This window comes from Trachurus trachurus, assembly GCF_905171665.1.
Source record: "Trachurus trachurus genome assembly, chromosome: 20".
Lineage (NCBI taxonomy): Eukaryota > Metazoa > Chordata > Actinopteri > Carangiformes > Carangidae > Trachurus > Trachurus trachurus.
The window spans coordinates 13,635,467-13,707,555 of record NC_139911.1 but is presented as its reverse complement, the minus strand read 5'-3'; the positions used below and the strand labels follow the sequence as shown (position 1 = coordinate 13,707,555).

At 41.6% G+C, this 72,089-nt stretch overlaps 2 protein-coding genes across 3 annotated transcripts; one reads left to right on the top strand and one right to left on the bottom strand.

Moving 5' to 3' along the window:
- Window positions 1–31,268: 31,268 nt before the first annotated feature.
- zic4 (zic family member 4) lies at window positions 31,269–35,124 on the bottom strand (the record flags this gene model as incomplete). Of its 2 annotated transcripts, XM_083995194.1 has the most annotated exons (3): window positions 31,269–31,708; window positions 33,957–34,589; window positions 34,698–35,124. In XM_083995194.1, 3 exons carry the CDS (start codon window positions 35,122–35,124, stop codon window positions 31,269–31,271), a joined length of 1,500 nt encoding a protein of 499 aa, XP_083851320.1. The 2 variants fall into 2 exon arrangements, with proteins under 2 accessions (XP_083851320.1, XP_083851319.1); XM_083995193.1 differs by having other exon boundaries at window positions 33,957–35,124.
- A 758-nt stretch (window positions 35,125–35,882) lies between these two features.
- Window positions 35,883–42,569, top strand: zic1 (zic family member 1 (odd-paired homolog, Drosophila)). Its single transcript, XM_083995012.1, has 4 exons — window positions 35,883–36,137; window positions 39,336–40,324; window positions 40,855–41,018; window positions 41,486–42,569. Exons 2-4 carry the CDS (start codon window positions 39,361–39,363, stop codon window positions 41,681–41,683), a joined length of 1,326 nt encoding a protein of 441 aa, XP_083851138.1. The 5' UTR covers window positions 35,883–36,137; window positions 39,336–39,360; the 3' UTR covers window positions 41,684–42,569.
- The last annotated feature ends 29,520 nt before the right edge of the window (window positions 42,570–72,089 follow it).

Below are 72,089 nucleotides of genomic sequence, written 5' to 3'. Positions count from 1 at the left end.
CAAAGAGTAGCAACCAGCGGAGAGAGGCAGATTGATCCCTGGATTCTGCGTAGCTACGGGCCTCCTTCCCTCATTAATTCTGCTGATTCCACCAGATGGGAAACAAAATATTAATTTTATTCAGCCCTAGGCATAGGCTCTCTGTTAAGGTGTTCACTAAATCACCAGGGTTTCATCAGGATGCTCTGATATTGCAGCCTGGCTGTAAAATTGCTGGGCCGGTGGGTGGGACAAAGGTTCAAATTGTCATAAATGTAATTAATTGTAGGGCGAGAATGATTAATTTATCAGATATGGAGGAGCTGACGTGACTAGCCAAGATGCCTAGCCATGCCTTCAGAGTGGCAGTACATGCTCGTTTGAATTATGCAAATTAATTGACTCTTTCAATGTGGCATAAAATGCTAGTGCAACTACATTGCATGGTACATTAGTCTGTTCATCCAATAAAACTGCATTCTTTACAAGTGAATCCTTGACTCAGAGGGCTCTGGGATACAATTCATTTTCGGCACAGATGTGAGAGTCTGGCAGCATTTGGCAGAAGGTTTGAGGCTGAAATTGAGGGGGTGGGGGGGCTTAGAGAGAGATGTACAGTGTGAATGTATATGTATGAATGTTTGGTGTCTGTGTCCGCTGACCCCACTGAGAACAGCACTGGCACCAAACCCTGGGCATTTTTGCGGTGTAATCTCAGTAGCATCGGTGCACTGCTCTTTGGGTTTTCCCCCCGTCAACCCCTTTTGTTTTAGAGTGAGATGACAACTTAGTTTGTTGGTCACATCTAAAGAACCATGGATCATTGATTTCATTGCAATGTTGCAGCGCTGCCCTCCCACCCGCCGAGCCATAGTGGAAACTGGCAATGACAAGGCATGTGCTCAAATGCACAATACACATGCATGCACACACACACAAACGGGCCTAATTATAAGCACCGCTTTGCCACAGTCAAACTCCACTGGAGGATGATGATTTCCTAAAAGGCACAAAATTACGGACAAATAGACGGTATGAAGATTTTCATTCCAAAATTAGGCATCCACCGTGTGAAAACGTATCATTACATGCGAAAATAATCACCATCAGAATCAACACCGGGTTCACACAGCAAGTTATTTCCATCCTCGCTATAATTCACCCCCTGACATGACCAAATATTTTCCTCCAGCTGTTCACAACTTTTGATATCACTGACATTCGAGCTCAGCATCAGCATCAGCACCGTCCCTGCTTTTGTGATCCGTCACTGAAATTTGTGTAGCCCCTTCCTGCTAAAGGCCAAATACCTTGACGCACGCCCCCTTATGAAATCAAAATGACACTACACCTGCCGATCACTTAGCAGTGTGGAGGCGCAGTGGAGGAGGAAGAGGAGGAGGAAGAGGAAGAGGGGGAGGAGGAGCGGCGGCACCTTGCCACCTAATGAAAGCCCGGCATACCACTCTTCCACCACTGCCCTCCACCTCCCACACCCCCCCACACCTCCCCCTCCCAAGTCACCTCCTCACCCCTCCAGCCGCTCTCCCTACCCCCACTTTGATATACATGTGTCAAGGCAAAGTGACAAATAGCACATATTAATTAGGCACTAGGCCGGGCGAGATTGCTGTTATTAACGGTGGAAAGGGGTAAGGTTGGATTTAATTGCCTGTGACATCAAAGTCAAGTGACTGGTATTTCAAGCATCATTTAAAATGTTTGATATTGAGGCCATTGTACTCACATAAAGAACATCTAAAAATATAAAGGAGACTGATGGGGAGGAAAATACCTACATGCTTTTGCTGCAGCTATCTAGGAGCTAATAACATCTCTCTGCTGATAAATTGACTAGATCCTGATGGAAAGTATATTGTGGTCGCCCCTGGCTGACTATCACTCCCTCTCTCTCTCTCCCTCTCTCTCCGATTTGCCATCTACACTCACTCACGTTCTTCATTCGCCTTTTATATCACTTGTATGCTGAGAGAGGGAAAAAAAAAGGAGAATCATTTCAACATCAAGTACAGACGTGAAGAGAGTAAATTTGCTTGGTTGGTTTACAAAGCAAATGTAATGGTGTTTTTATTACAGAGTGCATCTGCTAAAAAAATAAATGAGAAAAGACAAATGGATAAAGCTATTGTCCTCGTGTTATTACTTTGTGATAGTGTGTGGATGCTAAATAATAGGAGCTTTTGTGCAGGATCTGGAGATGAAAACAAGACTAAGCTTGGAACAGAAAAATGTATTAAACACACCTCTTGTGGGGCATCACGTGCAGACCGGTGTTGTATAAATAAAATTAAACGTCTAACAGCTCAAAAACATAGATTTAACTGTTGCCTAAATTTTTCCATGTCGAAAAAAGGACTGCTATAATTGGCTGTGTGGCTGGGGCCCCTATCAGACTGTAGACGGTGCTTTTAGCTGTTAACTGTTGCCATGGCAATGTCGTTCTCCTGTTGGGCGTTCTGCTAACCCTGAAATTAGTGCCGAGGTGTGGCACCACCCCAAACTGTGCTCTACTCCGTGGCTGAGCCTGCCCTGATTTGCTGTCCACAGCAACCCAAAACCTGTTGAAAAGATAAGCCCCCGACGCTCCCCTGGAAGCAGTTGCCGGCGAGACGCCCCCGCACTCCAAGCAAGGCAGGTGAGAGTGATAAACAGCAGATACACTCCAATAATCAGAACCATAACCATCACCCACTGCAGTCCTTTTAAAGGTTTCTCAGCTTTTCTTGGATACGGGACAGTTCTAGATGCTTCTAACATCTGCATGTCATAGCCATTTCACTTTTACCATCACGCACGGGTTGTCTGAAACAAGCCCCAATGGGGTCCCTACAGCAGTCCATTCAGACCACTGCTGTCACGCTCCTGTCTACATTAATCTGAGGCCCTGCTCAGTGGAGAGCTTATAAAAGCTCAACGCCTGGTCATTACAGGACATGGTGGCCATGTTGAAAGCGCCACTTCCTCTTTATCTCAAAAGCCCGCTCCGGTCTCTCATTTGGAAAAAGACGCGGCAACTTTTCACGGCGATGACTTCATCCGTCTTCATCTTGAATGGCCCGTTAATGCTAACATCGTCACTACCTCCGCCCTGCATGGAAATAACCAAACCCAGTAGATAGAGTGCCATTTCTCGGCACTTGTGCACGCAATAAGACACACCAGGTGCGCTCAGTCTCAAATTAGCCGATCAACAGGGAGGCAAAACTGGCATTCTGATGATCCCAGGCACCAGCATGGCACATCATTTAGAAAATGGCCTATTATTTTTGTGCAAGCATTAAAAATAATTTACGGTCTTTAAAGTCTTTGATTTCCCCAAAGACATGACAAAATGTACAACAGCTTATTGTAGGGTCTATTTTGTTGCAAAAAAAAAAAAAAAAACACAACAAACTAACACAGGAGAGGAAGCTTAAAAACACCTTATCAATTGAATATGTGATTTTAGTGCCGCATGTGGAGTGTGTTTTAGGCCGTGTAGCCTACACAAGAGTCTAGATGGTGCATACAACTTTATTTACACAACATGCAATATGACATTATGATTTGCATATGTAAATGTTAAGCTAATCATACAATTTAAGATTGCTGCTTTCATCTTTAAACACACACATATATGTATATATACTGTATATATGTTGTGGGAGTAAAATATAAAAGTGGATATCACAAAATATTTCAATTTAAAATGTGTATCTATATTTAGTTAGGTGTGGACTGTTCAATCCTGTGGTTGCATTGTGATTTTCGTCTCTGCATTGGCCCTTGTCATGTTTTTGTCACAGGTTTGTGTCGTGGCGATCTTCCATTGATGACTTGGATTATTTCACTTGTATGCTTGAGGGGAAAACACACACACACACACACACACACACACACACACACACACCAACAAAGAGACAGAGGGGAGACAGTGAGGGAAGCTGCTCAGCCACAGTGCAGTCAGGGGCCACTTGGAAAGGTGAAAAAGGGGAAATACATATTGATAAGATGTGGCGGTAGGCCCCTGTAGTCCCTTTCCCAAGACAGGCCACAGACTGGAATTATAATGAGTGGGATTAACACTCCCTGCCACTGCTGTTTCCAGCCCCTCACCCCCCCCCCCCCCCCTCCCTTCTACCCACCCCTCAAAACATGCGCGCACACACACATACACACACATTTGTTCCCCACAAGCACTTCTACTCTAGGATCTGCCCTGCACGAAGGACAGGAAGCCAAGTGCCAGCGAGGAACATACTGACGTTAATTAACAACATCTGACACAGATGCCACGCTTGTACTCGCTCAAGAGGTGGTCCAGCACATTATTGCATTTTGGTTATTTCCTTTCATTTTTTTTCCTCCCCTTTTTCTCTCCTTGCTTGAGTCACTTCTTAATCTCCTTGACATGCTGTCCTCTCTATGCGTTAGAGATGCGAGGTCTGAACTGGCTTTGAATGCAATTAACTTTCCACTTGTCAAGCACTTTTGTTTAATTTTGAATAACCCGTTTTGCTCATAATAATGAAGCTATCAAATCTCATAGCAGAGAGATCCACGCGGTGACATTCACCGACATTCACACCTTTGCTTTGCTCTAATCTATTTGCTCCCTGCAATAGCCCCAAATATTGTGACACCAGGCACAACACAGAGGCCCCCGGTCCTGCAGCTGGTTTGGCCCCGGCGCGCCACCCAGCATGCACCTTCACAAAGAAGAGCCGTTTCACAACGCGGCTCGGGAGGCAAAAGTCAGAGGTAGTGAAAGAAAAGACCGTCAGACGTTTGGTAATTAGCCGTAGCTTCGACTGTGCCGGAGTTGCACCATACCAAGGCGAAGAGTGCAAGTGACACATGTGCTCAATCCCGAATCTGCACCATTAATCAGCCGACCTCCAACTAAAATAGATGTGTGACTTGCCAACTTGTCTGCAGACGTGTTGATAACTGGCACATATGTCAAACCATTATTTGTGATGCAACTTGGAAGACAGAGAGAGAGAGGGAGACAGAGAGAGAGAGAGTATAAAGTGCTGCAGCCGCTGTACACTGTACAAGAACAAAGAGCAGAGGTGAAGATGGGTAATAATCCCTTGCTGTCTTGAGGGGCCCTTCACCCATCAGGGGCCCTGCGTGGATTCCTCGGAGAAGCTCTGAGGAGATGTGGCATTTTCTAAAGCGGCCGGACGCTTTCTGCCTCCTCCACTGTTTCTCTTCGGTGGCGAGAATGACCCCGGACTCCCTCCTGACCTGCCTCTGGTAATGACCATCGTACATCATGTCTTAAGTGCTGCAGCACCTCGTCGGCTGATGTCGCTGGCCTGTCCGCCGCTCATTTCCATCTGACCCTCCGAGTCCTGGACCGGGGCCACGGCAGGGAAATTAAAAATGCATCGTGCGATTCATCTTCTCAATGACTCCCCAGCACATAAGGGACCTGACCACTATAGGGATAAGTCACCACAAAGGACCTTGATGGCCATCCTGGCTGTCCAGGTGTCGGCACGGCGATGCAGAGACTTTGTTATGATTTGTTTAACAAGCAGAAAATGTATTTTTCCCCAAACTAGACGTGTGGGGGGGGCGAAAGTCTTAAAATTCAGATGTGATCATTATACTGACCAAAGACAGTGTGGTTTTAATAACCAGCAGCTCAAACCTTTGCAGAGACAACATGTAAGAACAGCTTTGAATTTCACTCGCCGGTGATCAATAATATCACATTTGCTGAAATGTTGACAGTTTTAATTTCTCCTGAGCTGGAGGATAAAACACCTGTCAATATTACCAGAAAGTCCACAACCCCTAGAAGCTGAATGGGTGGGGCTGCTCAAACGTTATGCTGCCGCCACCTGCTGGTAAGCAGCTTTTGAAGCCTCTCCCCCCTCCCCCCTCCCCCTTTTCTGCCATTCAAACTCACCAACCCCCCAAAGTAACCAACAGTAAAATCTCTCCTGCCTCAGCTTCACTCCACAGCCTTTTCTTTTTTCCTTTTCTCTTTTTTTTTTACTTTCTTTTTTACAAATCCCAAAGCTGGATAAGTGTTTATTTTTTAGCCTGTAAAAAATATTTCCTTTCACCTTTTAAAAACTTGTCTGGTGTGTCCACATCATTCGAGTAGATATATGGGCCTGTGTAATTCTATCATGCACAGAGATGGCTGCAGACAGGGGTGGGGTTGCAGATATGAAGGTCAGTGCATAGAGACAAATGGGCAGTGGTGGTGGAGGATATCCGGTTTCACGTTATGCAACGTTAATTAATCTATAAGGGGGGAAAAAAGGGTGTCTCAAATTGAGGAGGCACCTGATGAGGAGGCCATTGTTCCTGCACAAAGGCCACGTGTTTTCCTTAAATCTCTTTAAGTCACCACTCAAAGGCTCCTGAGGCATATCTGCAGCAGGCCCGAGTCCAGCAGCAGACAAAGAGAGTTCTCCACCATCTATCTTAAAGCTGGCATAAGGTGCCTCCGCCACATTACTCTAAACACTGTCTTTTCAATCGAATAAAATAAATTCTAGTGCTCTCACTAATGGTCACATCGAACATTGACCACGGGAGGTAAGTCTAACAAAATTAGTATGCAAAAGACCTGCCCTCGCGAGGCCTATAATTTCCCCTGCAAATGATTTCCGTATTTGAGGATGAAACAAAAAAAGAAAAGAAAAAAGAAGAAGAGACAATGGCATTTTTTAGCGTGCATGCGTGTGCAGCCTCTCAATACAAGCTGCATTTAAATAACTTAACCCGCGACAGCAGGTGGGACCGGTTGAAATAAGGTAAAAATGCAGAGTGGAAAGATCCGACACTCCGCATCTTTGATATTTAGTTGATAGGCTTTGGCATGACGCCCCGACGGTGTGAGCTGAGGACAAAAACAAGTGCCTCACAGACCGTCAGCTATAAGAAAGCCCTGCTTTTGCTCTTTAGCCTACATTATGTGCAGCGGGCAGGCTGCTCGCGGCATGCTGTGACATCTTTTTCATGAGTTAACTTAATTAAACCTATATCCGCCTTACATTGTTTTGTCCAGACAGACCTTTAACTCTGAAGTAAAAGTCCGTCATAGCTGCGGACTGGCAGGAGAAGGAGGGGGTGAAAAAGTTTTTCCAAATTCCAGGGAAAAGGCAAAAATTGTCCTTACAGGATAATAATAATAATAAATAATAATGACGATCATAATAATAATTATTATTGTTTTAACTAACTGCATTGAAGTTTATCGTCATTTTTGCTGAGCTGCACAGGCCATGGCTTCATGCAAGGCTGCATTTATTCAGACCACGAGTCTATGAATGTTAATTGCACCGTTTCCGAATCATAAATACCAACATAAATCACCGGACTATACAATATTATGCTACTTTTTATGTCCCCTACGTGGTCTGCAGGAGTACATCCCCATCACTATAAATCACATCCCTGCAGCTTCCAGGACTGTTGCAGGGACCGAGCAGTGCCCGCGCACTTTGCACAGCTTAGAGACCATTTCATGGTATTAATTTTAATGTACATAAAAGATGGAGCTGCACTTCCCATGTTCGATGTCCGTTTGGTAATCAATCATGATTTATAATGTACATCAGTGTATATTAAAATCTGGCCTGGGTAATTATAATTTCTGTGATAAGTCTTTGAAATACAGGGAGGGCAGATAAGTTCATTAGAACTTTAATCCAATGAATAAAGTAGGGCTAAATATATTATTACTATTATTATTATTATTGTAAATAAATATATTGCTGTAAAATAAAATCAGTATTCTGAAAAAAATAAGAATTTCTGGTTTATTTTTAAGAATTACTGAATTTGTATTTTTTGAATATGCAGGCTTATGACAAGCAGTCAAAATATTGAGCCAGTGTTAAAGTGTGCAGACACTGACTGTGATGGTAAAACATTTCATAGGGAATTACTTCTGTTCTGCAATTTTTGGAAAATGTATGACATCTTGGAAATGACACATAAATACATAAATTAGTTTTTAAATCCAAAATGTTCTTGATCTCAAATTGTAATTAAAAAAAATGATATACCTTAATGTTATTTAAGAAGAATTTCACTTATTAGAATTTAATTTTGGGTTCATAATTTATTAATATTTCATAAAGCCAAATTATTTCTCACATTAATAAGAAGAAAAACAAAGACATTCAGCCTGCCTTTAACTATTAACAGACAATATCTGTGCTTATATTGTAGCACTGTGTCTACTTTAAATTCTGCAGTCTGCCATGTACAACCTTAATAAAATTAAACATTTATTCTTATAATAATTAAACATTTAAATTTCATGTATAAATCACTTAAAAAGAGAAAGAATACTGTTAAGATTTCAGAATGACTTTAATTGAAAGGCAAACATCTAAAATTACATTCTGACTTTTAGATTTTCTAACAAAGTGGTTTCAATTCAACCAAACTACACTTTAAGTTTTGGTTGTTTCCAGTCGTGCATGCAGCAGCAGAGAGTAGTACAGCAGAGTGGGCGCCTTAATCCTCCAGTGTACACGTCTCTCTATGTGTCTGTGCCATAACCTCCATCAGGGTTTCATATTTCCCTCTTCCCTCATCTGTCCCAGCATGGTAGCCTTAATATGCATGTCTCCGTACCGACACGCTCTGACTAAATGGCCACATTTGCACATCTTTTTTGCAGCCTATGTCCAATCCCCTCGCTCCGTTAATGCGAGTTAATTTCTTCCTCCAAAATAATACTTTGGCAAATCATTCTTACAAAGTGCTACATCATTTATTGTGAGGACTTCGGTGAACTTCTTTGAAAAATTAATGCCTTTAATTTTGGTTGATGGCAACATCAGTGCAGCTCTGTAAATTGCACTTTAATGAGATTTTGCTACAGGGGATAATCTGCAACTGACAGAAAAAACATCTTGAAAACATCTGTAGACCTATGATTTCACTCTGACGAGCCTACCCCCCGTAAATCTCAGAGCTGAGGGCTGAGTAGAAAAATGGCCACTTGATAAGTACAACTTTATGATCCAAACTGTTCAAAGTTAAAGTTTAAGAAGTAAACTTGCAGCGTGTTTTATCACTGGTTTGAATGGGTTAATGGGACAGGAAGTACCAGAGGGGGCTTGGAGGAACCTGGGGAAAGTGAAAATAATATTCATCTCATCATCTTGTGCCCACTGTAACATGCTTGAATAAGCTCAACTGACAAATAACCGAGTCTTAAAAACATCACACACAGCGAGCCCTCTGCAATCCAACTGAAAGAAAATCATAAAAACGAACAAAAATTTACAGTCTGATGCCGACATCAAAAGTTTGTGGAAGATGATCAAGTAGACGAGGATCTGTCCAACTTTTGCATTAGATGATAAAAAAAAGAGCCAGAGAGAAATTCCACCCAGATATTTTACATTTGATCATGAAAAATAAAAAAATAAAAACACATATCGTTTTCCACCCCCTTGCAACCAATCCAAATTGAGCCCATCTGAAGCTCTGTGGTGTAGATTGCCTTCATATTGGGGTGTCTGGACAAAGTCCCATGGCCCAGTAACTCTTCCAAGGAGACAGATTTGGATGGCGTCCAGCAGAAAGTATGGACCAGGTCATCTGCAGCCGGGGCTAAGCCAAAGTCCCCTAAATTAAAGCTGACATATTCAATCTCGTCAACGTGGTATTTTTAATGTGTCTTTCTCACACTGTCACCTGATCTCTTTACAGAGCCATGAGACTATGTTAATCTCATCTCCTTTAAAGGCTGTGTGTTTTTTTTCTTCTTCCTGTCTTTCTGCAGCTTTAACCCCACTGCTCTGCATTCACTGCAGGGAGAAGTGGCACTGAGAATCTGCAAGGTGAACTGTGAATGTCTCATTACTGTTTTACAGATGTGTCCAAAATTTCCACCTGGTCCGTATTTTCCTCGTTCTCTCTTTATTTCCCCGTCTATGTTTTGTCTGCCTCTCGCTTGCTCTCGCTGTCATGGAAACAATAGCTTGCCTGAGCTAATTACAGAGCAGACAGCAAACTGCAAGGTGGGATGTCGTGAGGAATGCTTGTTCTAATAATGAATGCAACACGGGATTGGAGGTAACTGATGGAGTCCCACCCTGTCTGATCTGGTCCTGCTTTTTGAAATTCCTGACATTTATTGGCCCATCCTTATTCAATCTGTAAAAAGCGTAATGTTTTCCATGTGCAACCTCATAACCCTGCAGAGGAAGAAGACATGTTTCCAAATGTTTCATGGTGAGAGTTTGTCTCCTGTGAAAGTGGTTCCTTCACTCCTATGCACTCCTGAAAACAAACAACATTACACCTATTGGAGTACTGCACACTTATAAAAAAAAAAACCAGCCCTACTGGATGCTGAGGAGAAAATGTAGTGTTGCTGTAATATATGTTGTGTTCTTGGTTTCATCAAGAGTGGGAAATGTGCTAGAGCAGCCATGCCTTTCACTTCTGTTTTCCACCAACTTCTTTTTTGTTTCCCCAAGAGTGACACAATTAAATCAGCTCCAGTGATTGGTGTTTTGGTCAGTGCCAAGTTGGGATCACGCTCCCAGCACGGTCCTGGGTCTTCTGCGGTTTGAGCAGACAACTCTTGTCTGGTTGGTGGCCGAGCTGCGCTGTCGGGATGGCAGCACCTGTCAGAGCCAGGCGCATCATGCCAGCATCTCACTAGGAGCTCTTGAACCCAGAAGAAATGACAGCCTTGTGCTGCATAAATGTGGCATGTCTCCTCACCGCAGACGCTTCAACCAAAATACACTGAGCCCAGCCACTGAGTACAGTCTGTGTGTGTGTGTGTGTATGTGTGTGTGTGTGTTTGTGTAGTGATTGCATGGCCATGTTGTGCGAGCTGGTCTTGGTCTCTTGCTCTCCCTCTCTGTCTCTCTCCATCTCTCGCATGATTTCCCTGACTCGGGCTCCCCAGGGGTTAGTCATCTTGGTCATCAGCTCCACTCGCAGGTCAATTGTAGCAGCAAGTGGTCGGCCAAACAATGCAGAAAAAGAGGAAAAAAAACCTTATAGCCATGATCCACCACCGTGCTCGCATCACCGGCGCATGAGAAGATCAGAGCAGAAAGCTGGCCATAAACAAGCCAATGAGTGGTGTGAGAGATTTGCTCAAGCACTTAAAATGGATGAGGAGAATATGTTAAGAGAAATAGAGGAATGGAAACACTCTATATACTGTATATTTGCATCAAGCATGCCTCTGTGGGTCTGTGAAGGGACTGAGGCAGGCTCTCTGCCTTTCTCTCTGAGCTCACACTACTGCTGAGGCAAATTAACTGGAGAGTCTTATAGCGCACAGGCCACATAGACTAATGAAGAGGCCCAGAGGATATTTACAGGGTCACACACAAAAGGAGGTGGTATAGATGCCGGGTGAAAATTGGGCTTTAAGCAGGGATGCCATGGGTAGCTTCAAACTACTGCAGGCCTCGCTTCCAGGGGAACCATCACCGAAAGAGGATTGTCGTACCATTTTTTATTTATTAAATTTCTTTCAAGAAATGAGATGATTATTCACAGAATATCTGCATGTTTAGTGGAGAAACTGTCATCATTTCTCTTACCCTGCAGACCCACAAAAAGAAAAATTAACATTTATCCGGGGCCACAGGACTTTTATTGGCTCCATATGCAGGCTGCAAACCCGCAGGAAATTTCAATTTGAAGCCACTTAACTTCAACACTATTGCAGCCATCTCCAACAATGAGGCATTTAGGTTCTAAGTATTAAAGAGTGAATCCCAGAATGCAAGTGTCGAGCCGCTGTATACCAGTCAAGTGCAGTGGCCACGAGGCATCACTGTGAACGCTGGCGTCCACTCATGTTTTACAACACGCTAGATACAAAAGGATTTCCCACTGTTTTGCCCAATATGAAGTGAAATGAAATTAATAACACTGACCATACGTTTTCTGCCAACTCCCCCAAGCTTTAGTGATTCAGAAACCTGTGGTGTAATATTACAGCAGTGTCTGATTTACTGTATTTGAGGATTATAATAATATTTAAATCCTATTCATTTTGTTTCGTTTCATCTACATACGGTCTAGCATGCTTAATAATACATATCATATGCAGCCATATATCCTTTTAGCCACAGTATTCTGTACGTTTTACTTTATTACCGCGAATCTGCTGCGTAGCCATTTTTCCCGCCGAGATATTATTCAGTTCTTCATCAGATTTTCAGATCTGTGCTTTTTTTTTCTTCGCTCCGCTCAGAACAAGCTATGCTATTAAGGAATTAAACTATCTGTTTACTTGATGAATTCTATTCCACTGTGTTGTTTGATAAATAAGGAAATACGTCAACGCTCGTGCTATGTATAGTAATTAAAGTGAAAAATACTGTCACAATGTGAATCCTTAATTGGACTCCCAGAGAGATATTGAAAATTTGTCTTTAATAATAGGTGATGACTGGGGACAGAAAAACAAAGCGTGTTGAAATGTGGCTCTGGAAGTTCAATTAATCACAACACGGAAAACAACCAATTTCATATATAGCTCATTCAGGGAATCACCAGGCCCAGGTAATGTACTTTTAATCATCTTGCTAAAGCATCTCACAGTAAAACAACAGTAAAACAAGAGACAACTCTCACACACTCTGGGAGGATAATGTTTCTCTGGGTGTTGCAAAATGTTCCATTTTAATGGGACCTAATTAATAAGGAGTCCGTGAGAGGTCTGATATCCTGACTACGCCTGTGACATTTATGCTTTTAGTTATGCAGTTAAAAAGCTGGCAAGCAGGCCTTCTAAAGACTGTAAATACCTCTAGTAAATTGTATGTCAGGGAGTCCATAAACTGCACGCTTAAGCATCGGGGTAAGACCTTATTAGCAGGGGTCAATCAAATCATATGTGCGAATTGACCCCCGCATTCCACTGCTTTGACAAGTTAGAGCCGCACGCTTGGTAAAACAATCTCGCATCAAAGATAAAAGTTTTCTGGTGTTTACTATTCTCTCATTAACAACGCTCCCAGCCATCTGTGAAGTGCCGCAAACACACCTGCTTCACCCTGGGCTTGTAATGGCTTTTCTCAATGTGCATGTGGGTCTCCAACTATCTCAAGGAGAGAGGGCTGTTATAGACCTGTCATTCCAGGATCATCAACCAGACGCGCAGCACCTTGTATTCCGCTCGCATAATTATGGATATTGTAAAGCGTTCAAAATGATCAATTTAGCAGACACTGTCACCAGAGGAGTTATTAAGGCACTTTGTGTTGATTTCAATGTTCATAATGTGGTGTATTAAAGCACACCCAACTGTGTGGATTTGGAGTTCTGTTGCAGAACATGGACTCGTACAGCTTGAGGCAGGAGATGCAAAGTGTATTTGTTGGCAGAGTCGTTGCATGTTGTTTGGGTTCAAACCAGAATCAACAAAATCTGTGAAAACATCACTGTGCTGCCATCCAGATTGTCACTACGATTAGAGTCTTCCCCTCATCACATAAATCCATTACACGAGGAAAAGATGGCAAAATTAAAATGAGCTCACAAAAGTAATGTGCAATATCTAAAAATAGATCTTTGATTATTATTAACAAATGTAATTGTTCTCATAAGGTGGAAACTTTACAGAGATGATGCAGCAATTAGAAAAGACATTTAACTGTGCAGTATTGTTATTGAACGACTCCTTTTGAATGGGAACTCTTAATAACGTTGCCACCTTTGAAGTCTCACACTTAAAACTAAAACGCCTGACGAAACAAGAAGCAGTGAACCACATCAGGTGCTGAGATGAATGAACACCAGCAAATGAACTTTGGCAAGACCCCTTTGGATCCTTTGAACTTGCTATAGGGTCTGTTTCTGCTCTGTCAGGGGAGGGTGCAGTGTTGTGGTCACTCTGTGGTATGGTCATCAGGCCGCGCTCCTCTCCTCTCTCTCTCTGCCAATGTATCCGTTTCCAAATGGGACTGACGCTGGCCGTAGACGAACCCTGCTGAGGTCCTCTGAAACCAGAGACCCTTGAAGTGGACGTGTGCCTGTGTCCAGTCTGCTCCCAGAAACCCTGTCAGATCCAAGGACTCCAAATGTGGCCTGACGCATCGAGACGTTTTGGACACAGCCTGGTCAGTTGGTTGTATCCCTGCCCCCGACACCACCACCACCACCACTCTGCCATGCTAACCACCAGCAGACCAGGGAGCAGACCACCCTGGGCTGGTCAGCAACCCCTGCTTACACCTGCCATAAAACTTAAAAGCTACTGTCTCATCCCCCGGCTTTGAAGTGTTCAAAGCATAGCTTAGTGACCTTTGATGCGACTTTGGCCGCAACACATGTTTTGCACCCATGTATAAACGCAGGCCTCTCAGAAGACAAGGCGGGATTGTTTACCTACATGTGCGAAATGTAAGGGCCAATGCATGGCAGCCATGCATGGAGCCTCTATTCCCACGCGTCAAGTTCCCCGTGGTGGGAAACAGACAGGAGTCAGACCGGACACTGCTTTGAGCTAACATTTTCAGCCACCATGTGTTCAGCATTACTTAAAACCACTTTCTCTCTACCCCTGCACACTACCTACCAGGCCATGGTCTTTCTAAGATAGGGATAGACGCAGCAGTTGGGCCACTTTCCTTTGACATTATATTCTGTATCCAGCGGTGAAAAGTAACAAAACACATTTACTTATGTTCTGTTTTTTTTTTTTTTTGGTACCGTCCAACCATGTCTGTAGCTCTATGTAAAGATAGTTCCCTGACCCATTTTTGTTCACTTACTCTTCAATTGGATCTTTACTGTTCTGAGTCACGTTTCACCATTTTGGGCTGCATTTGGTTTGGGCTCCTCTGTGCTGCTTGTGTTCATACACCAGTGGTGGAGGTAGCGTTCAGATATCACGGTAAAGATACTGTGGTATAAGTAAAACTCAACTACAGTCAGTTCATGGGTATTTCCTGTAATATGTACTCAAATGTTAAGTGTGACCCTGGAGTGTTACAGTATTTTTTTAATGCATTATTGTTACTTTCCCGAGGCAAAGCTACTTTTAAATGCTGTTAAGTTTTTTTTCTTTTTCATAGTTTCTATTTGCTCACAATATGTTTTTAATGTAAAATTCTCATTTACTGAGTGACTAGCAGCCACAGTTGTCAAATGTATGCACTAAAAAGGAAAAAGTATCTCCCACTAAACCGTAGTGGGGTACAAGTATAAAGTAGCATGAAATGGAAATAGTCAAGTTAAAGTACAAGTCCCTCAGATCTGTACTTAGTTTCCCATACATGGATAAATGTATTTGGTTACATAACATTACGTAGTTCGACATTTGAGAGCTCTCTGTTTCTTGTTTAAAGATTTTTGTGTAAAAACACTTATATTGTGGCACAGAGTAAGATATTATTGCTCAGGTATCGGTACCGAAAACGAGGCTATTAACATTGTGTCAAACAATTCTTGCTAGTTCAATCACTTCACTTAAGTATCATTATTTCCAGCTTGCACACGATATAACACATGAAAGACATGATAATGCTATAAAAACATTAACCAATCAATTATAAAGCAACATTAAAATAACGCGTACACATCCATATAACAATAATATAAAGCTCTGGTGGAACTGTGCTGCGAACTTTAACTTTTTTTTACTTTTTAAACGACTTTCCTCCTGGTTCTTTAACTGAACTAAAAGTTTGAGTGCAAGAGTTTTACCTGTAATTGCTTTTTCTTAATTAAAGCCAAAGAAAGGCTCCCTCCGATAGTGTGATCATTTCCAAGGTTTAATCACAACAGCACCAGGCTACAAATGCATGTAAATTGCATAAAAATGTATCCTTCACTTTTGTGAAATGCAGCATGCTATACTCGGCTCGGCTGAGCTCCACAATATATGCGTGCAATTTTTTTCTGTGTTTTTCTTTATTCATTTTATTTTATTTTATTTTTTTAATTTAAATTCAGGTGTGATGAGTTTTTGGTGTCTGCTGGCATCTTACACTTGCACACGCTTGTGACCATAATCATTTTTACAGTGCAAATGCCAAGGATAAGAATCAAATTTTACCTTCCGCCTCCCTCGTCCCTCTCACAGATAGCATTCACTGTACATTATAAATAGCTGGCTGTTTTACAAGGCATTAAATATTTGACAGAACAGTAAGCTCATAATTACACAAGACCATGGCTGGGTATAAATGTCAAACAAAGCGGACTGATATATAGCCAGCCATGGGGTTTACATGCTTCACATGCTAGTGTCTGAATGACAAGGCTCAATATGATGTAATTACAACACGAGAGGCTTTATAAGTGTGTGCACCATCACAGTATGCACACAGAGTTGAAATAGCATACACTTGAGTCAGGAATAACCTGGCAGCAAAACATAGGCTCCACTTTATTTATACTATGGGTGTAAGACCAGCTGTGTTGAATCTCCATAACAGTTCAAATAGTGCATGTAGAAGAAGTTGAAACATAATGCTGCAATGCTTTCTGGTGCTTCTCTCTTATTTCCTATTCACCCCCGCCACCAATCACAAACGTGGCCGAGCTGATGTCAGCCCTGTCCCCTTGCTCGGTGGAGCCGGAGGAGCTGTCCTTTTGCTAACTATAGACAGAGAAAATCCCGAGTGCGTTTCTTTTGGCCTGAGGGTGGCTGTGCAGCCCACACAAATATTGATGAGGATGAAACGGCCCGACTGCGCCGCTGTCTGCACTGTGACCTATGGAATGCGCCTTCAAAGAAGATTGTGAGGCTGCGTGAATTTTCTCAGAGGATTTCAGTCCCGTGGCACTATATGTTAATGCAGCACTTATTCTCTTGGGTTTAAAGTGCAATTCATAGCAGGCTCTGATGTGGATAGTGCAGTATGTAATGTCATATACCTGGTCTGTGGAGCCAGTTGAGTTGGATCTAGAGTCACTCGTGTTCCTGCCACTGTTGGTTTAAAACACCCTCCTGGTTTGTCCCAGTCTTTACCAAGGCCTGAAAAATAGAAGTTATTCATTTGGACAATTTGTTTCAAAAATATTGACTCACAATGAAAAGTAACAATGATTAACACATTAACTGTTTTCTTCCTCTGCTGGAAAATGCCAGTGCAATGGGCGAGTATACAGCACACGAGACACAGTAATGCCATAACATCAACATTAAAACAGTATGAGCCAGGAGCTGTCAAGTGTGGCTGTCAACACCTCTATTTCAGCAGACATGACAGGCCCTTTAAACCTTGATGGATATAAATCAGGACGGCATTTTGAAACAACAGGGTCATATTCAATCCTTGTTGAAAGTGTGTGTGTGTCCACATAAACCTTGCCAGCATGGGACTCCCCTGAGGGTGCACTGGCCTCTCATTCCCATCTCTGCCAGGCAACACATTTAATATCTGATTCTTCTAATTGTATCCAATAATCCCTCATTACTGATAATTAAAACGTTTGGCCTTTCAACGCATTTCTGCAGTTCATTTTTTAGAATTTTGATTGTGTCAAGAATTTTTTGGATATTTTTTTAATTTACAGAAACACGAGTCATAAGACAAAAATTAAGAAAAGCAGGAAAAAAATTCATATTTTTATTTTGGTCATAAAATGTTGCTAAAGGCCTTGAACCCCCAATTAAGACAGCTCAGATTTACTGTTAAAGGTGAGGCATGTTTCAACAGCCCTTATGTTTCTAAACTCTTGGTTTCAGTAAATCAGATGACCACATGCCAAACACATTAGAAAAAACATGTTTTTTTATTATTGCTGAAGTATTAGGAAGTAACGACGTTATTCGTTTTTGATGCAACATGAGATTCAGCACAACATTAAAAACAGTGTGTCCATGCCTGGCTAAACAGGTGAGCGAATTCTTTCCTGCTTATTAAAAGGTGAGTAAACTGAGTTTAAGTGGGTTTATCCATCCACTCCATCCCTAGTTAGGAAGGGAAATCAAGCACAACAACAAAACTTCCGTTCTTTCTTTAAATCTTCCGACCCTCTTTCAGAAATTTCCAGCCCCTTCATTCCTTTCACTCCAATGGGGCTCTACGGAGAGCCTTTGTACTCCGCAGATCAGGCTGTGTCCACTACTCCCACTCTTTTCAATAGAGAGTAAGAGGACTGCTAAGGGCTGGAACGACAGTGTTACCCATGCAAGCAGAACATCCCTCTCTTTTTGTGCAGTGGGTTGGTGAGGGGGCAGTGGGAAGGATGCGGTCAGTCTGCTCCGGGATAATAGAGGGCTGGGCAGCTGCCTTTGGCACAACAAAGGGACTAGTCTCCTGTTAGTCCTGTTTACTTTAGTGTTGTTTCTATGCCGCCTGCGTGTCAGGGTACCTGAAAGGGCGTATGGATAAAAATGTGCGTGGGCCTTCTACAATTGAGACATTTCAGCCATCAGCTTCCCGGGTTCCTGTCGGGTTTATTACAGGCCGGAAAAAAAAAATACTGCAGCAGGAAGATGAACACGACTTTATTTCTATTCCAGGTGTGCTGGAGATTTATTATTGCGCGGATAAAAGAAAAAAAAATTGTGCGTTATCCAAAAAATATTCTTAAAAAACAACGCATCTCAATCCGTGCGCAGCAGTGACGTTTGAGGAGAAAATAATACTCCGAATGTTTTGTTTCCTTGGATAAAACATGGATGGTGGAAAATTATCTGCCATTTCTGCAAAAAAAATGAATTATGATTATTAATGCAAAATTTCCTAATAAGCATGGCACAAGTGTAAGTTTTACTATTAAGAGGGACCTGTGTGTGAGGAGCTTTTAAAGGCACCTTAGAAAATGGGTTTCCAAAAAAAAAAAAAAAAAAATCTTGCCCACACTTAAAAGTCAACATCGTCCATCTTTTCTTCACGCAAAAAAAGCCTCCTTGAGCAGAAGCCTTTGATCCCTTTGATTCTCCCTCCTTTTTCCTGCGCCAGATCTGTTCTGCGCTAAAATTCTTTAGTTTTCCATAGAAACGTCCCTTTCCGCGTGGGATATTGATGTTTTTTTCCTCGCAGGGGTTATGATATGGTGAATCAGAATTTCAAAGCCCGGGGACAATACTTGCATTCATGCTTGTTTTTTTGTGTGTGTGCCTTTGTCGGGTTTTGTGTCGTTGTTCAAATCCTCATTTCTCAAATGAATACAAATATTTATTCTGTGAGTGTCTGTGCTCCAGTCACTTCGGATGCTTTTCAACCATTAAGGTCTTTGTTGGAGCAGCAGGTTGCAACGCCAAGACACTCTCCCCGTCTTACATTCAACTCTCAAACAAACACACACACACACTCGCACACACACGTTCGACTTAACGCACCTGTTACGCCTCTTTCTTTTCCTTTTTTTTTTAGATTCAGTTTTTGCAAAACTTTATTGCAAAGTTTCTGAACTGGTTAATAAACATTTCTCATGCACCGAGTTTGGAGTCTTTGCAGGATCTATCCTCTGAGATGCAAAAACAAAAAGACTGGATTTTACATATGAATTTTGGACACACTTATATAGCCTACATTAGCACCCTGTTGTCACCCATGTTTAGCAAATACACCCCCCCCCCCCCCCCCCCCCCCCACACACACACACACACACTCCCCAACCCTCCTTCTCCTCCTCCACCACCTCCTCTGCCGCTCCAGACATGGATCACAGATGCTCACTGGAAGAATACTGAAGAGAAACCGACTTGGCCACAGCTAAAAGCTTCAAATTCCTCCAGTTGGGGTATTAAATCGACACCCAGGCCCTTTCTCAGCCTCTCCTCCCTCTCCTTTCTGCAGGCTGACATGTCTGATAGACCACGCTTTCTCTCTGCATTGTCGCCCTGTCATCTCAACAATGTACATCTTCGGGACACCAATTTTAGAGCCCTTTGATCTGCAGACCGAAAGAAACAAAGTTATGGAGAGAAGGAGATGATAGTAGGAGGACTTCTCTCCCCCCCCCCCTCCCTTCTCTCTGTTGCAGTTTGGAAGAAGAAGGGGAAAAAGCAGAAAGACAGAAAATGATTATCAGCACAGCTCATAAAGAATAACATACAAAGACTCCCCCCACTGACACCCCTCATGAAAAACTGTAATAATATTTATTGTCCTATCCCACATGCTACATACTTTAGCTACTGTATGAGCAAAGCAGAAGATGCACAAGTCAAATATGTTTACAGTAAATTCACTGTTGAGTGCAACTGCAGAGATTCTCACAGCTGCATCTACTGTTTCCATGTTGCCATCTTTTTTGAAGGAGGCATAAAGACTGCAGTCTGTAATTATTGTGCAAAGAGTGAAAATAGAGTGAAAATATTACAGAGAAAGTGTGGGACTTGCAGCACTAACTCAATTTGCAGCTCTTCCTGCAAGGCATATGATATTCCACACATTCACTTGGTACCCTTAAGGCAGCCAGAGTCTACATTTCATATCTGCCTTAAACATTAATTATGATCTTCTGTAAGTCTCCAGAGGGCTCTAACATTTGACACTGTCAAGTGATTAATCTTTGTTTTTCACTCTCTCTCTCTCTCTGATCTTCACCTCTGAGCAACACTCAGAAGATACAGAAGTGAATGCCTTAAAGGGTGCAATAGCTCCTCTTTGGGGTAACACTCCTGCCCCTTAAATGTGTCGCTCGCTGCATTTGGAGAGCTCCAGTTGTGTAACAGTTTATTGGTGCCAAAATATTTCAAATTCACCATTTGAAGGCGCTACGAAATCAAATTATTGCATGCTTTGGGGGTATTTTTGCAGTGCATGTTCCCCTGAGACCACAAGTCAAAAGCTTAAATTAAAATCATGCACCTAAAGTTGATTAAACTGCAGATGTCTTTAAAGGTGGAAACTGTGCAGTTCATACACTTCATACACTTTAGTATTGTCTTGATGTTCCCTTTCCCCTCTTTGAGGACTAAACACATATATTCTGCAGCATTTCTACATAATTCAGGGTTTTGAATACATATTTGATATTGCTGACTGTAAAGGATACTACCCAGTGTCAGAGTAAATTTACAGAATGGCACATGAATTCAGCAAACATGTCAATCCTTATCAATCCACTTCCAGCCAAAAGTTGAATGCCCTTCATTCCTGCGGTGCAGTACACTTCCTTCCACCCCCCCAAAATACAAACAAGCTCAAATGTACTTAAATATTAGTTTATTAATATTATGTAAATGTATGCATGTATGAGCCAAAGCAAGAGAAACAAGCTGGCAGTAAAAATGGCAGCACCCCCAACACCCAGCAGTGTAATTATCATCATATATAGAGTCATTTGATGAAGCTTTATGATGAAGAAAAGGGCTTCTGCTGTCTCTGTTTCCCCTGTCAGCTCACACACTGCCACTCATGATAAATGAACACATTCCTGCTCCCCTATAGGCTGCGAGCCCCGCCACCACGTCCCTCCTGTCATAAACAGCAGCCGTTTACTGGCTCCGTTAGTATTTCTATCGCTCCCAAGCAACTTTCCCGCAGTTTACTGAGTGCTGAGAGTAACTGCAACAAGGCTGCACATAGAAATAAAGATACTGTGAAAACTGACAAGTAGAGTGTTACAACGTGTCAAAAGCCTGTTGGAAGGCGGCTCAGACCCACCATGCTGTTTAGTGGGTGGATGTTTCTAAAGGAGCTGTGTTCGTCAAAATAACTCCTTTAGTGGAGCTACGTCTCACGTGCGTGCATTCCTCGTTGTGGGGCTGATTTATGGAAATGTTTCACGTGTCAAAGTGACCCATATTTCTCGATCACGGTGTAATCACGTTATATAGATGCGCAGAAATTCAAAACATACGCACGGGTTTGTGGTATCGCGATGATTGACAAGCCTGACGTGGACCAAAACAAATTTATTACAAAGTTATTATTATTATTATTTCTATTTCAGTGGAGTAAAATTGTTTGATGAAAATGTAATGAAACATAATTGATCTTTTACAATGTTATTTACACTTTTACGCCTATACGTAACAGTTTTACGTAAACAGATTGCGCATTTCAGGTGAATTAGAACAGAATTATGCTCTTGTAGAAATACATAAAGAGGATGATGGATGATGAAGTTTCATTTTTGTATTTTGGTGCAAACATTTTTACTTTATATTTTCATATATCATAGCCTTATGTGATTTTTAATGTAAAGTAAACAACAACAACAAAAAAGACACATTTTTTTGGAATATTGGATACATTTTGCTCACATAGTTGGTGTTAATTTGTCATGATGAGCTCTACAGTTGTATAAATTCCCAGTGCACGTCTGTATGTAGGCCAGTGTTTGTTTACAGCCAACTAATGAGAGAGCACTGACAGAAACCTGGAGGAATCCCACCTCCGAGAGCTCCACTGACCCGTATGTCCATCCAGCAGAGATGCAGGTAGACCTACGCGGTGACATGAATGGTAACAAGTTTATCCCTCCTTGCAATATGAAGCACGCGCGTCTAGGAGCTTCACAGGGGTCCGTGAATGCGTGTTAACCGTGTTTACAGCACAGGAGCGAGAAATTCATCACCTATAGAAACAAGTAGCCACTGGCCCATTCTGACAGTTGCAGGACTTTTTTTTTTTTTCAACAATGTCAAGTTCACTCTGTTCATTTCTCGTCATCCTATTCTCTTTTAATGTTTTTTTTTTGTTTGTTTTTTATTCCACCTTATGATCAAATCTTAGGGGGGTGAAAGCTGTTTACAAACACCTATGTGGGCCACCGGCGTCCTCTCCACTCCCGTCTGACTGCGAACATCCATCCGCTCAATGGGACGTGTCACGGCAGCGCATGTCCCCTCACAAAAGACAATTGTGATTTAGACAAACATTGGGGGGAAAACATAAAGGCAAAGGTCAAGTCCTCTTTCAGTTCAAGTGTGCTCCGATTCACCTACAACACAACGGGGACAAAGAAGTTGCAGCTACCTCCGTCTCTAAAAAGAGAGGGTGGGGTGGGAGGGGTGCGGGGGGGGGGACGTGATCGCGCGCCTGACGCTCTACAGGAGGAGGAGGAGGAGGAGGAGGAAGAGGAGGAGGAAGACGCCGGTTCTTTACCTGCTTCACGTGGAAATAGGAGGAAGAGCGTTCTTCTTCACAAACCAGCGGCGGATTCTTTGGGCTCCTTAAAGGCAACCCCAGCAGCACCCCCACCCCCCCACACCTCCACACACCCCTCCTCCCCCTCCTCTCCCACCAACACACACAAAGAGAAATTTTATCTTGAATTTTTTGATAGAACAAATGATAATAAACAGATTATTATCATTGTTCTAATTATCATAACCACAAAAAATATACAAATATAGTACATTTTGCGTGTTTTTTATTTCTTTTTTCTTTTTTGTATTGCCGTATTATCGCAAGTCCAATTATTTCTAGAACAGAGGGATTAGAAGAATAAGTAGTGTTAATTGCGCGGCAGGTATAACGAGCAGGTCTAATCCTTCTTCCCCCCTCTCTGTATTGAGTTTTTGTGGGCTTAATGAGTGGCAGGTAGGGCTGCTTCCTGCTTTCTCACATGCTCAAATAGGCCTCTCACTGCTTGCAGTCCTGGACCCTGGCTGTGTACAGGAAACAATTGATTCTGAGCATAAAGTTAATTATGCCTAGAAATTAGACAGCCTTAACGCCGGGTAAGGACTCAGAGGTTGATTTCCTGACAGCTCTTAACACACTCTTCACATATCATTCACGTGCCTTCTTATATCTATAGACTGTGCAATGAGGAGAAAATGACACTTACCTTCTCTGCTTCTGCTTATTTCTTCTCTTAAATTAAATTAGATAAAGAAAAAATAAAGAACAAAATTGTACTTTTTGTCATTTTATTTTCAAAAAAAAAAAACCCAGTCTTAATGGTGAATTTGCAGAAATAAATGGACAAAAAAAATCCTGTGGACTTCCTCCTGCACTGGTCTGAGCAGTTTCCTAGGCTACACAAATCAGTATTATGAAGATAGCCTAAGCTCAAAGAATGTCTCAGTGGTCGACTTATTATTGAAAGCTAGACAAAAAAAATCTTATTGAAACTTTTTTTCTTTTGATGAATTAACTCATGGACAAGAAGGATAAGCCACGCATAGAGCATTTTGCACTGAAGTACGATTTTTTTTTAAAGGAGAAGAAAAAGAATTCTGCTTTGTGGTTCTTTACACAAAATCAAGTGCTTTTATTTCTTGTTTATGAAGTCCCTTCAAAATAAGAGTTTTTTTTTAAAAATTGCTTTAAAAGTATTTTTGTTGTTCTCATTATTATTATTATTATTATCATCAGCAGCCCATTATTGTTGTTGAATAAAGTTTTCAAGGACTGATAAAGACCTGCTGACCTCTACATATGGTTTACACGTCAAACCCAAGTCGCCTGCCGCTGAAAGGGGTTTTATTTAATTCTATTACCGGACGTGGGCTCGTTTTGTTTCAATACTGTCCTATCAAAATGACTGACAAAGTAATAAACGCGTCATGCTGCTGCATCTGATTATGCCTCGGTATTTGCATTGGACATTGAGGGGAATATGACAACCTTGACACACTGGGGATTTGCTCTGTCAAATAATCACGTCTCCAAGGATCTATATTGTTGCAGTGACAATAACTCCCATTCATTGAATTTCAAAGTATTTCCAGTTGCTGGATATGGTTTTGATCAATGTAGGGTTTTAGTGTGCGAGGGGATGTGCAGCGGTAGCAAAGGTTGAGTCAAAGACAGGAGAGAAAAAAAATAGGATCGAATGAATGAATAAATAAATAAATGCTTGGACTGAGCGGAAATTATCTTTACACTCTTCCATAATTAATATCCACCCCCTCCCTCCTCTTCCTCCTCTTCTCCTCCTCCTCTTCCTCCCCTTCCTCCTCTTCTTCGTCTCAGGTTCAGTCCACCAAGAGCCTCTTGACGTTGTAATGGTCACACAAGCTGCATGCACTGCAAAAAAAAAGATCCATTTAAACAAATCATAAATTACAGTGTTGAGAATATATTTTGTCTGAAAGGAAGTGGATTAAAATCCCAATGGGATATTTTTTTTTGTCCATGTCAAACTTGTTCTAAAAAATTCTGGCACCAATAAATGTGGTAATTTTACATTTAAAAGTACTTGGATATTATTTCAATTGTTTTTGTAAGGGCTTTTGTGCAGTGTAATGTTGCCGTATGCATTACACTCCACACAAAAAAACACTTTTTTATAATCTCAGTAAAATGTGATACTTTTCTACAGGCTACTGGCATTATGGATGGAGGCCATTTATATCCCATGGCGTGCCCACCTACAGCAGGTGATCCCGATGTCGTAACGTGTCAGCGGTGGCCTGACATAAGTATAATAATAGTTAATAGAGCGTGATAGAGAGAATGGTATTAAATCTAACAAAGATGTGTCAAAAGCAAAAGTCTATGTCTTCATTAGCCTGATCTCCAAGCACCGTCGAACATTTCATTAGTTTGTAATTTATGAATGTTTGACAAATATTAAAGAGTATGTAAATATGAGAGACATAATGTCTTTTCCTGCGGGAGATGGCGAAATGACCCAAAGTCTTCTGATCACATGCATTATGTCTCTTCTCAAACTGTGCATTTGCTTGTGTCGTTGGAACATATTTCCCATCTGACGTGTGAAATAGTGCAGATAAACCAATGATTCATAATACTGGCAGCATTTGCATCTCCCTAACACTCTGTGTTATTTTGATATATGATGATATACTGTCGCCTCTTTTTTTCCAGTGTATAAACACACTTTTGCCATTATGGCTTTGGCTAAATCAGTAGGAGGGTTTTTTTTTTTTTTGTCCTAAAACGGTTCATTTCCTTGTTTGTGAACCACTTCCAGTGCAGAGCAGGAGGGGGAAAAATCGTTATTTTATTTTCATTGCAGCATCGCTGGCTATCTGCATTTTTTTTAAAACTGGGTTCGCTGTAGGATTGTTCCACAAACTTTAGTTTGGACTCAGGCCTCTGGAGCCTCAACATCTGTGCGGAGCAAGATTTTAGTCTTTTTTTGTTGTTGTTGTTGTTGCTCCGTTGTTGTCCACGGATCCTCCACACACCTGTTCACCATGACTGCTGCCTTTGTTAGAGCACAGAGGGTCAGCACAGGATGATCAATGCAGGTTATGATAAATTACGTCACTTCGTAGCTAAAGGGCAAGTCCTGAAATTTAGAATAATTCATTCCGCATGACGCATGGCCCACTTCCATGAACCTGGAGGGACACTGTACAGTGCGCGAACCCTGATATGACAAGTCTTTAAATTAATACATTGATTTATCTATTAATTTATCTATTTACAGTTTGCTGAATTATTTTAGAAATAATTAAAAAATAAAGACGAAGCGCTGCAGAAATGCGCAGGAAAACATAGTGCGCTATAGATTACTGTTTATATCACGGATGCTCTTATAATAAAAACACATGTTTTAATTCCCAGTAGTTTTCTCCCTCTTCATATAGAAACCCACACATCCTCTCCTGAATAGACTCCAACAATATTTAGATCTATATGTTTGCAGCAACAAGTCCCTCCGCGTGTATGGAGCGTCAATAAAAAAAAAGAAAAAAAGTCATCACAGCTCGCGCGCTAACGACACAGTGCTGAGCTGAGAGAAGGAGATCTCACATCAAAAGAGACCAAATAAGCGGGTCGCTGATTCACTCATGCAGCTGCATTGAGACCAAGGCCAACAGGCGTATCATACACTGAAAGGGAGCTGCTATTCAGAGTGCAGGTGTGAAGTATGTGGCACATTCCGCCATATAATGTGGAGGTTGTTAGAAATCCGTGTTTCGGGCCTATAGGCTGCTAGGGGGGCTGATTCGCATTGGAGGGAGCCCGCTCATCTATGAAAGTAAAATAACTTAGTTTCCTGAAATCTGTGGGTGACGGTAATCCTAAAGCCTGGGGGGGGGGGGGGGTGGAGGTGGAGAAGAGCTGTAGTGGAAGAGTGGAGAGGAGGAGGAAGAGGAGGTGGGGGGTACTGGTGGTCTATAAGGTCTTATAGGCCCTGATTTGGTTTTTCCAGATTCCAGGATACAGTGACTTATGTGTGTCTTGCCTGCTATATACAAAAGCCACCGCCTGGGTGTAGCATTAAACCTGCCTCCACTCCGCTCCCCCACCTTTCCCTTTCTCCCTCTCTCTCTTTATATGTTGAATACAGTTAATTTGACTTTAAAGGTTGTCATAAATCTTTACGACGGAAGCTCGTGGTTGCCAATACACCAGAGCCATGTGATCTTGTAAAGCCCACCCCCTCTCCCCTCGGAAACTAACCATGGATATTATCAGAATAAAATATTCAATATTCATGACAAGCTTTATGGTTGTAGTTAAGTTGAGGGTGTGCAGTTTGCCTCTTGACCTCACAAGTCCAAGAAATAAAGTGGAATGCCCCTTTAAAAAGAACTATATGAATAGGGAGATGTTTGTTTATTACAAAGACTTTTTTGAAATAATAATAATAATAATTTCCCTAGATGAATAGTAAAATAACGCATCTTTTCCCAGACTGTCAGCTCTATGGCAACAGCCCTGGTCTCTTCCTGCTGGCTCTATTGCACCTGTCTCTCCGTCTTCCCCCCTTTTATCTTCCATGCCAATTTCGGCCACTTCATTCCTGATAATTATGACCCGGTTGGTGCTGGAGGTGCTGACGCTGCTGTGGTGTCGGGGCGTGGGGTGGATGGTCGTGGTAGTGGTGTTGGAGAAGGAGGAGGAGGAGGAGGAGGAGGAGGAAGGGGGAGTGATGAGGGTGGTGTGGAGGGAGGGGTGAGCCAGGCTTTTACTCCTAGACTGCTAATCCCCCTATTAAAAGGGCTTTGTTCAATAATGCCGGACAGTTTCCGGAAGTAGGATTACCGCCTCCATTATTTTTTACAAAGAAATGATATTTCACACTCAAATGAGCCTTAGGATGCAGCGGTGGTGGTGAGAGGGCCCTGCAAGAAATGAAATGGATTCATTTTCTTTTTTGTTGCACTTTGGCAGTTCAAAACCTCCCCTTCTTTTCTTCTTTTTTTCTTTTTCATTTTTTTTTTAAAGAAAAACCATCTATTCTGTAATTAATGTGGTTATGTATTTCCTGTGCAACTGCAATGCCGCCATCAGTTTCCTGTTTTGTTTCTTGGAGTGGACTGGCATCCGTGCAGTGTTGCTGCTCAAGTGGAGGTTCTCCCCTCCTCCTCCTCCTCCTCCTCCTCCTCCTCTCTCACTTTCTCTCTCTCACACACACATATTTGCACGCTCCTCCGCCATAAACACACACAGACACACACCTGCTCTTGATTCTTGACCCCATAGCTGATATCAGATCAGAGGTTGTCACTCAGCTGAAGGTGGGAAGCCCCGATGAGTGAACCCAACGGGATCAGTTGTTAAAAGCTGCTTCTCTTCCAGTTCTAACTGCCTGTGGTATCCAGTGTCTGCACGCCGGGAATTTTCACTTTCTACAATAAAGCAAACAGTCGTCATGTTTTATCTCTGCTGTGGTTCAACTTTATGCAAAGTCATTGGATCCAACCAAACCCACCCACCCACCCCCCTCCTCACGTCCTCTCCCTCTCAGTCCCGCTCGCACCAGCTCGATTTCTGGCTGAAGATATGATGTTTAGATTTGGTCAAAGTCATAAATTATTAGGCGTAGAGGTCAGCGAAGTAGTGCAGAGCAGACATGCACACGGTTCTGCAGCGCTGGTGCATAATTTTTAGTTTTCTTTGTGGCCTCCATATGAATTCAAGGCCATTATTTTTTCTTTGATCTCTGTCTGCAGTAAAGATCAAATTCAGAAATACTTTGGCTTTTCTAAAAGAAAAAACGCACTGTGCCATACCCCATTGACGCACAGCCCTTCTGGTTTTAACTTTCTTTAACGAAACAAGCCTCTTTTTTTTTTTTCAAATGTTGCCCCTAGCTTCACTTTCACTGCGCTGAATGGAAAATGTTTTTACGCGACTCAGTTAGGTCTTGTCCGTTTTGACGACTGGAACTAAAAGCTTTAGACGGCCCAATAGAGAGGAGCCCAACAAATCGGTGACAAAAGGCTTTCCGTGTCATCAACGTTGTTCAGACGACCTAGAAGAATCCCTCTGATATTAACTTCCACTTCAAAGACTCCCCCCTTTCAATTGAGATCCAACTATCTTGTTGTTTTTTTCTTTCTTCCTTTCTCTTTCTCCTCTTTACGCACAAGAGCTTGTGCCAAAAGAGGCATCATCATCATCACCACCATCATCTTCTCCTGTTTGATTGGTGTGGTGTTTATTCTTTACCACGTCTGCAGAGCAAACTGTCAGACACTTAACCAAACTCTAGAAACGTATCAGAGGTGTTGTTAGTGTTCATGTTTCCACCCACTTCTGCCTCAGTCCACACCGGTGTAAACACTCAACCTGCAGCCAAAAAGTTTCCTCAGGAAAACACAGCTCTGCAGCTTTTTTTCCTCTTTCTTTTTAATTCACAAGATTATTTTTTTTAACACTTATGAAAATAAAAAAAAAAACACACACCAGCCTATTTAAAGCTGAAATAATGAATACACAGGTCTCTTGTTGGAATGTGCTCTTATCTTTGCAGGCAGCCAGGCTCTTATAGTTTTATAGCTATATGTCTCATGTATAGAGGCTAAAATATGATTCTGCTTGGATTTATCCATTGAGCAGCTCGCTCCTCTCTCAGTGCAAGTCTATTATGGTGTGGGACAACTGCGTTTTTAGCGGCTTCTCCTTTGATTGTCGTAAAGTAGGCCCAGAGCAAAAGAATATATTTTTCTTCTTTATACTGCCCCAGTCTGCAATATAAAGGACATAGATTACCGTTTCCGACCCCATGGGAAGCAAATATTACATTCTTTAGAGCGGGCTTTTGAGTCCACGGACTTGGCCCCATATCATTTGAGTTTGACTTGGCTATTGCTATAGAAATCTTAATTCACCATGAGGATTCACCGTCGTGAAAAAATGGCTCTTTGTACGAAATGCTCTTTGAAGTCTGGATCAGAATATTGTAGCCTTTCATCAAACTCTGCCCACGTCTGCATCAAACCACAGCTCAGCTAAGAAAGTAAGACTTAACACAAGTGGAGTACAATTTGAGTGCCCTCTTTTAAAAGGAGAAACACTTTAGGAAATAAAAGCTTTAAATTTTGTAGCAACGACCTTTCATTACATTTTATTTCTCTGAATTTTCCCAGTTTTAGCTGCATTTAAAAAAACAAACTGGACTTAACCAACAAGCTGCACATTAAAAGAAGCAACAGTTTTGTTGCCTTTTTTTTTATAGGAATATTAATTTTCAACATATTAAGTGACCTAAAATTAATGTTGCACACATTCCCAATAAAAATAACTTGTAAAAATAGTTAAATTCCATAAACCCCACTGGCTCAGCAGCTTTTTTTTTTCACTTTTGTCATACAAGATTTATTCAAAATACTCACAAATTACAAGGCAATTCGGTACGCATTTTGAGTGCCGCTCCAGTTCATATATTCAAAAATGAAAAAGAAAAAAAAAGAAAAAAGAAAAAAAATTGACGACAATCATACAAAATCACAAAAATGCCCACTTTGATAAAACACTGAGAATTTCACGGTTGTATAGCAAATACTGCAGGCGTATGAAACAGTTCAATCGTTGACCCTCTGCACAAATGGGGGGGAGGAAAAAATGCTGTAAACATGAAATGTTTTGTACAAATAACTGCAGTTATCAGCATGAAGCTGCTTTGAGACAAATCCTTCCAAAAAACAAAAAAAAACAAAAACTATCAACATCAACACATCGAAACTTGTACAAAATTTACAAATGTACATTCTTGCCCTAAAATGAAACATGCACTTTGGTTCGATCATACAAAAAATCCTTCAATATCAGATTGAAAAATAAATAAAAACATATTGAAGTCGAAACTGGAATTTTACAAAATAATTTTACACCAACATGCCTAGCCTACAATAACGTACCACATAGTCTAACGGATTTACACGACTCTCTCCCACCACAAGTGGACCAGTGGGCCGTCAGGGCGAACAGGCACCGAGCCAACCATTTAGAGGAGCTGAGGTTTGAAAATATATTCTTTTATTGTGCCTGGAAGTTAGCACGTCTTTAAGCTTTGCACATTTTCCTTCCAATGTGGTTACAACGCGTCTCTTGGCTGTGGGTGTCTGTTTGGTGGCTCATCCAACAAAAAAAAAGAAAAAGAAAAAAGTGGGGGACCAGTGGGGCCTTCACAGGCAAATCGGAGGCACCAGAGCCAAACCATTTTTTTTTTCTTTTTTAAATAGTTAAGCTTCTGAAAATGTGTTCTGTCACTTCTGGCGCCGCTGTGTTGAGCCCAAAGTCGGGTTAAAACGCGTCCCTCGGTTCTGGGTTTCTGTAAGGTGGCTCGTCTGTGGGGTCGGGCGTGGAGGGCCCGCTGGGTGGGGTTTGGGCGCCGCTGGCACCTGAACTGTGGCACACGTACCATTCACTTAAATTCGCCGGCTGGGAGGCTCCCACCGGCTCCGACAGCACCGAGGAGCCCCCTGGCTCCCGGCCCAAGTCCGAGGAGGGGGAGACCAGGGACGGGGTGGACGACTCGTAGCCTGAACTGGGCGGGGGGGACTTACAGTGCACCTTCATGTGTTTCCTCAGGGAGCTGGGATGTGTGTAGGACTTATCGCAGCCTCTCACTTTGCAGTTGTAGGGCTTATCGCTGGTGTGGACGTGGGAGTGCTTTTTCCGGTCACTGCTGTTGGCGAAGCGTCTGTCGCAGCCGTCAAACTCACACTTGAAGGGCTTCTCACCTGTTAACAGCGATGGTGACACGATGAAACATGGATCAATAAAAGGGAAACATGTTAAACACGTCGATCACACAGCATCACCTCATGTACTCGAGTCATTTTATGGGAGCATGTTATATACAGCAGCTTGATAGAGACAAACGTGTAATGTTTGAATCCACTAAGAGTGAGTCTGACATGACTTTATGACCAGACACGTGTTTGGAATAAACTGAGCAACAAGTACCTGACACCAAAAAGTAATAAATAACAAAATAGATAGAAATAAAATAAAAAAGGGCTACTTTTTTTGGTTAATTTTATGTATACCAATTTGAGAATATGTATATGTTGTGTATTTACACACTTTTATACCCTATGACTGTGGTTGCACTTTTGAATATATAGTCTGACATGAGTGTGGTGCAGACCGGAGGGCTGGACCCCCACTGTCCTGGGTGTCTACCTGGCGCCTGCATGCATCAAGACATACGTCAAAACAGACAGGCTGCGAGCAACAGACATAGCAGGCCTAAAACCAACAGAAAATAAATGATAAATGAAAGTATTGCCCCAGCCCAGGCTTCACCTACTGTGTGCTAACGCAGCCTGTCTGCTGTTTGAACCCAGCAAACGTTTATGGACTATGGCTCTAATTTTGTGTCTTAATAACGAGTATTTCTACCTGATTATGACAAGGCAAAAGAAAAAAAAAAGACAATCTGAATAAATTACACGGAAATCATCCACTGCTGATTTTTCTCCTCCGATTAAAGCTTTTGAGAATATGTAATTGCCTCTGTCTAATTACACTTGCGGGTTGAATATCAATTTGACCTTCAGCTGTTGGGTTGAGAGAGCCAATCAAGGATATTAGTGTAGTACAAGAAACCGTCGAGGAACAGACCCCAGGGGCAGCCCCAGTCATAACCACACTTTCGGATAGGTTTTAAACATGATACCAAAGACCAGGCCCCTTGGGAGTCAACACACAGAAATAATTTAACAGATTTGTACTTAGGTAATGTGAGCAAATTATATGAATAATACATAGGGTGCAGAAATGGAGCAGAGGGGGGAGTGCCGTGCAGCCACCGAAAGAGGGAATGTAGTCATTGTATTAATTTACAAGTCTGACTCGACATTTCGAGGCCTTTTCCCCCCACACACACACTACACACACTCACTCTCCCTCTCTCTCTCAAACACACACACACCCACACACACACACAAACACACACATATACATACACACACACTCTCTCTCTCTTGCTCCTCAGCACGTCACTAGGTCACAGAGGCAAGCAGCCATATTGTGCCATATATGTTTGTTTTTTTTGTTTTGTTTTTTTTAAGAAAAAGTGAAGTCAGCTGCTGATTCCAGCTGCATTGTGCACACGTCAAACAGCAGAGGTGCAGTCAGACTCAGCACAGCCAACCTGTTGGTGAATTATTTTAGCCGTCTGCACTTGTCGACTTGTTGCATTGGCTAAAGGCTGATAGTTCCCAATACATGCATTTCATTTCACCATGCACATGCCTTTAGAAAATAAAACTAATACAAATACTCTGCATAAGTAAAATAACACTACTTTATACTCTGTAGCTTTAAATATAATATTGCAATGGATCCTGCTATTATTATTATTAATAATAATATTATTACATCTTAAAATAGAGGAACATGCACCGAATGCAAGCAGCGGGGGAAAAAAGGGGAAATATCATAATCACCACATCATCATATCAATTACTGTATGTGAAGATGCACCTCTCCAACGTAGCTGCCAGTCATGTCTGGCATGCACTAAGCTACTTGGACAGGACCTGACGTGGGCCTCAGTCTTTGTGTTGTGGTGTAAACAAGAGGTCGAACCGTCAAACGCCTGAGTGAGCTGTATACCATAATCCCCCAAAGCTCAACCTTTGTGAAAAACTTGTGTGCACTGATGTAACTCCCAACAAACAGGTGGCCATCATGCAGTAGCTGTTGCGCCCTGATGTCTGAGCAGCACAGATTGATTAATTACCCTGGCTCATCAGAGGATATATGAAAAGCGTAGACGCATAGGAAATATAATTTAAATTAATACAATTAAGATGGAAATTATGGAAAACCTCGCTTACGTCGGTTTGGACACGTATGCAAAACTTATAACTGAATTTTAACATGCGATTTTATAAATTCACTTTATACAGCATGGTGCATTTAAAATTAAAATAAAAACATTTCTACAACATTTTCTCCGATGAATATACAGCCACTGACCTGTGTGCGTCCTTTTGTGAATCTTAAGATTCTCGGATCTTGCAAACACTTTCCCACAGCCAGGGAACGGGCATGGAAACGGTTTCTCTCCGGTGTGCACTCGAATGTGATTTACAAGTTTGTACTTGGCTTTAAAAGGTTTGCCTTCCCTCGGACACTCTTCCCAAAAACATATATGGTTCGCTTGCTCCGGTCCTCCAACGTGCTCCACCGTCACATGCGTTACGAGTTCGTGCATGGTGCTGTAAGTTTTGGAGCAAAGTTTCTTCGGCGAGTGCTCCGGCTCCAGCCACTTGCAAATCAGCTCTTGCTTTATCGGCTGCCTCATGTAGCGGAAAAAAGCACCGGCTCCGTGGTGGTGGTGGTGATGGTGGTGAGCGCTGAGATTCATGTTCAGATTCAGCCCACCGTAGCCATGCAAAGGCGAGGCGGAGAACGGATCAGCCCTGGAGCTTGCCACTTGACTCAAGTGATCAGACCTAACATACATTTCTCCAGGTAGTCCTAACCTTATTTGTCCATTCAACGCTTGGCCACCCGGTGATCCGCTTGAAGGCTGGTCGTGATGGAGTCCGGAGAAGAGGGTATGGTTCCCAGCGTCGGGGTGATGACCATAGTGTCCGGGATAGCTACCTGTTGTTGAGACAAACATTCCGTGGTGAGAGGCTGAACCAGCAGTCTGGTCAGTCAGTACCGGCATGGCTTGAGCTGTCAGATCTCTCCGGATGAGGAAATCCCTACCTGCGGATAAAGCCTGGGCCGTGTGAGACATAGAATAGGGGACCGATGTCGCCTGAACCGGGCCAAAAGCTCCCGTTTGACTGGAGACCACTTCACTGTGGCCTGCCATGTGATGATTGTGGTGGTGGTGATGGTGGTGGGGATAATGATGGGCTGGGCTGATTTTGAGGGCCGCGGAGTGCCCCATGTGTTCTGGCCCGAATGGACTCGGCCCCAGGCGGGGTTCCGCAGTAATCTCCCCAGGGTGCGAGTGAGCCATTGAGTGTGGATGGCTGCTGAACCCCGGGAAGCCTGTCACGCTCTGAGGGGTATGGTGGTGATGATGGTGATGGTGGTGAGCCCCTGCCAAGTCAACTAATCTCAGCGCCGTGTTCCGTTTGGAAAACGTAGGGTCCATCACGGGGCTTCCCAATGCATCCACGCTCATTATTTCCTAATTTTAGAATAACTTGACAGCAGGCAAAATAATAATGATGATGACAAATATATTTTAATCGCAATGAAAAATAATATAAAAAAAAAAACTTTATAAAGTAAAGTCTATCTGCAGACTACATGGAATCCCATTCGGTTGAGAGGCAGCAGCAGGACGCTTTGATACTGAATAGAGATTCATGGTAGGCGAGCAGCCCGTGGAGCTAAACAATCACCCTGCGCTCTAATTGGTCAGAGCTCAGTGATTGACGTCACCAGTGACAGTTTCCAACGTGAAGAAAAATGTCTTAGTGACAGCAAGCAGTCAGCGCGCATGCGCAGTGCCTCAGGCAACGCTTGAGAAAAATAGTTGTTATGCAAAGGTTATTGTACGATAAAAGTCCTAAAAAGTTGATCCAGATATACAGTCGCCTTTCTTTTGTGGCAGCGAACAAAGGCTGCGCGGCTATGAAACAGCAATTTCCCACTTTGATTATGCGATTACAAAACAGACTGCCTCGATAGAGTACGTATATTGTCACTATAAAAGTTGTAAGGATCATAAATAATGCAGTGATATCTTCATTTTGCCCTGCAACGTTGTCAAGGACAACTTTACGCACAAATTACGCACAACTTTACGCACGGTAAAAGATCGACGTGAGCGGAACAAACTTGTCAACTTAAGCAAAAGAAAAAACTCCACGTGGGAGTTTTAAAATAGTCCGGAGTACATATCATTAATATGCGCTTTGATAAATACCCATATTTACATATCCAGCAGTTTACGCCCCTCCGCGCGAACTACAGTGTCGACTCCGTGGCTCTGCTCGCTGGGATCCGTGTGTGTAGTGAGTGTGAATGGGGAGAGCTGCAGCCATTGTCCCGAGGAGAAAAAAAATGTAATGGACGGGACCTGTTGTTATGATCCGGGGTAATTTCGCTTTAGACCCAGGACGGCAGCACATGAGGGTCACAGGAGGTGGTGCCGTGGCAGACATAAGTTGAAAATAAAACGCGTGTACTGTAAGTATCGGTTACTACAATCTTATAAAACTTTATCCTCGCGATTCTTCTGATTGCCGTTGTTTGGATGCTGAGGAAGTAAACAGCCGTGGGTTAAAAATGACACGCGGTGCCGTTCTGCAAAGCACTCGTGTTATTCATTTTTTGTCGTGGACTTTCTTCTTAAACCTTCAGCCGTCGAACGGGACCGTTTTTTAAAAAATCAGTGTGTTGTCATAAAAATGTGTGTGAGTGATGAGTGATGTTTGGATGTCACTGTACAGGGAATACAGCCCCGTCTTCAGCTCGGTGGACACTGTCTCTGTCTCTGTCTCTGTCTGGAACAAACATGCTCGACCAAAAAAAAATGAAGTAATTTTCACATGTGGTGATTTAAAAAATATTTTTCATATCCTGCTCTTGAAACACTCTGCTGATTGTTAGTTATTCTTTTATTGTTTTGAGTCTTATGGCATGTGTCTTATGTGTCGAAACCAAACGCTTCAATTTTTGTTTTTGAATATTTGGTTTGAGCGTTTAATCTTCGCAGTTTCAGACAGAAAAAAATCAAATAAATAACTGCGTGAGGTGACCTTACGGAAGGTCACACGGTGCTGATCACTGTGGTCAGTGTTTAAGAAGTTCTTTGACTTCCAGTGTGCGGTGGTGAGACTACAACCTACATTTATTCCTACAGTAGCCCGTCAGTGTTTAAGCTCCTTACAAATAGTTGGTATAAAAACCAACTGCTCATTATATGAACTTGTGTTTTATGACGACTGACTGTTTCCTTTTCACATTTAATACCAGCGCCAAGGTAATGAACTAGACGTGCTGAATAACAGGACGCTCAGCCGCTTGTTTTAATATTTTTGTTTTTAAAAATAGCTTTAAAAAACTAATTCCCTCCTGGTTATTTCACTAGATTGACTTGTCAAAATCTTTGCTGACAGCGTCATATCCAGCACGTTAGAAATTGAGTCAATATTTTGAGACATGACGGATCCAAAAGATGTTTATTAAATGGCCTTTACGCATGGGGTTCATGAGGCTCACAGCTGTAGCCTTCAGAGGCATCACAGCGCCAGCGTAATGCAAAACTTTGAAGTGCTATTTCTGGTCCAAGTTGTGCATGTACTCACTCTTGGAGACAAATAAGCATGGGGACTGCAAGCTCCTAAACAAAAAAGCTGAGTATTGCAGAGAGGTCTCATAAAAACGCACTGTTTTTTTTTTATTTGTTGCTTTGGCTTCAGCTGCTGTCACTGTAAATCCTAAATAGCTCCTGGTAGCCATTTTATATTCTACATTAGGTTATGACTGCAACACATTAGGATCATGTCACTAAACTGTAATTGGCCTTTTAATTAGGACACATCTTTTACGCACTGGAATGAAATGTTACAGTCACTTTATGCATGAGAAGAAACTTTTAAAAAAGCGCCTGCGAAGTTGATGTGTATTTCCAACAACTCTTTTCTTGCTGGTGCACAGTTTCTAATTTAGCCTCAGTTGTTGCAAGTCTGACTTTATGACCTCCCCTTTTCTCAGTGGTGTGTCATCCTTACCGTTCTCCACCTGTTGAAAGATCCCTCCAAATTGTGCAAAGCAGAGTAGTTAGTGGGGTTTACCTAAAGAAAGAAAAAAAAATACAACGTCGGATCAAGACGTAGGTAGGTCTACTTGTTAAGTTGAGAACAACAAAACTCCCTCTCTTTCCCTGGTCTCTCTAGACTGACTTGGAGAATGTCTTGTAGAAACTAGCCTAGTAGCCAAGAAGATATTTTAATGGTTCGCATGGCACGTCTGTGCATGTGGCTTTGAACTCTAGCAGCCGGAGGTTCCTGCAGAGAGCGCCGCAAATCCCACTTGATAACTTCGACAACCCACAACGTTTTACACACAGGCTATGCATCACTGGCCTGCAAAAAAAAAAAATGAGTAAGTTGCACAGGCACAGCCGAACTGTGATGGATACATTAGGCATACAAGGATCCAAGTTAAATACCGGCATATATATATATATATATACACACACATATGTATTCCAGGTAACCTTTTTTAACGTGGGGTTTACTGGTGAGCATGGTGGTGGTGGTGATGTGGAAATCTAAAGCACAGATGTTCCACCGGTGTGTGTGTGAGTGTGTGAGCTTCCAGTGGACGCAGAAACACATTGCGTTTCAAAGGAGGAGGGGGGAGTGTGTGTGTGTGTGAGAGAGAGAGAGAGTGTGTGTGTGAGGGGTGGAGGTGAGTGGGGGTGTGTGTGGGGGGGGGTTTGCAGGAAGAGAACCACAAAACACGCACAAGAGTCTGACAACAAAACATTGCGTGGATTTCCTCCGAAGATAATGACAGGCGTTTGAAGAGGGTGATGACAGTGAACTGACTTGATATCAAACCTCAGGGCTTCCCCGGGAAAAAGACGTGAAAAGTCCTCTCCCTCTCTCCATACCTGCACCAGATAGATAGATAGATAGATAGATAGATAGATAGATAGATAGATAGATAGATAGATAGATAGATAGATAGATAGATAGATAGATAGATAGATAGATAGATAGATAGATAGATTGATAGATAGATAGATGTGCATGCTTTAAACACTAAGTGCACTATATGGGTGTAAAACGTGCTTTGACTTCCTACAAGGCCATTATTGTTGTCTCTTTTTTTTTTCTTCCTACTTCTGTTTTGCTGTTATTCAGCCTTTTAACCAAATTCACAGTCAGCAATCTCACAATATCTGGGATTGATGATGCAAAGAGGCCAATAGAAATGTGGGCCCTGCACCGTGGATTGTTATTTGGTGAGTGGATGTTATTGGGGGGGAAAAGGCGCTCCGCCAATGAGCGCGCAGCTCCGCGACCACATGACTACCCCCCTCCTCTCCCATTCATCAGGGCTGGACTGTGTTGTCTTTTCAATTCATTTATCTGCAGGAATGATTGCGACTATCAGTCTAGAGCTCACCGCCTGACTGAGGAGGTGAAAGTTGCGCCACAGGAAGATAAACCGCAAAAGACAATATTGCATGCATACATGATTTTGCGTGTGCATCGGATGAGCGGTATAGGGGAATTCCTCGCGTCTTAAAAAAAAAAGTAAACAGAAAATCGGTGGATTTGAGAGTTTGCTCAGTCGAGTGAGGTCCAAGAGATAGAGAGAGAGAGGGGGAGGAAGAATATCTGTGCGTGATTTTTTGATTTCTGCTCTCAGTCGTCTCGGCGAGTCTAGACTGAAGATGCTCTTGGACGCAGGACCGCAGTATCCCACCATAGGAGTCACTACTTTCGGCTCCTCGCGGCATCACTCAACAGGCGAAGTCACAGAGAGAGAAGTGGCGTTGGGGATAAATCCGTTCGCGGATGGGATGGGAGCCTTCAAAATAAACCACAGCTCCCACGATATTGGCTCCGGACAGACGGCGTTTTCCTCCCAGGCGCCCGGCTACGCAGCAGCAGCCGCCCTGGGACACCATCACCACCCGACCCACGTTGGCTCTTACTCCACGGCGGCTTTCAACTCCACCAGGGACTTTCTCTTCAGAAATCGGGGTTTCGGGGACGCCACCGGGGCGCAGCACAGTTTGTTCGCCTCTGGAAGTTTCGCAGGGCCACATGGACACTCAGATGCAGCGGGCCACCTGCTCTTCCCGGGGCTGCACGAGCAAGCGGCGAGCCATGCCTCATCCAACGTGGTCAACAGTCAGATGCGGCTGGGCTTCACGGGGGACATGTACGGACGGGCCGACCAGTACGGCCACGTTACGAGCCCGCGGTCCGACCACTACGCGTCGACCCAGCTGCACGGCTATGGCCCCATGAACATGAATATGGCCGCGCACCACGGAGCTGGGGCCTTCTTTCGATACATGAGGCAGCCGATCAAACAAGAACTCATCTGCAAGTGGATCGAACCGGAGCAGCTGACGAATCCCAAAAAGTCGTGCAACAAAACTTTTAGCACGATGCACGAGCTGGTGACCCATCTGACGGTGGAGCATGTGGGGGGACCGGAGCAGACCAACCACATCTGCTTCTGGGAGGAATGCTCCAGAGAAGGAAAGCCATTCAAAGCCAAATACAAACTTGTAAATCATATCAGAGTACACACCGGAGAAAAGCCCTTTCCGTGTCCGTTCCCCGGCTGTGGCAAAGTATTTGCACGCTCGGAAAATCTAAAAATTCACAAAAGGACTCACACCGGTAAGATCCGCTACAGATTTGGCCGTGTGTTTTTTTCCTGCCAAAAAAAAAAAAAAAATCCATGCTGACAATATCCCATCCAAAATATGCATGCGATCCGGGGTTATTATTTATTAGGCAGCTGGAGTCTCTTCACTGGCATGTGATTCAGTGCAGGTGTCGACAGAAAATATTTCATAGGCTTTTTTTTATCCTCTTCTCACTCTGTGTGAAAAGTGTAATTTGTAAAGCTGATTAAATTTGAATTAACAGAATTCACTCCTCACTCTAAGTGGGATTAGCTAATTTAATTAAATTTACAGGCTGCAAGGAAGTAGAGTCTTGTCAATGTTTTTTTTTTTAACAAACGTATTGCTCTATTATTATTAGTCTTTAATCAGACTCAGTTTTCTATTATTATTAGTCTTTAATCGGACTCAGTTTTTACAAACTAATAATATATATAATTTTTTGTTTTTTGTTTAAAATAATGTATGATGGAGAGTTTTGAAACCAACCCTGTTGTATTTTTTGTTGTTGTCTTTATTTAGGCGAGAAACCTTTTAAGTGTGAATTCGAAGGCTGCGACAGGAGGTTTGCAAACAGCAGTGACCGCAAGAAACACATGCACGTCCACACGTCGGACAAGCCCTATCTGTGCAAAATGTGCGACAAGTCATACACACATCCCAGCTCCCTCCGAAAACACATGAAGGTAAAAACCCAATGGCTTTTCTACTATTATTTTTTTTGTACTCCGTGTTGTGTTCATTTGCTTTGTAACAACGTTATAATATTCAGTCTTTAACCTGTGAATTTAGTTGTGTGTGTATGTGTGCACAGGCTTTTATTTGTATTGTGTAATATTATGAGAAGTTGTAGCTTTTCTTCTTTTCTTTGCTTCTCTTTTTTCTTCTTCTTCCAGAAATAGACAAGCATAAGTTAATTCGCCTTGACACTTTCTTTCTCTCCTTTCTTTCAACCGACAAATCAGATTAAGATCTTAATGAGAATAATCATGTTTTGGGTGTGCTTTGTTTTAGAATTTTGCAGATGTCCAAAACAGTCAAATTAGGAGTCTTTAATTTGTTTTGATGCATTTCTTCTGTCTTCTATTTGCACAACAAGAGACCATACGGTGAACACAACGTGTTTCATATTATTATTTTTATTCTGTTGAAGGTCCACGAATCCACCAATCCAGCATCGCAGCCATCTCCAGCGGCCAGTTCAGGGTACGAGTCGTCCACACCTCCCACCATAGTATCACCGTCTACGGAGAACCAGAGCAGCAGCTCCATATCACCAGCAGCCTCAGCAGTACACCACACAACCAGCCACAGCACGCTGTCGTCAAATTTCAATGAATGGTACGTGTAAATATTTTTGAACAAAAACAAAAAGAGAAAGAGGAGAAAAAAGAGACTGCAGAATTAAAAAAAAAAAAAAGAAACTGCTTGGGATCAAAGACTTTATAAAGTCAGCCAGTGAAACATGGACTGAGAAAAACACGGGAGGCCCAAACGATCAATGAAAGGCTGTCATATTGTCAGTGAAAGAGAATGCATGGACTTAAAGGAGGCGAGGACAGCCACCAAGTTTAACTTCTCCCCCCACCCCCCAATCAGTACTTCTTCTTCGAGTCTTTATTTTTACTGAGAGACTGCTCAGAAAAAAAAGCATGCTATCTGCGGGTAGAGGCCTGAATTTTTTTGTACATAAAGGATTTCACCAAGTTGGGTAAAAAAAAAAATGTAATATTTTATTTTGTAAATAGTTCTATCACAGTTTAAGGGAATTTGTGAAAAATGTGGTCCCTAGATATATGGAGAAATGAGATGGCTCTAAGAATATTGCGATGAATAGACTTCATTGAAAAGAATGTTATAGTTGTGTACCAAATGTGAATTATTCAGTATTACTACAGTCTACACGTCGACCTAACCGACTCTTAGTATTAATGTGCTTTTGTAGCCTATTCAGTGCAACATTTTCGTCCAAGGTCCAGTTTGAGTAGCACAGTATCATTGTTGTTATTTAATGTCATGTCGATAAATCGTGTAGTGAAAGCCTGAAATTCCGTGTCAATCTGTTTATGTACGTGATAAATATAAAAATCTCTTGTCAATTGCTTTGTCTGAAAGGAAGTATTATTACATGTAAGTAGCTCAATTTTCCATATTTATCCGCATGTAAAGGACCGGTAACATGTTAGAAATGATCGGTATTTATGGAGAAATGCGCTCGTATGTAAAATTTAGTTTACAAAAAAAATGTTTGGATACATTTCGTACTATATTAAAGGATTAAAAAATACCATAATGCAATGCGTTGAAGGTTATTGGTTTCATTAGTGTTTGAGGTTGATCTCAGCCTGGGTGCTTCTCTTCTTTTATATATTTAAAATATTATGTATGATTTGCTGCAGACTAAAACAGACACACACACTCACACACTCACACTCACACACACACACACACATACACTCACACACACACACACACACACACACATACACTCACTCACACACACACACACATACACACACAGTGAAGATGATAATAATGCATTCAGTGCATGTTTGGTTTCAATAGTTGGCTGCACAGATAATTTCAACAGTGTGTGCATACATTTGCAAATGTGTGTGTGTGTGTGTGTGTGGGAGAGAGAGAGAGAGGGGGTGAAGGAAAGGGGAGTGTGTGAGTGTGTGTGTGTCAGAGGCTACAGCTCATTTAAAGCTAAAGGTTGCACCACTGTTTGAAAACGTCACAACTTTCCCCCCTGACAGTCAGGAGAGGTAAATCCTCTCCCCTCCTTCTGCATCTTCTGTTTGTTCAAAATTAACATCCACCACTTTGCCCTCCAGTAATGTGCAAACGAAATCGATTAATCACGCCGGTTGTTCGTCAGTGTGTAAACCCGGAGTAGTTTGCTGTTACTTAATTGTTTGGGAATCTAATTTTCAAATCTAATTTATTTTGATTTTTTCCCCCCTCTTCCCTTTTCCCGTTGTTGTTTGGAGGATTTGGTAGATTTAGGCAGAGCTGAGTGAGGAGTCAGTGTGGCCCCCTCATTGTTCCTTGGCTGCAGCTTGCTTGACCGCCCCATTAGGCAGAGATCACATCAGCAGCCGCCAGTGATCATGGTTAACACTGCCAGTGTGTGCACGGAGCCACGATCTGTCAGTCTGCAGCTCTGTCACAGCTGACAACAAACCAAAAAAGCAACTTTACTATTTTAAAAAATATAAATATTTATATATCTAGGCTACACACAGCTGCAGCAGCAGAGGTGTGTGTGCGCGCGTGCATGCTGGCGCGTGCCTGGCGTTTTTTATTTTTATTTATTTATTTTATAAGCCTAAAAAAAAAAAAACCTCCACGATTCCCATCATCTTAGATGATTTGCTGAAATGTATTGAAATGTATTCATATTTTCTTTTCACGGGCTATTAAATTTGGAGATAAATGAAGGATGGTAATAAAATGACTTTTTCGACTCTATTTAACACTATCTATCTAAAGGTTCCAGTGCTGATGCTCCACTGATGCACTGCTGTATAGAAAAGACGCCACTCCACGCCGTGTGAACTCGTCGCCCCCCACCCCACCCCCCCAAAAAAGACACTCTAAGGGCTTTATAGAAAAATGTTCACATGTAACTGGAAATATAAATAGTTTAAAGTTGATGTGTTAAAACTGTCTCATGTGGTTTTCTGGCTGGCGGGAATTTGCAACACATGCACCGTATTTAAATATAAAGCTGATGCCAGATTGACAAAAGGGCGATAGAGGAGAGTGGAGAGGAACTGAAACCAGTTTGTTCATCATTTTTGAACTCGGAGAAGTCCTTTAGATGTAATAATTCGCTTTTACAGCGCAGAATAATGATGGAAAAATTCTCTCTTGGAGGATGTTTGGGTTTTGTTTGGATTGATGCTTATTTGCCTGATTATGGCCACAGCCTTGACTTCATAATTTATCTGCCACTTTATTTCCTTGCATATGTTTTTTTTCTTCTCTCATTCTGTTTTTTTTTTTTTTTTTTTGCTGAGGAGAGGAACAAGCAGCTTTAAGGCAGAGCAGCAGCCAGACGGTGCGCCTTTTACGCGCCACCACAACTGAATGCAAAGCACGAAGCTCGACTATGCTGTTTAATTTCCACTTAATGCCTCCGTCGTATTAGTTTACACTGAGCCTACACACGGCGTCGAAAATAAAATGCTCGTAAAAAGAAGAGTCGACGACAGGCTGCAGCGCGTCTCCTCTCTCAGGCAGCCCGTGGAGCTGATGCTGACTCCAGCTCAAATAGGAGGAGAAGAGGGGGGGGAGGAGGAGGAAGAGAGGGAGGAAAAAAAAACCCAACAACATCCACTTTAAATGTATTTACGCTCAAGTCTTGGGAAATGACAAACACTCAGATATGGGGAAAGCGCAGGCGCCAGCGTCATGAATATTTATCGGCAGCACTTGTGGCCAGTAAACCGAGCCTGACGTTTGTGTTACCAAGGTAGACACTGCAGCTCATCTGCGCATCAGATAACAGACAGAGCAGATCTCCAGTTCTTCCTCTTCATGTTTGCTTTCAGTATTTTTTTTTTAAGTCAGTTGTGTTTCTGCTGCAACATGGGTGTTCAGCACAGGAGTAAATGGATATGAGCTGTAGTATAATGGGGACAACTAAAAACACACTTGTTTTTTTCATGCAGTGGCTGTGTTTTATAAGTTCTGGTTTCTCTTAATGACTTTTTGGACCTGGTGAGCTTCAGGGCCACATTGCACGTGGCTGCCTCGTCATTAACTGTGCACATAACTGGGACTATTTTTCTTCTCGTTTATTTATTTATTTGTACTATTATTTTTTAGAGCTGACACGTGGAGTATATAACCCAAGATTAGGAAAAAACTGTAATCCGTGCCCCTCGATGGATGAGGTGCCCATGCTTTTGCCAGCACTCTGATCTCCACGCCCAGCTGCCGTCACTCACTGAGAACTAAATCGATAAGTTAAACATTTGCAGTTGGGTTTAACTATTAGGTTTCCGGCAAAGTGATCCTGTATGCAAGATAGAGAGAGGGGGAGAGAGGGAGAGTGGCAGAAGGAGAGAGAGAGGGGGACATGTGATATCTATTTTTAACTGCTCCAAAGTTTAAAAAACATCAGAGGCTCTACACCCCCAAGTTGCAAGTCATGAAAATACCTTGCAAAAATGGCATCCTACAGTCTCCATCTGCTGAGCTTAAGAGTCCTAATGCAAAAAGGTCAAATTCAAGTCAAGGCCACTTTAGTTTATTGGCATGCAGACTATTTTTTTTTTTTTCATTTTTTTTTTTTTCAAAAACGCCTCCAAGAAAGCCTGTCGTATTTGCAGCCATAAAACGATTTCATTGCCAGAGTCTGGGTAATGGAGCAATCCATCCCACAGTGAACGTCTAAGTTTGCATAGAAGGATAATCCAGACATTGATTTTTATAGAAGATGGTTTATAATCTTCTCTCGTAGGGAGTGGAGTTGGTTCTTTTGAAATGTGACTTTTTGATTGTTTTACTTTTTTAAGGAGGGGGCGTGAGAAAAAAAAAGATGGAGATCCCGAGGACAGACAGTAAAACGAATACACAATTGTTTAAATTCTATATATGTAATTACCACAGCAGACGTGTCTTTAAACACTTAGACTATAATTAAATCGTCTGTTCCAAAACCAAACGCCCTTAAAAAACACTATAGATTTGACTGAGCGTATATCCTGAATTATGATCCACTATTTGAACTTTAAGTCTTTATTATTTGCAAACAACACTGGCTGTTACAGGCGTGTTGTCTTGGCTCACAGGGGCCTCCACATGTGTAGTCCACTGGGACCAGATCTGCACTGGTGCAACCCACCGTTTTATCTGCGAAATAGAGTTCATCCATCTTTAGAAATGGACCATCTCTGCCATTGTGAGATGTATGGAAAGACAAACCACAAATGATCTTTTTTTTTCTTTCTTTCTTTCTTTTTTTTTTAATCATCTGTGCTCGGGCTGTTTTGGTGTTTGTCTGCTTTGTGATGATAGTTCACAGTTTCTCTTCTTACTTAACCACATCTCTGATTGGGGCATTAGTCTCAGTGCCGGGGTGGGGAGAGGGTTCGTTATAGTGAAACATCGGCTCCCGGTGACCCCTGGTTGCATCAGTTGTGGTCTCTGACATGCTATTAGGTTCAGAGCATGCAGGAGATTTGTGGCAGCGCTGACGCGGTGTTGTCGCGTCCTTTCTTGACGTGTTGCTAAATGAGGCCACTCCAATTAGCTCCGCGCGCCGTGCAGGGTGAGACTGCTGCACACACCAGGCCTCTGGAAACACACAAACACACACTAACACACACACAATGTCTGAGACGAAAAAAAAAAAAAAAAAATCAGGTGAACGTGAAGTGACGTCGGTGTTTTGGCACACCTGCGTCACACAGACGCACTGTGGTGGTTAAGTGGCTTCGCTCAGGGCACCGCGGAGGAGGCGGGGTTAGGAGGCGAGAGGGCGGGGCTAGTTGTTAAATGATGGCAGACCCAGCCTTACATCCAGGAAACGGAACCAACAACCGATGAGCTTCCGGTTAAAAAAAAAAACAATTTTGTTTAACCCCTTTACTGCCAATTAATTAAAGGACCAATCCCTGTTCCTGAAATTACACCTTTTTTTTCTCAAAGGAACATTACACTGAAATTTCAGTGTAATGTTCTAAAAAGAGTAAACACATTATTTCCTTAGAGAATCAAAAACACTAGTAAACAGCAAACAAAAAAAGACCTGGCAATCAGTTTAACATCATCTTCTGTTTCTAATTTTGTTGCCTTTTATTTACAATTGGACCATGCACGCAAAACTGGTTTCTTATAGAGGGCACAAACTAGAGCCGATTTAATCAAATCATCAACCTGACTCAAATCAGCTTACATTTTGTGTTACATATGGTGCGTTAATGTACTGTTCAATGGAGAGGACCTTCTCACTTACAGAGCAGCTTGTCGACATCTGTTTATCCGATGAGTCTGATAATAACTCCTTATTTCGCAACAACAAGGAGGATGACCAGCCAAAGATAATCGCTGACAGATTTCTGCTGATCCATTTCACATCGCAATGTCTTTGTCAAAGTGCATCGTGAAGTGGCGTGTGGGGGGAAAAATGGCTTAAGCCATGTGAACTCAATTGTTTTTCATGACATTAAGATGAAAACTGATTGTATTCACACGGATGGAATAAGTCTTAATACATCTATTCAGTATTGTTTATGTATAATGTTTTAAACTGATGCCAGACCAAAATTATTTTCTGCTGTTTGTTATATGGACTCTTTAAAAGCCTAGATCCTACCATCTCATCCAGTGCAAAAATAGTACATTATCAAGGGAAGGAAAGATTTCTAGACCAACTTATAACCTCTTTTTCCTACAGATTTTAATTATATTATTTAATTTTTATCTACTTATGGTACTGTCCAAGTTGTACTCGGTTTAAGTCCGGGAGTTTCTGCTGCACGTCTTTACAAACTTCCTGTGGTTAAAAGATCAGGGCGGCTGCTGATGCAAATAGTTAAAAACATTTAAAAAAAAAAATATGTTTGTTTTTTAAAACCCAGGTCAGTGGGTGAATATTTTCACATCAAACTATATTCGTCCATTTGTCCCCATTAACAGAATGTCAGAAAATTTGATTTGAACTCAGTAGCCTTTGCACAACCACTTTATCAATAGGTTGCCTTAAATTCACCATTGTCTTCCTGTTGGGCTGCTGCTCAAATATTTTTCTGAGACAAGCGGTAATAAATACAGGTTGTTTTGCTTGCCTGGTGCTCTGAGTGCAGATATTTTAAATAGAAATGGATTTCACCCCCCTTCCCACCTCCCTCTTTCCTCATGAGTAAATCTTTCCTGTTTAAAAAAATGTGTGCAATGAAACTAAGTGGAATCATAATTCCCCTGGTTAGTTGCAGTTGCAGCTATTTTCAGTCCTCTGTTAATATCAACATGTTCTCTCCTGCAAACATTTGGTGCTTTGCAATTGTTTTGGCTTTGAGTCTGATAATGAAAGCACATCCATCACCAGAGTCCAGTGCACACCATAGCCGTGTGTGCTATGCTAGATATTTTTCCATTCCTTATTATTGAAGCGTTTCTGACATCGGGCCTACTCAGAGTGGGATAAAGCTGTGGTAGTCATCAAGCCAAAACCTGAAACCCTGTAGGAAAATGTTCCAACTCAAATGAAACATGTCGACACACAGAAACATACACTCTCACCGAAAGCTATTCTGACATCTTGTTGCCGGTGCGGTAGATATCCGTATCGCATCTCAGCCTTAACAACAAATCAACGGCTGCCCGTTGAAACGTACTGATGCAACGTTTCCATCACACCTTAATACCTTCCACTTCTCTGCAGCATGCAGTCATTTATAATTACACTGGCATCACAGAAAGAGGGCGATTAAAAGTAAAAACCTGGCAAACAGAAATGTGGTATGTAAGGTATCATCATAACAGTACGTCTGGCATGGAATATTTTTCACCAGCTGCATCAGCAGGACACAGGTGGAAATGCAACTTAACTGCTGATGGGAGCCAAGAAAGACCTGGAAGCTGAATGTGTCCGTGTGTGTGTGTGTGTGTGTGTGTGTGTGTGTGTGTGTGTTTGTATGACTGTGTGCTGCAAGTGTTGAACCCTAGTAAGCAAAAAATATTAGCTACTCAATGTTGCCAGAAGATAAATCAAAACGTCTGTGTTACCTGTGAGGAAGGAATTCAGAGCAAACTGGGGACATAAACCATAACTGATAATAATAAGAATAGTAAGAATAAGAATGACAATGACAATATTCTTAAATGCTGTTTGCAATTGCCTGTCCAAAGTAAATTCCACCATTTCAGTCAATAAAAGCTGCTAAACAATGAGTAGCTAAGTGAGCTGTACCAAATCCTACCCAGCAGTTCCCCCAATGTAACACATGGTGTGACCTGTGTGCTGCAGCAGAAGCAGCAGCAGCTGTCTCCCGTAAGTATCTCACGGTTCGATCTGAAGTCTGTGACTCTGATATCACTGCGAACTGAGTGACACGACGTGGTTTTGGTGTGAATGGATGAAAATCGGCGAGGTAACAGGGTCACATCTCTTCCAGAAGCTGCGGTGACCTCGCTGCTCCGTGTTGAAATCAACTCTGTGACACTATTAAAGCCATAGCAGGCGTTTTTTGCTTCGACGTTGAGTTTAAAGGACAGAAATGTCAAGATGTTGGAAGATATTGCAACCACTTTAAACTGATGAAAGGTCTATTTTGTAATTAAAATGAAATGTTGTAACAGAGAGGTTGGATCACATTCTCCTGTATTGATTCTGTGCTGCTTTCTGTTAACATCCTGCCAGGCAAAGAAATCCATCTATTTCAAATGAGTGACTAAACGTTTGACAGTCGCTACTGTGATAATTCAATTTGTTTGCTAAATAATAATTCCTAAATAAAATGTCACACATTGCCGACGTTGTAAGGCGCATGTATCCCATTAATTGCAATTGCCCGTTGCTCACTCATTGTTTGATTGATAATGATTGGCCCAAATTTGCTTGGTCCAGGTGTTTGCCGTTCATTATTTTTCAAGCCCCTTCAATTAATCACTAATTGGTGTTTCCACCTGCAATGGAAATTACACCACAACTGCAGCCAAAACAGCTCACACTGCCACTTTTTGCAGGAAGATGTATTAAGAAATGTTCTTCATGTAAAATTCCAAGATTTTAATGTTTTGTATCGTGAACAGGAAACATTAGAAAAAGTTTATTTTAACGGCTGTGTTTTTGCAGTGTACCTGTATTTGTTGTGTCATTGTTGCCTCCACAGCGTGACATAGTTGGTGTTAATGGATTTTTTTTTTCTTTTTAAATGAATGACGGCAACAAAGCTACTTTCAGTGCTCGCCCTGTCAGGGGATTATGTCTTGGTTGAGGTAAGGTCATTGTGTAGGAGGAGACACGACATGATGTTTAATGTCCTCATATGGAAACACTTCATTGTCAGGGTGGAATGTGTTTGAATAATGAATGCTGCATTAATAAAGACTTATTTCCAAATGTGTCGCTGCAAGTGAGAAAGTATTGTTCTGTTTGTCTGTGATGAATCACTCTGACTCTTTTTTTGAAGGCCATTTATTTGTTGCCAAGCGCAATCTAACTCAATCTCTGTTGCTTTCTAATAACATGACCACTTGGAGTGTGTGTGAACACAGCCTTACTGAGTCCTGGTAAAAACCACTGTACAGTCCGCTGAAAGGGCAAATAAAATGTAAGCACTCGCAAAAGGTCAAGTTTCTGCAGAAGATCAAGAGCTGAAAAACAGCGAGGCTTTAACCTCCTAGCAACTGAACTTTGCAAACAATAAAAAATAAATAGCATGTAGGAATGGAGCTAAAATGTAGAAGAAAGTGTGTGTCGTTCTGATGTGGGTTTTGCATGTACGTAGCTGTCCTCTGTGCTCCAGAAGCAATGTTCGCATTGCACAAGTTATGTAGCACTGGTGGTTTATGGCTCACTGGGAACTTGTCAGCAGCTTTTGCAACTTAGAAATGAATGTTGAAAGTCTGCAGTGGCTGCAAACGTTCAAGACAGATCTTCTGTGGCAAGACTCTGTAGCAGCCTGTTGTAAACTTTTACATAGCTTATTAATAGATGATTATTGTGTCAGTACACGACCAGTGATTTGTTTACTCAGAGCCAAGCAAATAGCAGAACTAGTGGTATTTGTCACATGATTTGTCTGCAACCACTTTTTTTTTAACTTCTGCCCCCCTTTCCCACCATGCATTGAATCCACACCCAGCCATTTGGTATAAAGCCATCCACAGCAGTGGTTTGTGTCTAATGGACAAGTGTTGATAAGTCCTTTTAAAGAGCGTCCAGCTGAACTTCTCCTTAAAGGTTGTTTCCAAACTTACGCGACGCAAGTATCCATCTGTCATCGCTTCACAGAAAAAACCGCGGCCCCGTCGTCATCAAACAGATAAATGGCGGCATGTTGCTACCTAATGGCGAGTGGAACGGCTGTTTGAAAGCAGCTATTTCTGCAAATTGTTTAAATACATTCTTTAAAAGTCTCTCCTCCTGCTTGTTTGTATTTTCTTTTCACAAAATAATTGGCTCATGCTTAAAACCGCACTCTGTAACCGAGTCTCACTGTCGAAGCTGCACCACCGGCTTTGTTTATGTTTTGATTTATGTGATTGGGGATTTAGTTTTTCTTTCAAAAGTACAAAATGATGAACCGAGGTGGTAAAGCCGAGTAAAACATCACATTAAAATGTTTTGGTGCTTTGCATACGTTTTTCCACAGTTAGTTTTGCCAATAATACTTTGGGTTAAAAATTGAATAAACAGATCATTTGCTGGTTGCGCTCATCTACTTTATGGATATGAAAATGTCACCTGAATGAAATCCAAGAGACCTTTCTCTCTGATTTCACAAACATATTCCAGTCATAATAGTCTGTGGTATTAGGTACTCAGCTGATAATGCAAAATATAAAGTATGAGGAGAGTGAACACAAAAAGTACTGAGACACCCTCTTCTTTTTTCCTCCCTTTGTGCTTTACACAGGAAGTGAGACTGAATCAGGATTAGAGTCCATAGAAACACATCTTTAAAATAGTGTTAGCATCAGGCACCGCAAGTTAATTATAACCAAAGGGAGTGTGAGGGGGGGATTAGTGTTTTGATCCCTCGCCCTTGTTAAACAACTGTAAGGTTTGAACAGTTTATCCCACTGGGTTACAGGTCGATGCTCTATGTGGCTACACTCCAGCTTTTCTTTTCTGATCCTTTAAGAGCGGACGACACATAACACACCTGCTTATGTCTTGTATTAATATATAGGGGATTGCAAAAACATCCAAATGTCCTGACATATACACTGTGGAGGTAGGATATATGGATGCAGCAGGACGACCGTTCAGCCTATTTCCATCTGACTGATTTGCTGTTGACTCATAAATAATTTCGAAGTTACATCACTGTGACAACCCAACCAGCCTCATGGCCCACGTGCTGCGCTTCAATAAATCACTCATTTCTGATGTTTTTGCTGATGGTGTTTGAGTACAATCTCAAACAGCCATTAAAAAAAAAAAATTCTAACATATGTTTCAAACAGGCAGAGACATCCAAAGTTAAAACTATCATTCTTTATATTTTCCAACCCTTAAAAATGTTTTTTTTTTCTCTTTCTTTTCTTTTTCTTTTTTCCTTCTACTGCAATTAAGTTCATTCAAGTTGAGGATTGTTGCATGTGCAGATGGTTTGGAGAAGCATCAATCTCTGTCAGCAGTGTAATAATGCAGACATTCCATACTGGGACACCTTATGAGCAGAGGAGGCACATGAGAGGGGGAGTTCCCTAAATCAAATAAAGGCTTGTGTTCTGGCTGAAGTCTGAGAACCAGCACCCCGGTGAGGATGCAGTGGGAATGAAATTATACACAGCCCCCTGGTTACACTGTCTGCATTTTTATACATTACACTTACACAGATTTTGTTAAGGTTTATCAAATAAAACTCAAGTGTTACAAGCAATAAAATGTGAGTCTCCGTGCTGTAAAACGTCAGAACCGGGTTAGTTTATTAAGATTAATCGTTATGTATTTAGAAACTCGTTTCATTCTGACATTAAGGGGGTGTTGTTGTTACAAAAAAGCAGTGGGGGGTTCTTATCTCGACTATCTCGGCCCACTTTTTCACACAAACATTAAGCTACATCTCTATTTACACCATTTCCTTAGCTTTCTGGCATCTATCTCCCCTAGTGATCTTTCATTCGCTGAACAATCCGAACACGGATTCCAAAGCCATAAAATGCTGGCAGCACTTCTGATTCAACCCTTGACTTTGGGTCCTGGCTTGATGTTGACATCACATGTAGAAAATTCTCGGGCACACACTGAAATAACACATGGAAAGTATTGGGGGCTGCAGGGAGACATGGGATGGAGAATGATAAGACTGGATGCCCTTCATCTTTCTCTCTGAATGCAGGCCTAAGTCAATTTTACTCTCAGCGTGAGACTTTCTCCAGCCCAAGTTTTGAGTAAATCCAATCAGCTGTCCGCAGGATTGAGATGTAGTGTGTCACTGATGACAGAGTTCGCTCTATGGCGAAGATGCAGTCCAGCATTTTTAATAAGATGCTGCACTATAAGCTCCTTTAAGGCGGTAATTATAATTTATAGGAAATTAAGACCTCATCTACACTAATAAATCATCAAACAGTTACAGATTCCTTTTAATTTAATTTAACATAATTTACACTTGGATAAAACTTACACACAGATGTGTTATAAATTCCCTTTCTGGATACTATTAGCATTCCAGTATTAAAAACAATCAGTAACATAAACCAAACTCTTTATGGTTTAGATGCCAACAACATTCCCTAGAAATAAGCTGAGATGCACCGTATATAAATTTAATACAATTCCACTAGAAAAAAGTGTAGGTATATTAATGGGCCCTCTGTTGTGTTTTATGTGTGGCAACTAGAGAAATAAGCTCTGAGCTGAGCATGGCATTGCTTGAGTGCTTTGGCATAGCAGCATAGCATGAAATCCCACAGTCCTCCAGGTGCGAGCTCCCAAATCATACTTCCCCAAATGTGCATCAACAGTTCTGACAGGCCGACTGTACACAAGTGTTTTTTTTTCTACACTCAACCTTGCCGCCGTTCCAAGAAGACAGAGCACACATACATTACACCACACGGTCTACTTTGGTGGTCGTTGGTGTTTTGTTTTGTTGTTGTTTTTTGTTTTTTTTGTCTTTTTGGGCACCTTCCCATCTCCACCCCTCCGTCTTCCTCCGCTCTCATTTTTTTGATTGGCTTGATTCCACGCTCATTAGCATGTCCCATTATCTTCTGGAATATTCAGGGGAATGTTTCCAGTTGCTGCCACTCCAATTATTATAATATACAACATGGTTCATGACTTTCAAGTTTCTGGAAGTGCTTCAGCTTTTTGTCAAGGTTCTCAGTCACATGTGAGGGCGGGAGATTTTTCAAGGGCATCTGTTCCAAGCTGGCCCAGAAGAGAGACAACGCCGCAAAAGGTGGGGGGTGGAGCGAGGAGGGGGGGAGGAGGGAGGAGGCGGTGGGCCCGTAGCAAGCTGGAATGATCCACCTTGAATTTGTTGAATCAAATCCTTGCACCTGGATATAATTGTCCTGCTGCTGTGCTGGGAGTTGCCACTGCTGCCACGAAGAGACCAAATTAGTGGCCCGAAAATGGCGACCTGTCAAGACACGCAGCCTCACCTGGTATCATATATTACCAAGACAAAACGCTCTCCTCACGTTGCTGGGTAATGATTAGTTTGTTTACGGGCTGGGATAAATACACCACTCTGAATCTGCTGAGATGATGGGCATAAAAAAATAACAACAACAACAAAAAGCTGCACAACACCAACCAGTACAGCAGAGTGTAAATGCTTCTCAAAGCGCTAAATGAATCATTTCCATGTGAACTAAATCAAATGCAAATGGTTTTGTGTTGTATTTAAACCCTTTTCTTCTGTGCTGATTTATGTTTTTGGATCATGTGCGTTTTAAAGAAAAGATCAATCTAGATCAGATAAGTCAACATCTGGTTTGGTATTGGAACAGTGCACATGTCTCATCTTTGTAGTTTGCCACATGATGAACTACACAGACAAACAAAGGATACCATACATGATAAACAAAGGATTTACACTAATACCCAGTCATCTCAGGAGTAAACATGTAATAGTTGTATCTATCAGAAAAGGAAGGGAGTCATTTCATTGCATCTCCTTTTTTCCCCCCCTAATCTATAACTTAAACACACTGAGCCATTACATGTGTAAACTCACTTAATAGAGGATCTGTGTGTCTGTGTTGCTTCAGCTTGGAGTCTGGCTGACTGTGTGAAGTGAACACAATTACATCTTCTTAACTAAATAATGCAGTTGACTGAGATGGCAAGGATAAAGGATTACAACCCTGGGGGGTCTGGACAATAACCACTAACATTGATGAATCTCATGGAAGATATCACCAGGCCTAAGCATTCCTCTAAGAACATTAATAGAATACCCTCTATTTATATTCCTCCATAAATTCCAGCTGTATGTGAAGTTTATGGTATTCATTTTCAGCCGTGACAAATTAGTATTGTTACATAGCGAAAAAGATTATCGTCTGTGTTTTTTAATTTCTTTCTTTCTTTCTTTTTTTTAAATCATGGCAAATTTTCCAGTGCAGAAAAATACCAGCATTTATCACACTTTTCTCTGTAATATGGCCACCTTGCAGTTTTTGTCACGCATGGATTAAATATAAATTATATAAAGCTTTCATGTATTTTTTTCAGAATTAAAGCTGGTTCTAGTATTTAGTTTCATGGATCAGAGCAGACGAGGACGTTTGTGCCTCGTTTCCATGAAATCTTCATGAGGGTGTTATTTTGGCTTGGACGTGACCGAGCGTTTAAACGATGTGGTCAGACTATGGTTAGGTGTGTAATGGTCACTGGGTGAAGCCTTGTAAGCAGTGCGGCAGCTCCGTGGCCTTGGAGTGTTTTCAGTGGGAGAAAGACACATGTTATGGAGCTGGGAGAAAGTCGTCAGCAGAGTCAGGAGTGGCTCTCAGTCTGCCAGAATACTTGTTTTTTATGATGATCTTGTCATTGTCATATTTTTAGTCACACAAAAGCATCAAAGTCCTCTTTCTCAAGTTTTATGTCTTAATATTAATTCACACGGGGGGGAAAGGCACACCAAGTTTGTTATTAATTATATTCTATTTTCCAAAAAATGAGTCTCTTAAGTATTAGATGGATTTTTGATCCATTTTGAGTTTTGCTTTGCACACTTTCACATTCTTTGGATTGGGTTGCATGTGTTTTTGGAGGCAAAGTTTACAACACTTCCCAACTATTTTTACAATGTCAGTGTCAAGATTCAGAATCATGAAATAATGTTTGAGGCCAGTGTAAAAACAGTGTAAAAAGTCACCTCACTTGACTCCAAGGCGTGCTCTCTGGCTGACAACATCGAGTTTAGTTTATATTGTAGCACAAACACAAATGTTACTACAAATGCATTGAAATATGCATCCAGTTGTCTCATTCAACAACAATAAAAGAGTTTTTTCGAGGTAGCTATTGCTAAATTTGGAGTAATCCATCACGGCCTCTCCGACCCTGCACCTGCATGGTGAGGGACGTCCTCTGGGGACTGGGACTAGAGACAGTGTGCTGTGTAGTCTAATGGTTGAATCAGCTGGCAGGTGTGCCCCAGAAGTTTCCCTGCCACCTGCACACTGGACAGTCCATAAATGGTGTAACTGTTGTGTTGCACACACACACACCTGGGCCTGGTTGAATTAAATGCTTAATGGGGTCTGTCTTCTTTTTATTGGAGAAATATTATTGTTTTCCGCCAAATCCAACACGGACTTTGATGAAGATGCAAAGATGCTATGACATAAGGAAAGCAGCTCGTTTAAGTCCCTGCAAGCTAATGATTATTTGTTATTCTCAAATTTGTCTTTCAACCACAAACATTCCTCATAGAACCGCATCATGATTTACAGCGAGAAGAGGAAAAATACTCAGAAGAGGCTTGATAACATCTGGAGGATCCTCTAACTGTGAAATTGCCATTAACCTGACAGCATGCTACTATATTTTTAAAAATCAGGATGACACATTTCTGCTTTGATCAATCATCCCATCAGATTGTCAAGGGTGTCTAATGATCCTTGAGGATAGTTGATGGCAAACCAAGATGTGAACAGTATTGAAGTTAAATGTGATATTTGAATTGCCCATCTAATGACACACTACATGGATTGAACAACAGCCTAAGTGGCTTTGAGCGAACAATGACAGAGACAAGCAAACAGCTCAGAGACACCACTATTTTCTTTTAAGTTGGAATAAATTGACCCCGTTCCCGCTCCAGAGTCCCATTGTGGAGCTTGCACAGCCATTAGTGCCACCATCCGCCCAATGAATCCTGCAAAAGCTCCTACAAAACTGATGCTAATTTACAACTACAAAAATTCAGAGTAAGCAATTACAAAAGGAAAGATCCACATAATAAGATTTCATCTGTTGGTCTGCTTTGAGATTTCTTTTGAAGATGCTAACATGTCCTTCAAACATAAAACTAATTGGATGCCTGTGATTTTCTTTTAAGTTTTTAACCAATCAATCTATTATTGTTATAATAATTAAGCAAAACTAGTATTAATAGCAGTGCTGTTTCTAAAATTATGGACAGATTTTCCATAAAACCTTTTTCCTGGCGCCCCTGAACACTTAAAGAGGCACTATGCAAGATTTTTACCTTAATTAAACAGCTTCCAAGTAATTGTGATGGTTAAATGACTTGTTACGAGGGAGAATGGAGGCTCTCTGCCTTCCACCTAGCGTCTCTTGGCCGAAAACCAACCTTGCAGGATCAGCGTCTCCGACCCGTTGTCCCAGATCTCATCTTGGCGGTACCACCACACAAACACGCCCCGTAATCCATACTCTGTTGTTTATAACAGATAAGGCTACACAAATATACACATCGTAAAAAATTTATGATATATAACGTTATCCACGACCGCTCCATGGATTGCCTTCCCGCCGACTTCGTTGAAAACAAATGCACATGGCCAGGGGGGAGGGGGACAACCGGACTTGCACAGTTCACCTTTAACGTGCATTTAGTCTCAAGAGCAGGAAGAAGAATAAAGGCAGGAAAAGCAGCACTTGCAGATATTCAAGCAAATGTAGATTTCAGTAATGGAGCTACTGAAAGGAGTTGGTTGTAGAAAGTCATAGTTTTAAGTGAGTTGCATGTTGCTAACTACTTAGCCTTGCTGCGGATTATTAGCAACCTTTGAAGCTGTATGACAGAGAAAGATATTTTTGGAATGTAAAGGTTGGATTGTGACAGCAAGTACAGGTTTTTTATTTCGCCATGTGCTTTGTGAGGTGGTACCCAAGGAGACTCATAGTGGTCCAGGTCATGTGATGATCTCTAGTCCATACATAATTACAAAAAACCTAAAAACTTAAATTGTCACCACCAAGTCAAATTGAATTGTATTTATTACTTTGTTATGAGTAGTAATTCAAACAGAAATTTATTTTTACAATTTTGCAATTATTTGTTTGGACACTTTATGCCATTATAAATATCCAACAATAAAGATGAGAGACCATGTGCAACAGAAATCATGGACAATACTGAGGTCCTCTGTCCGATAAAGGCCTGAGGATCATTTTTAAACATCTACCACAGGTTTCTTGCAGGATTAACATTAACACTGCTGCAATATTAAGCAATCAAATCTCCCCTAAATAATAAAAGTGAAATTTAATACTTCCCAACACAGTTCATTATCATACCTCTAAACACATGAATACTAAACATTCAGTATTTACAATAATGATAGTATAATAATTGCAGTAATTACAATTCATTATAAAGATGACATTATTGTAATTTGTTCTTCATTTTCAACTTAACTGCCTCATCACACAAATTCAACACCGTCAACAAAAACTTGGAACTTCCTTTGGCTACAACTACGAAGGTGGTTTCCAGTTTATCTCATCAGTAAAGTCATAAATATGCATCGAAGCTCATGATTGTTTGTTTTGATAATGTCATTTATGATGTTTTGAAGCAGCTTTTACTAATTATGATGATTTTTTTCAGTAATAGCAAGATCATTCATTTTACCATCTTTGAAACTCACTGACTTTTTGGCACCTGTCTTGTATCTAAATGATGCATCTGTCTTATTATTAATGCTGTGTGAATCATTTGGCTGCATCACAGCAGAGATATGTGATTTTTAGGGAAGAACAGGCAGTGAACAGTGAGGACAGACACTTTAAGCCAGATTTACTGACTACTGCAGTGATGGCAGTAAGCTTACATAAAATGATTTGATGTTTATCTCCCCAATGATATCAGATACAACCACACTGAGTTGATTCTTGAACTCAATACAAATACAGAGACAGTTTTTCGCTTTTCCTCACTGAGCTCCGAAGCCAGCCGGAGCTCCCAAGTGTACTCTTTGCGTGGGCCAACTCCGTCTGTGGCGCATTAGTTTCTAGTTCTTGAGATTTAAACTGTGGCAGCAACACATAGTATAACAGCTCCCCGGAGAGAACCAGTGATTGCACTCCAGTGCATGAGGTGATATTATGTTTAATGTGTCGGTTTATTCCTTGAGGGGTTCCCAACATCTGGTGTGCTTTTAATTCTTTGAACACTCTCGTTTCGATGTTTTGCGCTTCTCCTGAGTATCATCGGTGCACAGCAAAGACTGCGCGGGTCTGTGTCATAGGTTCTTGTGGTTTGTTTTAGCATTACTGCGGTTGTCAGTGTAGCTGTCATTATCAGAGGGAGTGGAGACTACCTATTTCCTGTTGTATTCTCCCTCTTTTCTTCCCTGTTTTGGTGATTTCCTGCAAATTTGCACTCTTATGACACTGGTAAGTCTCAGTTTTACCTGACGTCACAGCAGCACTCTGCCGGCCCTCCATCTACAGCCATGTCTTAGTCAGTCATCCCATATAAGAGGCCAGAGCTCCCTGCAGTAAAAAAAAAAAAAAAAATGCCAGACCAGGGTTTGATTTGTTGATGTGAGTGCGCTGAGGGCAGAGTGGGGGCCAAGCATTAATGGGAGCGAGACAATAGGCCATCACTAATCAGAGACCTCAAGGTTGCCATGAGGTTAATTGTAATGCAGGTGGCACTAGGGGAGGGGGCGAATAAGAAATGTTGACTCCTTTACTGCTTTGGCGGCCATTGTGTTCTAACATTAAGCCCTGGGGCTAGGATTTGGCTTTCTCTCCCACTCTTTCCCCTGTGTCCTCTTTACCTTTTAATTTCTTATTATCCGTCGATTCCCATTCAACCTCCAAGGGTTAAAGAAAACCTTTTCCCACATGTCAAAAGGAAATGTTAATATTGAGCCTGTCCTGGCTGTTGTGATGCGCGGCAAACCATTGTGGGGCTCCACTGGCGATTCAACAGTGCATTTCACATTCACTGGGAGCACTCCCTTTGCATCATTGTTATTTGTTTAAACTGACAGAAACAGCAGACCCTGCTTGCTTTTGTGTCAGTGAAAGACCATCTCCAAACGAGAGCCTGGTCATGAATACACAATAGGACGATGTCTTCAGAGCAGCATTTGTTTTAGTTTTTGTTGTTTCTTGTGACAATTTTTTCCAGGGATTTGAACTGAGCTGCATTTACCATGCTCATGTTTTTTTCCTTTGAATGTTTGAAATGTGGTGGAGTTTCCAGAGAGGGGAACATCACAGAAACATTGAGACTCATTCACCGACTGCTCAAGAAGTTTCTTCTTAATACTCACTCACGCCGTTTTCATCAAGGTTTTTGGATTCGTTCTCATGTAAGAGCAGAATCTTCAAACCCCTACACACAACTGTGCAGTCATGTTTGTGCAATATGATTTCGTTTTACATTTTCTTCAGTGCCACAGTTGTATAATATTAAAGCAACATCTTATTAGTAATTACTGTCATTATTTTACAAAGCATTCTGATCTTTTGGTATGAACAGAATAAAAAAAAAAACACCAATTTATTTCACTTGTGTAAATAGGGAACCATACTCATAATTAAGGGTTAGAGTTGGGTCCCAATGTAGGGCTACTTCTACACCCTAGGGCCTATTTACACAATGGCATATGAACTTCTTCTCCAAAATGTTGCATATTGAGCCCTGAGGAGGGAACATGGACCATCTCAGGATGCGGATCCATTTGCAGCGTAACAAACACTTCTTGGAACAATAATTTGGAGGTGTATGAAATTTGCAGGTAGGTTACTCGCCAGCCTGGTGTTTCTCAGGTCTTCCGCTGTTTTCAAAAACTCTGGGGATGGAAGGAAAAGGTGAAAAGCTTTCATACGTTGAATGGTTTCTTTAAGTATTCACATCTGAACCAAGGATTGGTGGGAGAGAGTTGTGTTGTTGGAGTTCTGTGATACTACATAAAGGGTGTCATATCTCAGAATATTATGAAAAACACATGGAGGACTATCAGTGAACTTATTCATAAAAAAACTGATAGGATTGTACAAAGGGAGTTCAAAGGAGTTTAAAAAAGCTCTCTCAGCTCCCTTTGAGATAGCTAATGAATTCAATAATTTCTTTGTATCTATTGGTCCTTCACTTGCAGACCCCGCTATCCACTTCAGGGATTAAGTGCCCCTCTTCTTCTTTTGCATTTTGCCCCATCACTGAGATTGAGCTCATTGACGTTGTAAACAAAATGAAACTATCTGCACCAGGCCATGATGAAGTGAAATCCTGAATACTCAAAACAAGTCTTCCATATATCCTCAAACCTCTCCTTCATGTTTTTAATCTCTCCTTTAAAACCGGTATATTTCCTGCTCAGTTTAAATGGGCTAAAGTAATTCCTCTCTTCAAAACTGATGATCTCTCATTATTCTCTAATTATAGACCGATATCCATCCTACCATGTTTTTCCAAAGTATTAGAAAAACTAAATTATAATCGTTTGTCTAAATACCTTAATGACAATAACATTTTATACGACCATCAGTACGGGTTCTGAAAGAATCATTCCACCTCTATGGCCCTCACCCGACTTGTAGATAACATTACCAAGGCTACCGATAATAAAGAACTAACACTTGGAGTAGTTCTCGATCTATCAAAAGCCTTTGATACAGTCAATCATGACATTTTATTACCGGGACTTTCTCTTTATGGTTTATGCAGCTCCAATCTGTCATGGTTCAAAAGCTATTTCTCTGATGGAAGGCAGTTTGTTTCCTGTAACAATACTTCATCTGACTTAAAGTTGCTTTCATGTGGTTTGCCCCAAGGATCAATTTTGGGCCCTTTACTGTTTCTTATTTATGTAAATGACCTACACATGTCATCAACTAAAGCATATTTTATTCTGTTTGCTGATGACTCCAATATTTTTTTATCTGGTAAGAATGAACCTAAATTAATATCAGAAATGAACGCACAATTGTGTAAAGTTGACTTATGGTTTAAGGCAAACAAATTGTCACTTTTTATAAAGAAAAGCTTGTATATGTTATTTACTCAGAGAAGTCAACAATCAACAAACTGTCTTCCTAATGTTTATATTGACAACAACATCCTGGAAAGGGTCACGGTAACAAAATTCTTAGGTATTTTAATTGATGAAAATCTCACTTGGAAAAGTCATATTCTGTCTATTTCAAACAAGATTGCAAAGAATATTGGAGTATTGGAGTCTACTGCCTGGTTTAATGTTTATCTTTATACATTTATGTTGAATGTTTATCTTGAATTACCAGATATTGATTTTCTTTCTCTCTCTTTTTTTTCTAATTGTTTTATGTTGTTTTTCACATTACTGTAAATTAAATGTATGTTGAATGTTTATCTTTAGGAGGACCACTTGACAAGCCCTTAGGGGTTTTTTGGTTTCTCCTGCACATTTGCTTTTTCTACTGTAGCCTATACTATGTATGTTTGTGTTTTTTTTTTGTTGTTCCACTTTTTAATATGCTGTTTTATATATCTTTTATGTGCTAATAAAATACAATACAATACAATGTTGCGGTGATCGTTTGTGAAGCTAGTATGGGTGGTCATGAGCCCGGCCCTGGAGGAGAGTACAGTGCGTCCCGTGGTGCCTCTAGAAACGTGAGTGGCTCTAGCACTGGGCCACACTCTGTCACCTCTGCCCTGTTCCAGCTTTGTGGCTATGGTACCCTGAGACTTACTCAGTCTACACACAGTCTCTATGCTGCCAGAACCGCAACAATGTAGTAATAGAACAAAATTAACAGGATAAATCTGTATACGTACATGCATGCACTGGGAAAACAGATTATTATGCAAAAAGTTAGGTGTGTTAAACCGTTTTCTCATAAAACTGGTCAGGCTTCTGCCATTTACATGACCACTTAAATAATCCAAAAAGTCAGTTTTCTGATCATAATAGTTGTATTAGTGTGCATGTAAATGCATTCATTGTGTTAGCAGGAAACACAACAATCCTAACAGTCCGTCCGTTTAATGGCTCGCAACCATAAGCGTCTACGAATTGCCTAAAAAGGGCGTCTTCAACGACGGTATTTGATAAAATTAAGGTTTCTTTTTTTTTGGCATTGCTAATCTAACAACCAACAGCACAAGAAGACATTTTCCTTGTCTTTCTCTCTATTCTCTCAGATTCTCGGTTTACTTCCGTGGATATACGATATATTCCAGAATGCGTGCGCAACTGCCGTGACGTAACCGTGACGTCAACTCCCGAAGTGGTCTCTGAAAAACACAGTCCTGCCTCCAACAAGAAACTGCTCAAGATGCACGGCTCGGTACGCATTTCTGAGTAATTATAAATTCCAGCAACAGTGGGCTTGTGTCCCTGTAATGACTTGTTTTATTAGGAGATCGAGGATATGCCCTGGCCCCCTGGTTAATGACACCACTCACCAACCCTCAGACGCACCAGGCGGTGTCCTTCAATCAGCAGCATGCACATACTCGCTCCACCATCGAGCGCGCCACTGGCATCTTAAAAGGACGCTAGATGTGTTTGGACACAGCAGGTGGCACGCTGCTTTACAAACCGTTTTGTGTAAAGAAAACATCGGAGAAAGTGTGTTTTATCCATGAAAAAAGAACATCAAAAAACCTATAGACCACAAATTGTATAATACATATTTGAATTTGATCATCTTTAGACATCTTCTCAGCATTAGAGGAGTGGGATAATCATGTCCTACTGTGTCTTGTCATGAAATGTAGTGCACAACTTGTCCAGGCACCACCTTCCTTCTCACTCATGGTACTAGACAAGAAAGTGGCTCAAAGTTTGGCAGCAACTGACTCCTCCTGTAAATAAAAGACTGGACATTTAATCTGGAGACAAGTAAACAATCAATATATTGGAAGTTCTTTCATTTTAATGCATATCTTTATACATAAAGTTGTTTCAATTTCTCAAGTGTCTTGTTGCCAGTGTTAAGCTGATCTATATAACTGCTCGGGCTGTTCTGTGTTGGTTGGGCAGATTAACAGGACCTGTCTGGTGCAGCTTCAGTAACGGTTGCCTCAGTGACCTCATGGACTTGTATTTTTGCAAATTGTGGTCTATACAGTGAATATGTGTAAAGTTATAGTAACACTTTTATTCACAAGATCACTTGCTTTTTTTTTTTTACACACTTGTGTTGACCTGTCAAATATGACACATGGATTTAGAGCTGCAGCTTTTTGATAAATTGTAATAATCATGAAAAAATGGCTCTCTCCCTGTTTCAGACATAGAAGAGGTCACGGGAGATTAAACCATGGACACATGTCCCAGGTCTGTGTCCAAGTGCTCAGCTGATGGCTGCTCTCTTTCCAGTAATGGTCCTGACGCTGTCCAGCTCTAATAACTCTGGAGAAGTCATTCACCGTCCAGTGATCTGAATCCCTCCCTGTGTCTTGTGTATTTTTTGGCTTCAGATTTGACATGAAATCTGTTTTTCTTTCACTTTATCAGTTGTGTGCTATTCACTGGATAAATACTAACATTCAATGCATGCGGTGGTACATGCATCTTTTTATTTTTATGATTTTTTTTTTTTTATCCAATATCAACTAAATATGACAGCTTCCTTTTTTCCAGTCTTTCTAGTCGGACTGACTGCTGACTCTAACCTTATATTTTACAGATGTGTATGAGAGTGGTATCAATCTTCTCATCTATATCCCCATAAGAAAGTTAATAATAATATGAATGATATGTCAAACTACTCCACAGTGTGTCTATTGGACAAACCTAACCACAAAGACAAGAAAGCAGCACTTTGTTCTCTGGAACAAAAACTTTCCTACTGAACATAATCCAGGCGGCGATTCAATTTCCCTCCAAAGCTCACTGGCAAAACAAATTAGTATATAAATGTAATTTCTTGAAGACAGGGTTGGGGCTACTATAGCATTTGATGATATGATTATAATCAAATATCAGGATTCTTTATAGATGTGTAATTGGTTAATTAACCCGAGTATCAATATTTGCTTTTTATTTTAATCTGTGTCTCAGTTTGCAGATTGGATTTGTCATTATGGTGATTAATCATCTATTTCATCTATTTGAGATGATCCCTTTGATATAATGTCCTCTAAAGTTTGACATTTTTTTCATCCTTCTTTTTCTTCAGTCTCCCGACTCCTGTCATCCAAGTTACGACGCCAATCACAACAGCTCCGTAGGCCTTGAGATCAGAGCGAATCGCGCCGTTGCAAGCTCCAGCCTCTTCCCTTTCTCTTCACCTTTGTGTTAGAGAGAGAGGAAGGGTCAGCTGGAGTAAAGGGAGGGAGGTGGATCGCCTTGAAAGACAAACATCTCGGTGTCTGCCAACCTGCAAATGGCCCTTGTGTTTATTCAGCTGAGGATTGGAAAGCAGCCAGAGCATCACCGGGGCAGGCTCCCTCTTCTTCCACAGCATATGTGAGGGCAATACGTTGAAGTTTGCGTTCAATACCTGACAAATGAGACGGTATTGAACAGCAGGGAAGCTGGTAAGGCACGGCTGAGTGAGGTACAGCCGGTATGGTCGAGGGTAAGCGGAGGGACGGGGGTACCCTGCTTCTGCCAAGATTCTTCCCCATCAAACCGTCACGTAGGGTGGGGGTTCATTTCCTGATATTTATGTCAGAAAAACATGGCACAAAGTATCAAAAGAAACGGTGAAGTATCAACTATTACGTTTTTTTTTTAAACTATTGACCAAAAGCTGGATCTCTACACTTGTCTTCTCCGATCAAATGTGTGTCAGAAATGCTAATTAGCCTCAAAGCAGCCGCCTCTCGTTTAGAAAGACTTTACATCTTGCATGCAAAAATATGCATTTCGCATTTCAGCTTTATTTTTAATCCAAGAGTTTCAAACTTGCACCATCCAAATAGTATTAACCTGGTGATTACACAGTACACTGGCTTTAAAAACCCACAAATGTTACATACACCTTTCATCTTTCACCCACTTCATGTGACCAAAGACCTTGGTCTGACAAAAGCAGATAAAGTGGCATTATTCCAACTATGGGCTGATATTTACCACATTCATCCGGATATGTGACATTGAGAGGGACAAGCAGAACCAGCAGGGCGATTAAGGCCCTATTATCACCTGTGCCTCCAAGACATCCGTGACTTCGCCACATATCCACATGGGCAGGAAATCTGTCGAGCTTCAGACTAGCAGTGACTTTGAAATCAACCTCTTACGATGAGTTGCAATGTAAAGCACTTTGAAAAGCAAGATGCTGCTTACCTGAGCAGATCATCTGTTGTCACGACACGTCTTTTGGAGAGAGGAGGGGTGGGGGGGTTGGTCGATCACATCCGTCAAAGTGTTTAGGAGGTTACGTATCAAGCGGAACATTCTTTCATCTTGCTTAAGGAGGAGTGTGGCACTTAACGCTTCCAGCTAAGCTCTCAACTGACACCTCCATCCCGATCGGTTGCGGCCTTAACTGGGGGTCGATCAGCAGCTCTCAAATTCAATCAGAGTGGAACCTCGTGTCAGTGTCGGAGCAGGATTTTAATCCGAACCTTTTTCTTTTCTTTTTCTTTTTTTAACTTCACATATTAGTGATGTCCCTTCAAACTTCACTTTGTATAATCAGGTAAAAGAAATTACCTGGATGTTGGCACCGTAGCTTTGTAGCTCTCCTATTGGTTGGTCACATAATGATAGTACTGGTATCATTAAAGAGCTCCAAACACTGCAGCATGTTTTTCCGTACAGTAATTCTGTCTCATTCGCATGGAACGGAAAATTGTAATAAATACACAATGCTTTTGGACATCTATTATAATTCCAGCCTCCAACTCCAACAACAGCATACCATATTATTTCTTCTTCATGCTGCATTTGATGTTGAATTTCTCTCAAAAAGGTTTTTCTTTTTTATTCACATGGAAGCAAACTATGAATATAGAAATCTGTGAGAGATACTGGACTCATGTTTATTGATGGTAAAACACTGATGTTTCAGGTTGTATTGTGTTAATATCCATATAATTTTAAAGACCCAAACCTTATTGAGTCTTGTGCAACAAGTCTTATTCTCAAGGAGATCCTGATGATTCGTCACTCTTGGGCTCGGAGGCTTCTCTAAACCGGAATCACATCTTCTCATCTCTCATCCTAGATGTAGCACCTATGGGGAGGAGGTGTGGGCTGTCTTAAGTGAGAATGTGAAGGCTCAGTGATGGAAAATGTGTCTAAATTCCCAACTTGACACCCAGCTTCTGCCACCTCTGCTACTGTGGGATCCAGTGTCTTTGGGTGAAGGAGATGTCACAGGTTACGAACTGACTACTTGAGCGTAAACACAAGAGCGCCTTCGTTAGGAGACGTTTCCATTTAAGGTATATAGATTGACTAAAATACATGATCAACTGTCCCATGTAGCATTAATTATAGAGTGGTTAAATACAAGCCTCTGAATGCAGTAGGTGGATAATTGAGTGCTTAGTGGTTAAATGAAGTTGTAAAAGCCATCTGGTACATTTCATTGTAAAATCAAGAAGCACAGAGGTTTCCTTTCAGCTGCTATTTACCTGAAGCTGAAGTGAAATGCCCTCCAGGTGTCTGCTCCGTGTATTTATCACTTTGTCCTTTTTCATTATCTGGCTTTACATTAAGTTGCACACTGAATTAAACCATATACACCGATCAGCCACAACATTAAAAGCAGTTACCTCTTCTAATGTTGCTGCTGATTGGGATAAATGGCCTCAAAAGAGGAGAGGGAGGTGAAAAAAAAGACTCTGCTCGCTGCCTTCTCTCTACAAACCAACCAACTGGGATGGTTTTAATGCTACAACATGATTTGTATTTTTACATTTACTTTACATATGATTATGTTATTACATATTTTCAGTTCGCAATCACAATCAGGTTGCATTACAGGGTTAGATGTAATCCCAAAGTAATACAGATTCAGCTCACAGCTAATGATATTCATGAGGTGCTGCGTGCCCCAGTGCTCTGCCTGTAGCTTGTACCTATTGTTAAGCCTTCCCATCTTCCCCTGAGGTATAGACTCGTGGCAACATTTAAGGAAATGACATAATCTACACTTATACATCATACACTAAAATCCATCATTGAAACTGGAGCTATTCTGCGGGTTGTTTCTTAAATGTCTTATATTATTATATTAAATGTCTAGGGAAAAGAATTTAACTCTTGAATTTATGGTTTGTAGTCTTGTTTGAAGTCATCTCTAAGGTTGTAAATTTAGACTTATGCTTGAGATTATAAAAAAAAAAGAGATATGACAACTGTTCCCTTTTTCTTTCTGAACATCAAAGTGGCTATTATCCATCATGTCATTTTAAAGAGCTTTTCTAAAGGACATGAAAACTTGCAGCCCTCGCCTGTGTCACTGCCTGCCATTTAACTTAAGACAATAACCTCCTTAAGTACGAGGCTAAGTCTCAGCTCTCACTGCATTAGGCCCAAAAAAGGGCTTGTGTAATTAGTCTTGCACTATAAATCAAGTGGTGTGAATCTATTTCGCCATGCCCTAATTGAAAATGCTCTCTCCTTTTTTTTTGGCGGTGCTGTAGTCGGTCACAGAGCTCCATCGGATGGTGATAGATGTGGAATCCAGCACAAACAGTTTGAACCAGTCAGGCCGTGATTGATCAGTACCCTCTGGGATGTCGGGTGGATCTTTCGCCTTCAGCCAGAAGATAAAAGCCTTAACGACTCTCCAGTCTTGTTGTACCTCCCAATTGTGTGTTTGTGTGTGTGTCTCTCTGTGTGTCAGTGTTTTATTATTTCGCAGTGTTTGACCTTGAAGGTTCTGTGTGCATTTGGGGTGTGATGTCTCAATGATTTCTCTTTTAAGTGCCAAAATGCGCCTTTTATGCGCCATTGATGCTGCTATACACACACTACATAAATGCCCCATGGAGGAGGCCATTTGCATGAAAATTTAGTTGATTTATGACTGGATTCTATAGCATTTTCTATAATCACCCAGCACATTTTTGCAGGGGCTTAGTAGTGGCCGTAGTGATGCCACAGTACAGTGCTGTAACCCAACTTCAAAGACCGTTTTGTTCACACGCACCCTCACAAAAACACAGGGTGACTTCACTGGCTTCCAGTGGCAAAGGTGGACCAGCTGGGTTGTTTTGTTCTCCTCTTGTGTTTTTTTTTCCCTTTTTCTTTCTGTCCCCCCTCTCTTCATCGTCCTCAGTTCTTCTTCGATCTTTTTTTTTTTTTTTTTTCTCAGCATTTGCTCCGGAGATTTACACTTGCTGTTGTTGATAGAATAAAAAAAAAAAAGAAGAAAAAGGAAAAAAGAGAAAAAGAAAAAACTGCAAGCAGGAGAGCGGGCGATGCTGGTGATTCAGGTTTGGTGTGTGGTATTTCAATGGGGACTGGGCTGATTGTCCTATAGTGGCGATGGATGTGGGTTTTTGGAAGTTGAGGTGCATCGGAGGGGATCACTCGGCATCTGGCCCAACACTCTTGTGTCACCGTGACCCTCCTGTGGGGGAGGCAGCGAGGGCCACAGTAGGGGGTCTCACTGAAAAGCAACATAAATTTCAGCGGGAGAATCAATAGACTGTGAGAATTGTAAGAGATGCATTGGTTTGGACTCTCTGACTGTGACCCTGGTACTTTGCTACAGTATATGAGAGTCTGCGAGGTTGCACCTATAATACTCAACAACAGCGGAAAAATAACAACATAAAACAACAGCACGTATGAACGGCTAACAGAGGCCTGTTTTGTGCGTCTTTTCCATTATCGCACCAGCTCCTGTGCCCATTTCTGTGGCGTGGCCGAGTTGTAGGGATAGCCTCGCTGAAGGAGAAAAAAAAAGAAAAGAAATCTGTTACATGGGGGAAACCTATTCTCCCACAAGATGTATAAATAGCTGCAGCCATGGCTCTCTGTGTCAAAGTTAGGACACCCAGTGGGGTGCAGACTTCAAAGCAACCAGGGAATTCTCCAAAACAACTGCTGGCAATTTCAAATCAGCATTCCCTCTGAAAGCAATGTAACCTTTCACCTGTATTCTGCCATGAGATAACTAGAGGAGAAAATGTCAAACACAGTACAGAATATACAGTGCAGCATATGCCATAAAAAGACAGGAGGGAGACTGTTTGCTCAGGGCCTGAGAACAGGGGATTTCAGATTAAAGTAACATTGCTTTGATTATAAAATATATATTTTTTAAATAGTATTTAAGCAGATATGTGTCTTTATATGTCATACAATGATTAAAAAAAAAAGATTGATTTGAGTTAGTTTTGGCAGCAGGTTTCATCTTGAGAAACTAAAAAAAGCAGCTCATCAGGCTTCAAAAGAGCCCCTCATTTGCCACTTGGTGGGAAATGAAAATGACCCAGACAGGTTAAAGGCCAAAGAACATGTGAGGAATTTCCCTCAGAATATATTTAAAGCAGCAACAGGAGAGTGAAGCTTTTATTTTATTTGTAATTTGGACATATACACGTGTGTTGTATTTATTTGTTTTGGTCTCTAAACCAGACAGTTGAATTCATTGTAAGCAGAAAAAAGGAGCGAGAGAGAGAGAAAGAAAGATGGCCTTAAGCCTATTCAATGAAGACATGGGGTGAACATGGTATTGTGTCTTTGATGGAGCCGGCCTGTGGTGCATTATGGGTAGTGGGGTGCTCTCTGGCCGCAGCAGGATACTGGCTGTTCTGTCCGGTTTTCAGGTGCTGTCGCTCTCTCCTCAGTCATATTAATTATGGGATAAAAAAAAAAGAAAAAGAAACTCTAATCCCTCAGCCTTTGAAGCGCCAGGCCACTTTTCAAGGCTACACTTTGGAATAGAGCTCCAATCTCTCTCACTCTCTCTCACTCCACAAACACACAGGACACAATGCACGCTACTTCAAAATGTAAAAGGAGCATATGCACATTTATTTTCATGTGTCTTGCTTTGTGCTTTAGTTGCCAATACAGGACTATGATTTAGTCTGTTTTCGCTGATGACGATCTTCATGTGACATTTTATAGCTGCCGAAACTCCATGGATTATAGTATCCCCTTTATCAAACTGATCAGACCTATACAGTATATAATTTCCTGCCAGGATTAGTTCCCAGCAAATGCTTTGCTGTTAGTCATTTAGCATTTGGGCTTTCGGCAACATTTCCCAGCTCGGAATGAAGATAATACCAATGTTTAAGTTATTTTCGACGGTATCGAGGTGCACTGTATTCACGTTTCATCTCCCACATCACAGGTGAGTGCTCCACAGAGAGCAGAAATCACTCACAGAAAGCTATCCTATGAACATTCCCTGAATTTCACATTTTTTTCAACTCATTACCCGTAATCTTCTCCTTGCTAATCTCCTCAAAGAATGATGTCAGCACAGCAGAGACAATATGGGGATATGTAGTTCCCCCTCTTCCCCGTGTATTCATTTGCTAATACGGTTTGCTGTTATGTGTGAAAACACATTGACGCAGATGGAGCGTCCTCTCCTCCCAAGATCAAAGTGGAGTCCCTGCTGAACGGTTATACAAGACTGTCACCCCGTCTCTCGCGGCAGACTGTGGTCCACTTTTCCCTCTGTAATCAGATCTCAGGCCTGCGCTTTATGGAAGAAAACAGCCACTGGAGATTGGCAGCCTACAACAGGTTTTATGGCTGTTGTT

Bases quoted from the DNA above. Each gene is read 5' to 3' on its own strand.
- zic1 (XM_083995012.1), top strand. From the start codon at position 39,361: ATGCTCTTGGACGCAGGACCGCAGTATCCCACCATAGGAGTCACTACT. The intron at 40,325-40,854 runs GTAAGATCCGCT...GTCTTTATTTAG, and splicing joins TCACAAAAGGACTCACACCG to GCGAGAAACCTTTTAAGTGT. The intron at 41,019-41,485 runs GTAAAAACCCAA...ATTCTGTTGAAG, and splicing joins CCCTCCGAAAACACATGAAG to GTCCACGAATCCACCAATCC.